At 37.3% G+C, this 65390-nt stretch overlaps 4 protein-coding genes and 2 pseudogenes across 7 annotated transcripts; 3 read left to right on the top strand and 3 right to left on the bottom strand.

Annotated features, from left to right (window-relative positions):
• Positions 1-7672: 7672 nt before the first annotated feature.
• On the bottom strand, positions 7673-9071 carry LOC137728251 (transcription factor ABORTED MICROSPORES-like; annotated as a pseudogene).
• Positions 9072-12445: 3374 nt separating this feature from the next.
• Positions 12446-13927, top strand: LOC137728250 (uncharacterized). The gene is made up of 2 exons (XM_068467093.1): positions 12446-12782; positions 13359-13927. The coding sequence occupies exons 1-2, from the start codon at positions 12446-12448 to the stop codon at positions 13925-13927; spliced, it is 906 nt and encodes a 301-aa protein (XP_068323194.1).
• A 3953-nt stretch (positions 13928-17880) lies between these two features.
• On the bottom strand, positions 17881-18492 carry LOC137728249 (uncharacterized). The gene has a single exon (XM_068467092.1). The coding sequence runs from the start codon at positions 18490-18492 to the stop codon at positions 17881-17883; it is 612 nt and encodes a 203-aa protein (XP_068323193.1).
• Positions 18493-30721: 12229 nt separating this feature from the next.
• On the top strand, positions 30722-34973 carry LOC137728009 (uncharacterized). Of its 4 annotated transcripts, none has more exons than XM_068466884.1 (7): positions 30724-31025; positions 31590-31741; positions 32396-32536; positions 33056-33196; positions 33330-33473; positions 33612-33838; positions 33945-34973. In XM_068466884.1, exons 1-7 carry the CDS (start codon positions 31015-31017, stop codon positions 34740-34742), a joined length of 1614 nt encoding a protein of 537 aa, XP_068322985.1. In that variant the 5' UTR covers positions 30724-31014; the 3' UTR covers positions 34743-34973. The 4 variants fall into 4 exon arrangements, with proteins under 4 accessions (XP_068322989.1, XP_068322985.1, XP_068322986.1 ...); XM_068466885.1 differs by having other exon boundaries at positions 30725-30922; XM_068466886.1 differs by having other exon boundaries at positions 31017-31154.
• An 8831-nt stretch (positions 34974-43804) lies between these two features.
• Positions 43805-44671, top strand: LOC137727511 (uncharacterized; annotated as a pseudogene).
• A 10629-nt stretch (positions 44672-55300) lies between these two features.
• On the bottom strand, positions 55301-56714 carry LOC137727775 (probable aquaporin PIP2-8). Its single transcript, XM_068466590.1, has 4 exons — positions 56338-56714; positions 55929-56224; positions 55685-55825; positions 55301-55594 (listed from the first exon to the last, which is right to left on the bottom strand). Exons 1-4 carry the CDS (start codon positions 56624-56626, stop codon positions 55475-55477), a joined length of 846 nt encoding a protein of 281 aa, XP_068322691.1. The 5' UTR covers positions 56627-56714; the 3' UTR covers positions 55301-55474.
• Between the last annotated feature and the right edge of the window lie 8676 nt (positions 56715-65390).

Raw genomic sequence — 65390 nt, 5'->3', positions numbered from 1 at the left:
AAAAATTATGAGCTACAACTTGCTGTTTTTAATCTATTTTGCTAAAAACTTTTTTGTGTCTTGTGGGACTCAGAAAATGATAAAATTGCAAAAGATCTTTCTAAATGTCAACAATCGCATTGTGCACAAAAAATGTAAGGTATAATTCACGCTTTTAGATTGATTTTCACAGTTCTTTAAAACTACACCAAAACCTAATTTTGTGATATTTTTTCTACGTCATAAGTTGGTTAAAATTTATCAGTATTCTAGCCCGCACCAGTGTTTCAATTATTAGTTATTTTTTCAACTTGAAAATCGAACAAAAAATACTTATGGAACTCAATAAATAGTACCATCTCTAACGGTGTAAAAACACCACATAGACATATAACGGTAATAAATGACATACCATTTACTCCAACCGAGATATCAAAGATGACATGAAAAAGAAGGCTAAGGCCATCTCCAACCGAAGGCTAGCCAGAGGGCTCGTTTTAGCCCTCTAACCCTCCAAGAAATTAATATTTTAATGAACAGTGCAGTGCCATATTCCTTACCATCTCCAATCGAGGGCCAACGGGTCATCGGGCTCGTTTTAACCCTGTCACAAAAAACCGTCTCCAACTGAGGGTCAAAGGGCTATAGTATGGAATGTGAAGAGTTGAAATAAAATGAGGTAAGATAATATGGAGTAGTGAAAAATAAGTGAGAAATAGTGTAGGAAAAAATTAGAAATTAAAAAAAATAATAAAAAAAAGTCCAAATAAAAAGGCTGTTGAGCATAAAAACAAAAAGTGGATTGGGACCATAAAAAAAAAACTAAGCCTAAACCCTAAAATGGGCTGGGCAATAAAAAAGAACAAAAAAACAAAAAAAAATTGAAATTGGGCTAGCCAGCGGGCTGGCTGAAAGTGGCCAGCCGGTTGATCATTTGGCCCTTCTAGATTTTGTGGGACCCATGAACCTTCTGCCCTAGCCCTTGGTTGAAGACGGTTTTTAGACCTTTTTTTGGCCTTCTGGCCATCTGAACCCTTTGGTTAGAGATGACCTAAGTTGATATGGACAAACAGATGTCAAATTTGAAGCTGTCTTCAAATTTGATTTTTGCTATTTCCAAAGGCATTACACTTGCCTTATCTTAAATACTAGCATATTTAAATATTATTTTATTATTTTTAAATCAACAACAACCCAACTTTTATTATTTTGTTTTGTTTTTTTTAAAAAAAAAAAAAACATAAATGAAGCAATAAAATTTGGCATACCGGGTATAAGGAAAATATTGACAATATGTCAAATTACTAAGTCAATCATCAAATTTAAATTTGATTCTTTGAATTTGACATCTCCTTTGGAGATGCTCTATGTGACATCCCACATCTCCCAGGGGAGTGATCCTTATATGTATATTCTCATCTCTACCTAGCACGAGGCCTTTTGGGAGCTCACTGGCTTTGGGTTCCACGAAGTTAAGCGAGTTTGGGTGAGAGTAGTACTAGGATGAGTGACCCATTGGGAAGTTGCTCGTGAGTTCCCAAAAACAAAACCGTGAGGAAATGGTAAGCCCAAAGCGGACAATATCATGCTACGGTGGTGGAGCGGGCCCGGGAAGTGATCTGCCCCGGACCGGGATGTGACAAATTGGTATCAAAGCCTAACCCTGGTCGCGTGTGTGCCGACGAGGACGTCGGGCCCCTAAGGGGGGTGGATTGTGGCATCCCACATCGCCCAGGGGAGTGATCCTTATATATATGCCCATCTCTACCTAGCACGAGGCCTTTTGGGAGCTCACTGGCTTCGGGTTCCATGGGAACTCCGAAGTTAAGCGAGAAGGGGGCTTGGGCAATCCTATGATGAGTGACCCAATGAGAAGTTGCTTGTGAGTTCCCAAAAACAAAACCGTGAGGGAATGGTAAGCCCAAAGCGGACAACATCATGCTACGGTGGTGAAGCGGGCCCGTGAAGTGATTCGCCCCGGGCCGGGATGTGACACTCTAAGTTTACTTCCAAATGGCTTATCAAAAATTTCTTCTACGCACGCAAAAAAATCTTACAAGAACTCACCAATTGCATTGTTCATAAAACTTGTTAAATTTCGAGTTTGAATTGTTTTTTTTTTTTTTGTGTGAATAAATAGTAAATTTACGAAGTTGTTTAGGTTTACATTTTACACTTATGAGACTCAGCAAATCAAATAAAATCATTAAAAAAAACTTAACCAAACATGCATATGAGCTTTAATCAATGATGAAATTGTTTCAACGGCTTATAACATTTTACTTCGCGTTAAAATATCATGTGAAAACTCAACAATTGCATTTCTTAAAAAACTTTTGAGCTATAACTCATGATTTTCAATCAGTTTTCGAAGTTCGACTAAAACTATTATATTCTTGTCGCACTAAGAATTCAGTAAAATAAGTTTATGAGACTAAATAAATAATATGACGCTTCAAAGTGGATTCTGATACTATAATTTACTACGCACATAAAGATCTTGCGAAAACTTAACAACCAATAAAAAGTCAAACAACAACAATATGAAGTAATAAAAATCACCATTATATATTTAAGACCATACTACGTCATTATTATTGTAGATCAAAGGGAAAGAAACCCAATGGGCCTAGTCCAATGTTACACATTAGTTAGTAGATTTTGACCATGATCAACTAGTTATATGCGGAGATGGTGTTGTTGGTAACTTGGTAATGATTATGCTGATGGTCATGATAAAAGTTAACAGTGGTTCCACAATGCTTAAGCCTTCATCTCAGGTCACCCCTTTTAATGGATTTTATTGACAGATTCCGAGTTATCTCCAGCGTAGAGTCCCTGAGTGATTTAGCTTGAACTATTTCACTGTCATTTTTCTGCATAAACATTATATTTTTATTAATAAAAATATAATAAGATGCTTTATTAATTTAATTTATATAATGTTAATTACCTGTACTTCAAAGACATTTGAGACAAGGTTTTTCAAGCTAGTCACATTTGCATAAGTTACTTCCAATCCTAAATTATCCAATGCCGCCATCAATCTCACAAACCCTCCTGGCTTGTGCTCACATACTAGTCACAGAAAATTTATTCCCATCTAACCGAGTTACTTCCAGTTGTGACCGCATTGAATTTCACAGTTTTTTTTAATTACCTAAGAGAGTGTTGGAGAGTTGACCTTTGTAATTAGCTTAGTTACCTGTTTGGGTCCTTGTAATCAGGATGTAATTAGGATAGATATTATTTGGTGTTTCTTTCCTTGTAAATCAATCTTGTATAATATATATTTCCCTCTTTGATGAGAAGAATAATATCAGAAAATTAAACCCCAAAATAAGCCCTAATTAGCATGGTATCAGAGCAGAGATCCTAGGATTTTTGCTCTGCCCGTTCCCTCAAGCAAACTCGTCCCTCCCATGGAGAACTTACCACCACTCCACGGTGGAAACAATTTCATCCTAACCGATCCTACCCTCATACTAAACACTACAACCCTAAACACTACTACCTTAACTGACCCTACCATGAATCCTCCTATTTCGAGTTCTTCCGACATGCCTCCGGAATCCTTAGGTAACTATGGTTATGCTTTTAATATGAATAATTGTGATACTCAGTCCGATTGGATTATTGACTCTGGTGCCACAAATCATATGACTTATGACCCCACCGATTTATCTTGTGATACTGTTCCACTTCGACGAAATATTACTAATGCTAATGGTGTCACCTCACCGGTAACTGGTGCTAGCACTGTACGCCTCACGCCTACCCTCTCTGTGCCGTATAGACTACTTGTACCTTCACTAAAGCATAAATTGATGTTTACTGGCTAAGCTACTGAGCAATTGAATTGTTGTGTACTATTGTATCCGAAGTTTTGTCTTATTCAGGATATTCTCACGAAGGAGATAATTGGTCGTGATACTAAGAGGGGAGATCTCTATTTTGTGGACGATTTTAGTACAGGAATGGTCAAGCTCACCCAAAGAGCCGTTGATCACAAACGGCGTTAGATATGGTTATGGCATCACCGTTTAGGTTACTCGTCTTTCAGTTATTTACAACATATGTTTCCGAATTTATTTGTTGGTTGTTCGGTTTCAGACTTTAAATGTGACACTTGCGTACTTGCCAAGAGTTACCGTGTTTCTTATCCGTTGAATTCTAATAAAAGTGATATTCCTTTTGGTCTTGTTCATTTGGATGTTTGGGGACCATTTCCGATTACTACTTCATCTAGTATTAGGTGGTTTGTAACGTTCATAGAAGATTGCACACGGATGACATGGTTGTGATGTGTTGCTGGCATTTAAGACATTCCACACCATGGTTCAGACACAGTTTTCTACTAAAATCCGGATTTTGCATTTTGATAATGGTGGTGAATATGTTAATAATGATTTTACACATTATTTAACTAATCACATAATCCTCCATGAGACTACTTGTCCTCAGACTCCTCAGAATGGGGTGGCTGAGCGCAAAAATCGCCATCTATTAGAAACAGCTCGATCTCTATTGATTGGGGCGAATGTTCCCCGCTCTTCTTGGGATGTTGCTCTTCAAATTGCCACTTACCTTATCAACCGCATGCCATCCAAAGTATTGAATTTTCTTACACCCTTGCAAGTTCTTGCTACATTCGTGCCTCTACCATCCGTTTTGATGCTCCCACCGTGAGTGTTTGGATGTGTTGTCTTTGTTCATCTACATAAAAATCAACGGACAAAACTTGACCCATGTGCTCTCCGTTGTGTTTTCATGGGGTATGGATTACATCATAAAAGGTACCATTGCTACCCTCCTTCATGTCAGATGTATACTACCATGGATGTTACTTTTTCTGAGTTTGAGATGTATTACTCTTCGGCTTCTTCCAACCCTCCTCTTCAAGGGGAGACACTGCATGACGAGCATGTTTGGACTATGGCTGCTACCATTGATCTTCTGCTGCCACTATTAGCAAAGCTCGTAATGGCCGCACTGCCAGCCCAGCCAACAGAAGCAGCATCGCTGCCCATAAAACTAGCGGCAGGCACGGCAGTGCCGTGCTCACCCACGGTAACAGTGCTGCCACTTGTCGATCTTGAGACTTTTACTGATACTATTCCCCCTCGTCTCAAAATATAGTACCACCAAATGACCATAGTCCAGAGAATATTCCTAAGGTAAGATCTACTATCCCTATTGATGTATCCGATGTTTCGAATTATCAGTTACCTTTTAGGCACAATTTGGGAAAGCCACCCAATCGATATTCACCGGAAACAACGAAAGGCTCTAAATATCCCATTGCCAACTATGTGTTATCACATAAATTATCAGAACCCGGCAAAACTTTTGTACAACAAATATCCAATGATAGCACACCAAGTTCATTGAAGGAGGCACTATTTGATGATCGATGGACCAAGGCAATAGAGGAAGAAATGGATGCACTTTAGAAAAATCAAACATGGGATTTAGTTCTGCTACCCCGAGGAAAGAAGAGAGTGGGATGTTGATGGGTGTACACCATCAAGTACAAAGCTAATGGGTCGATTGAATGATACAAAGCACGATTGGTGGTCAAGGGATACACTCAGACGTATAATGTTGATTATACATAAACATTTGCTCCAGTAGTAAAGATTAATACGGTAAAAGTGTTACTTTCGTTGGCGATTAACTTGGATTAGCCATTACAGCAATTTGATGTGAAAAATGCTTTCTTACATAGTAATCTTAAAGAAGAAGTGTATATGGATATTCCACCTGGTTATGCATCGGTTTCACAACCCGGACTGGTGTGTAAGTTGAACAAGGCATTGTATGGATTGAAACAATCACCTCGGCATGGTAGGTTCCGGACGGCTATGAGGAAGTAAGGGTTCAGGCAGAGCAATTCCGATCATACACTTTTCTTGAAATGTCGAATGGGTAAATTGACGGCCCTTATTATTTATGTGGATGATATGATTGTTACAGGTGATGATAAAGAGGAAATCTCAAGGCTAAAGGATTACTTAGCAACTGAGTTTGAGATGAAAGATCTTGGTGGATTGAAATATTTCTTAGGTATAGAAGTAGCTCAATCTAAACAAGGTATATTTCTATTTCAAAGAAAATATGTTCTTGACATGTTAGCTGAAACCAGAATGCTTGATTGTAAACTGGTTCTATAGTCCAAAATCACCATCTTGCCGTGCACCCTGATCAAGTTCCCACTAACCGAGATTGTTATCAAAGGTTAGTTGGGAGGTTAATTTATTTATCTCATACCATGCCTGATATTGCATATGCAGTAAGTGTTGTTAGTCAATTTATGCATTCCCCGAGTGATACGCATATGGGTGCGGTTGAACGCATTCTACAATACCTAAAATCCTCCCCGGGTAGAAGCATCATGTTTTCCAAGAATGGTCATTGCCGGATAGAAGGTTATACCGATGCAGATTGGGCAATGAATATTACCGATCGACAGTCCACATCGGGTTACTTTACATTTGTGGGGGGAAATTTAGTGACTTGGCTGAGTAAGAAACAGAAAGTGGTTGCTTTATCAAGTGCAGAGGTGGAATACAGGGGTATGGCAAAGGGAGTATGTGAATTATTATGGCTTCGGAGGTTACTCGCAGAACTCGGGTGTCCTTCAATGTCGGCTTCAAATTTATTTTGTGATAATAAAGCAGCGATTGATATCTCACATAACCCAATCCAGCATGATCGCACAAAACATGTGGAAGTTGACAGACACTTCATTAAGGAGAAGTTGGATGGGAATATTATTCAATTCTCATTCGTAAAGTCAAAGGATCAATTAGCGGACATCTTAACTAAAGTTGTTGCCAGTCAAGCATTTTACAACTCTCTCGTCAAGTTAGGCATGAACGACATTTATGCACCAACTTGAGGGGGAGTGTTGGAGAGTTGACCTTTGTAATTAGCTTAGTTACCTGTTTGGGTCCTTGTAATCAGGATGTAATTAGGATAGATATTATTTGGTGTTTCTTTCCTTGTAAATCAATCTTGTACAATATATATTTCCCTCCTTGGTGAGAAGAATAATATCATAAAAATAAACCCCAAAATAAGCCCTAATTAGCAGAGAGCACTCCCAATATACATCCAAATTTAAAAGAACATAAGATTTAATTAAGTGTGTACCTCCATCCTTTCATTTACTGGTTTGTTTGCAATGAAAGTTTTAGCTTGACTCAAAACTTCCATAAATTCGATCATGGTTTATAATTATAGCTTCCATACTTGTTTATTTGTGATGGTCACGATTATGACAATTGTAATGACAATAATGATATGGTTAATGGCGGTTATGATTGTGGCTGTGGTGGTGATGATAAGGTTAGTGGTTGTAATGGCAGGTGGTGGCAGCCACTTTATTCTCTAAAGAAAACATGTGTGTAGGAAGATAAATAATGTCATTTTTAAAATTTAATGAGAGTATTATAGGAATTAAAAATATCCATTTTCTACTAAATTGTGGGCTCTGCGTGTGTCTTGCGAAGTTCTAAATCACAAAATATTTTCGCGTTATTTTCGAGAAGTTCTAACTTATTTTTTCTATATGTTCGAACTCCGCCTCCACCAATAGAAGAAAAATCAACAACATGAAGCATTTAAAATCACCATTATAATTAAGTTCGTACTACATGAAGTGAAAGAAACCGAATACGCACGTCTAATTAATTGATACATGAATTGAGTAGATAATGATCAACTAATTATAAAGATGTTGTAAGTGGTACCAAGAAGTATGGTAATTGTAGAGGTGGTGCATGTTATTGCCTTATTGATAATGATCTTGATAGAAGACCATGATCATCACCTTAGAAATGTTGGGAACCAAAGAGCGATTTTCGTTAAGTTTCTTCCTTCTCTTCCTCTCAGCCACAAGGTTTTTGGATTGAGGCCTTTTTCCTGTTCTCCTCCTATAATTTGTGCCACCGTCGTCATCAAATTGATCAGTACAATCTGAAGCTGAATGATTTGCAGTTCTTCCACCCTTGTGTTTAATTGAGTCTTGATCATCAACAACTTGCTGCTCCAAACTCGAATATTATTATGCAATTTGTGTGCATCACTATCAGCTTGAAGCCTCACCTCACCCAAAGACTCATGTGAACCTAGATCAAAATTATAGACAATATCATTGTTACTATTTTGGAGGAAATTCATTGGGAAAGTGCTGCATAGGTGGATTCGGTCAACTGAGATATCGCTTGGCAAATTCGAAATGTGATCCAATGCCATTGCGGGAAAAACAGGTTGTTGCTGGAACCTATGAATGTTGTTGAGATGATCATTTCCTTCATTTTCATCTACTAGAAATGCGTGTGTCTTATGTCACTGCTCATGTTGTTTATATCAACAGTGAAGCTTGTTTTTGTGCTTGCATTGAGCAGGATGTCTTGCTCATGTGAAATGTTGCATTGGACAGTGATAAAATCAATCACTTGTTGGTCTTCAGAGACCTGTGAAAGTGGGGAAAAAAAAAAAAAAAAAAGGGAAAAAAGAAAAGAAGAAGAAAGCGTATTAATGAACACTTATAAATTGTAATGTGTGAATTTGATAGTTGCTGGCAAAAACTATTGTGACACTTACATACCCCATCTCTTACAAAACTTATGTAGGACACAATGTTTCATGTGATTGGTTCATATCATGTACATGAGAAATTCTAGCATGCAAACGTTTGCATACAAAACCCTTGTATGTGGATCTAACTCAGACTCACATTTTGTGTGAGAGGTGACACATATGGGCACGCATATGCAAGAATTTCTCCACGTAAAAGTCTAAAATAACAAATTAAAAGGAAGGTTTAGAAGTGAAGCATCATACATATCATACATCTTTGGAGGCAAACAGCTCAATCAACCCTCCACTACTTGGAACCAAAACCCTAGTCTCATCTCTTTCCTGCAAAATATAAGTGATGAGGATGATAGAGTTACATAGGCAACAATTATTGGCACTTCAAAAATTTAATTGTGAACTTCTCATTAGACTATTTTTCTTACTAAATATAGAAATTTTGGAGTGCACTATTAGATTTTTGGAATATCAATAACAATTCTCCACATATGTGCTCGATAAGGAGGATATTTTTTTTTCTTATAAATATCTAAAAGAATTGGACGACGACTATATCATAGCCTCTTCTGGCCCCGAAAGGGTGGATAACTATAACCTACCACTTGTTGTTCCTCTATTTTTTAAAAGAAAAAAAAATCTATATTAGTAGAGTTTAACCAAATGAGCTGTTTGAAATTAATGCCTGTGCACAAATCCTTGCAAACACAACTTAGTACTAATTATAATTGATTAAATGATTAAAAAATACGAAAATTAAGGCTAATTAATATTTATAGTTACCCAGAGTCTAAGAGCATCTCCAATAGAAATCCTTATTTAGGGACTCCTGCCATCACCTTTGAGTACTCATTTAAGGACTTAAAGGAAATCTTTGTGTCTCTAAAGGAATATTGCTTCCAATGGGAGAGTCCTTATAGCAAAATCCCTAAATTTGATGTTTTTACAATTTTATGTGATAATTTGATCAGGTGCATATTTTTTGTTTGTGTTAATATTACGTTCTCGTAAAATATTTTTGTGAACATTTTAACCAAAAAAAATTCAAATTCTAACACTAATTTTTTCCTTCATAAAAACGTAACTAGAATAAGTGAATTGAGTACGAGTGAACTGAGTATAGGAGATGAAGTTGTGGTAAGTTTTGGTTAGATAATTTGGTATTTATAGGAATGATGAGAGAACAAAATGAAAGAGTAATCCAAATTGAAAATATTAATTTTATTTTTCCTTTTTAAAAAGGGGGACAACTGGTGGCAAGCCACAGTTATCCATCCCTTTCAAGGGCCGGGAAGACTCACAGAGGCATTTCAGCCTCCCCCTAGCCACAATATGGCTTCCACACTAGCAGCGGGTTTCGAACCCAAGACCTCCAGTTTTTAATTTGAAGGAAGCCTCACACTCCATCATTTACTACTGGGTCATCAGGTCGTGGTTAAAATATTAATATTTCAACGGATGCATTATGAAAAGAGAAAACAAAAGAATTTGAAAACCAACATGAGAGAGTAATGTAAATTCAAACGGTTATTTAATTAGAGGCATTGATTTTTCAATGGTAAAAAAAAATTGAAAAGCAAGAATCAATATGAACCCTCCATTTTAAACGGTTGAAAAGAAAAAAAAAAAAAAGACAAGGTCATGTGACTAAGACCCACGTCTGCTTTTCCACTTAAATTGTCTTATTGGGTCCACTATTTCAGTCCCTATAGTGTCCTTATACTGTGGGTACATACACCAATTATCTAGCGAGTCCCTATACTTTAGGGACTCACTTTCCGATTCATTGGAAATTCATTATATCCCTATATTTGTTTTATACTCATTTTATACGGTAGCTGTCGTTATATAGGAATTCCACTAGAAATGCTCTAAGGGCAGGGAAGAAGGAAGCTGGGCAAGAAGATCACAAGAATTGGTTCTTAAGTGCTGCATTATATCCCTGCATGGAACAACATAAACTGGAAAAAGAAGCTCTTGTCCTCCATTTGTCTGAGTGTTTCCATTAGTTCCAGAACAACAACAATCCATCCACTCAATGAACCTAAATTAAAATATAAAAAAAATCTGTAAATTTGTCACACAAAGAAGAGATAGAGAGATTAATATGAACTTAATTACAATTAGCAACAGATAATTAAAGGGGTTTTTAACATAAGTCCTCAAAAAAGATTGAAATTTAAAAACAAAAATTGGTGTTAAAATACATATTGATTTTGATTCTCTGAAGTGTACTTTAATTAAAATTAAAATTCTATTTTTTTTTTAATATCTACACATTAAAATGTTGATTTTATTAATATGCACATTTTAGTTCTTTTAATTATAAAGAAATCTAAATGAGAAAACATAAAAAGAAATTAATGACATAGAAATATGTAAATACATAAGTGTACAAAAATGAATGTATCGAAATATATTAAATTGACTTCTTTATACCGAAACGTTTGTACTTTAATATATTGTAATGAGCATAAATGCATGTACGGAAATGTATGACACATCCCGACCCGGAATGTCCACTAGGACCCCAAATCGAGCTGTGTTGGCCGACACCTGGAAGGTGACGAAGCCATAAAGTGTGATAGTGTATAAAATGAGGATAAATTTGAAGCTAACAGTGTCTAAATACCAAAGTGCGCTACGAGTGGGAACGAACCCATTTCACACGCGATGTCAGAGCATAAGTAAAGTACAGTAATGTGGGTAAGAATCATACCCTTAAAAGTAGCCACCAATACTAAGATTAGCCACATATTCTCGTCGATACGAACTCAGCAGTTAAAACCTAAAAGGGGGTATAAAACAAAAAGTGTGAGTAAACAGTAAAACCAAGCTTCCCAAAACTATTACCTTTCTATCAGTAATAACCTCTCACTGTAATTCCCTTATCGTTTTCTATAGGACAGTACAACACACATATATATATCCAACTATGCTAAAAAATGGTCAAAACCACAAGTATGCCATGTCCATAGACTCTACAATGCATTAATAAGTAGGCCAAATGAACTTAATCAATATAAAATGATACATCAGCCAGAATCACCTAATGTGACCCGTACGATTGTACTCATGTCTCATCAATCAATACTAACATATAAGTCGGGAGTCATCTCTAGTGACCTGTACGACTTATCCATATCTCATCAAGTATCCTTGCACACGAGTCAAAACCACCTCTAGTGGTCTGTACGACAGGACTGGGTGTAAATAAGTACGCTCAAGTGCTACGATCACGTGAAAACTGGGCGAATAATCGCCGGTCACCTACAAGTCGAAACCATTTATAGTGGTCTATACGACAGGCCTGTGCACCTACCTTGAGTCCAAGGTGAGCATAAGGTGCAGGAGGTGAACATCACGTGAATGACTGTGCCCTGGTCACAGGCGGGAGCACTAACACCGGGGTGCAGTTATCCATATCTCATCAATCAATATTAGCATACAAGTCGGGAGTCACCTATAGTGACTTGAACGACTTAATTTATAGCTCATCAAACATCCCTGCACACGAGTCGAAATCACCTCTAGTGGTCTGTACGACAGGACTGGGTGTAAATAAGTACGCTCAAGTGCTACGATCACGTGAAGACTGGGCGAATAATCGCGGGTCACCTACGAGTTGGAACCACCTATAGTGGTCTGTACAACAAGCCTGTGCACCTACCTTGAGTCCAAGATGAGCGTAAGGTGCGAGAGGTGAACATCACGTGAAGGACTGTGCCCTGGCCATCATCTTAGTTGTGCAAATGTGGTGGCAGATGCACTTAGTAGGAAATCACACGGTCGACTTAATGCTTTATATGCTTGCCATAACCCTCTCCTTATAGAATTGAGATCTACTAGAGTTGATTTCGAGGTGATGGATCGAGAAGAAGCCTTACTTGCCAATTTCCAAGTCAGACCAATTTTAATTGATCATGTGCTAGAGGCTCAAGCAGAGGATGAGGAATCCCAGGAATTAACAGAGGTAGTGTCACGAGGGAAGAAGAAAGATCTCAGAATTCAGGAATCTGATGGCATGCTTATACAGGGAAGTCGAATATACATGTCGAATATTACAGAATTAAAGAAAGATATTCTCGATGAAGCACATATATCGGCTTATGCGATGGATGCTAGGAGTACCAAGATATATCACACCATTGGACTTTTCTACTATTGGTCGGGCATGAAAAGAGAGATCGTTGAATATGTGAGTAGGTGTGCAATTTGCTAGCAACTTAAAGTTGAAAGAAAAAAACCTTTTGGATTGATACAACCACTTCCTGTTCCCCAATGGAAATGGGAAAATATCACTATGGATTTCATGTACAAACTTCCTATACGCGAAATGGATATGATGGCACTTGGGTGATAGTGGATCGGCTTACTAAGTAGCACATTTTATATATGTTCGAGAAAACTATTCCTTAAGCCGATTAGCTGAGTTATTTATAGCAGGGATCGTTAAATACCACGGGGTTCCGGTTAGTATCATTTCTGATTGGGATCCTAGTTTCACTTCTAAGTTTTGGGTGGCATTCATGAAGCTCTTGGTTCAAGATTACTTTATAGTACATCGTATTATTTGCACACAAACGGGCAATCCGAGAGAACCATCCAGACATTATAAGATATGTTAAGATCTTCAATGCTATAATTCGACGACGCTTGGCTTAAGCGTTTAGATTTGATGGAGTTTGCCTATAATAATAGCTATCATTCTAGCATTGGGTTGTCACCTTTTGAGGCATTATACGGTAAATCTTGTCGTACTCCTCTTTGTTGATCAGAAGTTAGTGAGCGGGCCTTAGTAGGCCTAGAGATTGTGGATGAGACTACCCAGAATATTCAGGTAATTAAAGTTAACATGAAAGAGGCCCAGGATCGACAAAAGAGTCTAGATGACAGACATGCTACTGATAGGGTGTATAATGTGGGAGATTGGGTATTTTTTAAATTATCTCCATGGAAAGGTGTACTGCGGTTTGGTAAAAAGGGTAAGTTGAGTCCTCGCTACATTGGACCTTACCAGATCACCGAGCGAGTCGACGAAGTTGTTTATAGACTTGAGTTGCCTCCAGAACTGGCGAAAGTACACGATGTTTTTCATGTTTCTATGCTTTGCCATTATGTTTCTGATCCGTCACACGTATTACCGCCTCAGCCATTAGAAATTAATCCAGATTTGACTTATGACGAGGAGCCAGTGACGATTTTGGATTGGAAGGATAAAGTTCTAAGGAACAAAACTGCTCGCTTGGTGAAAGTTTTATGGAGAAACCATTCAGTGGATGAGGCTATTTGGGAAACAAATGATTGTATGCGAGATATGTATCCGCGCTTATTTTATGGATATTAGTGGTTTATTATGTATTGTACAAAAAATTTCGGGGACGAAATTTTTTTTAAAGGGGTAGGTTATGATGACCCGTCTCGAATTAAAACATATTTTATCTTCGAAAACGTGGAAATGATAATTTTGCCCTTGAAACGATGTATGGTGGATGTATAAGCGGGCTAAGGAAATGGACCAATTAGTTCACCTCCTACTTTCTTGGGTCCAATTAAAATTGTAGGGTTGTTTTTGGACCAAATGGTTAGCCTAAACTTGCAGCCCAATAGGATTTGAGGCAATTTAAAATTGCCCAATTCCATGAGCCACACACACACACAGATAGCCCTTCTTCCCGTTTCTCTCTTCTTTTCTCGAACTCTCTTCACGTCCGTACGACCAAACCCTCTAACCTTTAAACATCGTCACACACTCACAGATCGAGTGTAAGGATAACACTATCGTGCTTCCCTAGACTTCACAAGTCGAGTCGTACCCTTGGTTGGAGGAGAGGATTTACGAACTTGAGATACTCGAGCTTCGATGAGGAGTGTGAAATTCTCCGACACAATCGCGAAGGTTTTAGTTAGTTTTGAGACCTAAGAAGGTATTTTTCTAACTTCTCTAGTACGTGGGAACAATTTTAAAGTAGTTTTGACGTGGAAATACTCGGGTTTATTGAGATGCAGGTTTAGACGGACGGTCGAAAGATTTTTCCGACCATATTCCGTTGATTTTAGAACCTTTGAAAGGTAAGATCGTGTTCTTCTAGTTCAAGGCTTCAATTTGATATAAATTGAAACGATAGAGATATTGAGATTCAAAGTTTTTCCAGAAACCAGCGAGTGCAACGACCACCGGCGAAGGATTCCGACGAATCACCAGAGAAGACAGAGTATATTCCGTCAACTTTAATAGAATATTCTTAACGACGTCAGGTATATTTAACGGAATATCCTATTATTTAATGGAATATTCCTTAACGGCGTTAGGGTTACCATCAGCGTGCCAGGCATGTGCTTACGCATGGCCGGCTCGTGTGATCGCGTGGGACGTTGGAAAATTTTTCTAAAAATATAGGGATGCTCGTGGGGTTGAGTAGGCCATAATGGTGTATTCAAATACCTCAATTGAGCAACGTATGAGAAATTATTACACAGTTTTGGTTATGTACTTAAAATTGACGTTAAAATAGTGGTTTCACATATAGGTGAGCGCAGCCAGGCGAGACTTAGGGGTTACGACCCAACTACATACCAATGAGTGGGCTTTTGATTTTCTATATATATACGTATATATACTTTACATTTTCCCAGAAATAGTTTTAAATGGTCTTTACGCTTAAAATACCATGTCATAATTGCTTTATATTTTAGCATATGAATTTAGTATAGCTTTGGATAATGTTGCATGACGCTATGGACGCTCAGGTAAGCTTCAAGTGAGTATATTGATGGTAGCGATGGTAATGTGTATGATTATGATGAGTTGCATTTGGTGATTAATATCCTACACCCCGGTGTTAGTGCTCCGCCTGAGGCCAGGGCCTAGCCTTCACGTGATTGTTCACCTCCTACACCACACTCACCTTGAATCCAAGGCAAATGCCAGCTTGTCGTACAGACTACATTAGGTAGTTCTGATTCGTAGATGACTTGCGATACTTCACATAGTCTTCACGTGATCGTAGCACTTGAGCATATTCATTTACACCTACCTTGTCGTACAGACCACATTTGGTGGTTCCGACTTGTGTGCAGTACTTGACTGATGAGTTATGAACTTAGCTGTACAGGTCACGTTAAGTGACTCCGGCTGATATATTTATTTTATATTGATTCATTCCACGTGGCTTACTTATTTATGGTTGAGATGATTGACATGGCATATATCTGATTCTTGTTACTTTCGAGCAAGGTTATTATATATGTATATGGTACTATTTCTGGGAATTATACGAGTTTTACAGTGAGGGGTTATTATATTTTTGGAAAGAGAAATGGTTTTAAAAAATTTTGTTTTTGCCCACTCACACTTTCTGTTTTGCGTCCCTCTAGGTTCTAGATAGAAGTTCGTGTTGGTGGCTCACGAGGACTCCACAGCGGTTCTGACAGGCATCCACCAATGTAGGGTTTCTTTTATGATCTGTATAATTAGTAATTAGACTTTTGGACTGCATTTTGATACCTACGCTCTGGTTATGTGTGTGTATTTACACTCTAAGCACTTTCACTCGCACTGATATGCTAGTCTAGTGTAAATTAGCTAGATGGCTTTTATTTATCCATATTTTTCTATCACTATCACTTCCACACTGTGCACATGGCTTCGTCACCCTCATGTGATGACCAGCATGCCTCGACTTAGGTTGGGGTGTGTCATACATTTACTTCTATTTTTTTTTTCAATTTCAAACATCCGTTAGAAAATTTGTTAAATTAACCGTTGAGTGATGACTTGGCATATATAAGATCTACATTTGTGCTGATGTGGCTGCTAACCTTGTACCAAGTAAATAAAAATAATAATAATAAAAGAATTAGTTAATAAAAAAAACTCAAATTTTTTAATAATTAAAAACTTTAAAAGTGAAAAAGAGGATCTGGGGTGAAGGATGTTTTCTTCGTCCCCAATAACCCAGTATTGCTTAATTCACACTCCTAGACCTCCTATACGTCTGTTTACTACACTTCCAATTACCACCACCACAACCCGAGATCTCACAACTCGCGTTGCAACTTGGTCAATTACGTCACTCCGAGTTTGACCTGGACATGACTCAGCAAATTGAGAGGCTGATTTGGCGACGGGGCACCACCCATTTCAGCCTCAACGCCTCGATTTCGTCCGATAAGGTGGATATGGACAACCCCCGTGCCTCGAAGTTCTCGCGCTGAAGCTCTGTGCGGTTCGCAACAGACTCACCAAAAACGGTCATTAAGTAATTTTATCCATCTCCGCTATCGAAGGTTAAGATCTTTCTGGGTGAATAGGTACTGGAGGCTTTTATGATCTGTGAAAATCTTGCACTTTTCTCCATATAAGTAATGTCTCCAAATCTTCAGGGCGAAAATGATGGCTGCTAGCTCAAGATCATGGGTAGGGTAATTCATCTTGTGTGGCTTCAACTGTCGCGAGGCATATGCAATCACCCTACCACACTGCATTAATACGCAGCCTAAGCCATTTAAAGAAGCATCACTGTAAATCTCAAAATTACCATTGTCGTCTGGAAGCGCCAAAACAGGTGCGTAAGTGAGATAATATTTTAGCTGCTGGAAACTCTGCTCACAATTATCATCCCACTCGAATTTAACATCTTTTCTAGTCAACCTCGTCAGTGGTAACGCTATAGCTGAAAAATCTTTAACAAACCACCTGTAATAACCTGCTAGGCTGAGGAAACCCTGTACCTCGATGACGGTTCAGGGTTGCTCCTAATTTTCAATGGCAGCTACCTTCTGGAGGTCTATCTTAATACCCTGGGCTGATATTACATGCCCCAAGAATGCCACTTGATTTAACCAAAACTGGAATTTGCTAAACTTAGCACATAATTGGTGTTCCCTCAATTTCTTCAAAACCAAAGTGAAAAGTCAAGTATGCTCTGCTTTAGACTTAGAATACACCAAAATATCATCAATGAAAATGATAACAAACATGTTGAGATATGGCTTAAATACTCGATTCATTAGGTCCATAAAAGCTGCAGGTGCATTAGCTAACCCAAATGACATCACAAGAAACTCCCGAGCCCTAAATGTCGTCTTAGGAACATCTTCACTTTTGATCTTTATTTGATAGTACCCGGATCTCAAATTAATCTTGGAGAACACGCTGGCCCCTCGAAGTTGATCAAATAAATCATCTATACGCGGCAACAGATAACGGTTTTTAATCATTACCCGATTCAGCTGTCGATAATCTATACATAACCTCAAAGTTCCATATTTCTTCCGTACAAATAAAATTGGAGCTCCCTAAGGTGAAGTACTAGGCTGAATTAAACCCTTATCAACCAATTCCTGCAACTGACTTTTCAATTCCCTCAACTTTGCAGGAGCCATTTGATAGAGAGTTAAAGAAATAGGATATGTACCTGGAAGTAAATCAATGGTGAACTCCACTTCTCTATCTGGTGGTAATCCAGGTAAATCGTCAGGAAATACGTCAGGGAAATGCCTAACTACTCGAACATCTTCCACACGAATAGGAGTATCATCATTCAATACCACATGTGCCAAATACCCCTGACAACCTTTCCTCAATAACCTTTTTGCTCTCGCGGCAGAGATAATGACGTACCTCAGTCCACTATGCTCGCTCACAAATGTAACCACAGGAAAGCCCGGTTGATGAAAAGTGACTATCTTCTCATAACAATCAAGCTTGGCACGATTGTAGTGTAACCAATCCATGCCCAGAATAACATCAAAATCAACTATATCTAATGGAACCAAATTAGCTGGCATAGCGATGTCCTCCACCAAAACAGGACATCCCTGATATACCCAACTAACATAACACGTCTCACCTCTAGGCATCGAAAACTCTAACTCATACCCAAAAGGCGTAGGGTAAGATTGCGTCATCTGAACAAACATATGAGAAATAACAAAGTGTGTAGCCCCATAATCAATTAATATTCTAGCAAAATGGCCAAGGATATTTAACATACCCATAATCAGATCGGGGTTATTTTGAGCATCATGTAAGGTGATATGGTGAACACGGCCTTGTTGCTGTTGTCGTCCTCCACAATCTCTGTTAGCTTGATTTCCATGTCCCTGTGCACCTCATCCCTGACCAGGCAAGTTAGGCTGCCTCGATAATCCTGCATTGCTAGAAGCAACTTCAATATTCTGAGACTGTCATCCGGGATACCATTGTGGTCCACCAGCTGAATACAAAGGATATAGAGTATAACCTCATGGGTACTAGGGATAACCTCCCTGATGATACGAGTCATGTAGATACTGATGTTGTTCTCCAGAATATAGAGCTATATCACCCTGATAGTGATATGCTCCACCATAACCCGTTTGGGTATAACCATTAGACCCTGGAATCTGTTGGATAGGAACTAGTGGTGGCAAGGCAGATGGTTAGGATTTCTGCTGGTTTTGTGGGCACTGGATAGCCCGATGTCCCATCTGGCCACAAGTAAAACATCTTCTGTTACCTTGCCTACACTCCCCAAAATGTCGATTGTTACATCTACGGCAAATGGACCACTAGAACCACTAGAACCTCTACGTCCTTGAAAGCGAGAACCGCATGTACGATCGCCCTTTTGCGGCGTGATGGAACTCAAACCTCCACTATAAGAACTTGAACTAGTACCACTTCTCTTAAAACACTGTGTCTTGCGAGGTCCTTGTGATGACTACCCTTTATCTTTATTATCATTTTTCTTCTGGCTGATATTTTTTCTTCTTCTCCTTCACTATCATTAAGCATGTTTTCAGAATCCTCAATTCGCAATAGAATCTCATAAAACTCCTGATAGGTGGTGAAGGGAGTCGTGGTCGCCATAGAACGCCATTTCTTCCTAGTACCTAATTTAAATCGTCGTTGCATCTCAACAGGATTCTCAGCAATCTCTAGACAATACCAAGACAAATCAGTGAACTTTCTATAGTACTCATTAGCTGACATTTTCCCTTGCTTTAGATGCGTAAATTCTTGCTTCTTACGATCTATATACTCTGGAGGTACAAATCTCTTCTGGGATAATTGCTTAAAAATCTCCCAGTCTGCAGCTTCCTCTGGTGTCAACTGAAAAGATTATTGCCTCCACCAGGATGCAGGCTCCTCACCTAAAAACCAAGTGGTCGTCTCTACCCATATATCCTCAGGGAAGTTCCCCTACATCTGCATCACTCGATAAGATTTATCAACATGATTAAGCCAACGCTCAGCTCCCTCAGGCCCTTCAGTACCAACAAAATTATTCAACTTTAAATTATATACTGTCTCCAAAGGAGTCTGCTGGGTATGACGAAAGGAGGACTGAATGGCATTAGCAATAGCTTCCTCAAGTTGAGTAATATCGGGGAAGTTAGACTCAAATAAAGTGCAGGGCTCTCTACGAGGCGGTATAGTTCTGACATAAGACATCAAAATAATTAGAATACTCACAAAATATGCAGGACTGCCAAACCTTAGCTCTGATACCAAATTGACACACCCTAACCCAAATCGAGGCATGCTGGTCGTCACGTGAGGGTGAAGAAGCCATGTGCGCAGTGTCGAAGTGATAGTGATAGAAAAATATGGATAAATAAAAGCCAACTAGCTAATTTACACTAGACTAGCATATCAGTGCGAGTGAAAGTGCTTAGAGTGTAAATACACAGACATAACCAGAGCGTAGGTATCAGAATGCAGTCCAAAAGTCTAATTACTAATTATATAGATCATAAAAGAAACCCTACATTGGTGGATGTCTGTTAGAACCGCCGTGGAGTCCTCATAAGCCACCAACACGAACTTCTATCTAACCTAGAGGGGCTTAAAACAGAAAGTGTTAGTGGGCAAAAACAAAACTTTTAAAAACCATTTCTCTTTCCAAAAATATAATAACCCCTCACCATAAAAATCGTATAATTCCTAGAAATAGTACCATATACGTATATAATAACCCTGCTTGAAAGTAACAAGAATCAGATATATGCCATGTCAATCATCTCAACCATAAATAAGTAATCCAGTTGGAATGAATCAATATAAAATAAATATATCAGCCGGAGTCACCTAACGTGACCTATATGGCTGAGTCCATAACTCATCAGTCAAGTCCTGCACACGAGTTGGAACCACCAAATGTGGTCTGTACGACAGGCTAGGTGTAAATGAATACACTCAAGTGCTACGATCACATGAAGGTTGTGCGAAGTATCTCAAGTCACCTATGAATTGGAACCACCTAATGTGGTATGTACGACAGGCTGGCACCTGCCTTGGATCCAAGGTGAGTATGTGGTGCGGAAGGTGAACGATCACGTGAAGACTAGGCCCTGGCCTTGGGCGAAGCACTAACACCGGGGTGCAGGATATTAATCACCAAATGCAACTCATCATAATCATACACATTACCATCGCTACCATTAATATACTCACCTGAAGCTTACCTGAGCGTCCACAGTGTCTTGCAACATTATGCAAAGCTATACTAAATTCATATGCTAAAATATAAAGCAATTATGACATGGCATTTTAAGTGTAAAGACCATTTAAAATTATTTCCAGGAAAATGTAAAGCATATATACGTATATATAGAAAACCAAAAGCTCACTCACTGGTATGTAGCCAAGTCGTAACCCCCAAGTCTTGTCTGGCTACGCTCGTCCACTAGAAACGTCTCACCTATATATGAAACCACTATTTTAACGTCAATTTCACACTCTCAGCGGAGCTCGGGTATCTCGAGTTCTGCAAATCCTCTCCTCCAACCAAGGGTATGGATCAACTTGTGAAGTGGAGGGAAGCACGATACTGTTATCCTTACACTCGATCTGTGAGTGTGTAACGATGTTTGAAGGTTAGAGGGTTTGGTCGTACGAACATGAAGAGAGTTCGAGAAAGGAAGAGAGAAACGGGAAGAAGGGCATGTGTGTGTGCGTGTGGCTCATGGAATTGGGCAATTTTAAATTGCCTCAAATCCTATTGGGCTGCAAGTTTAGGCTAACCATTTGGTCCAAAAACAACCCTACAATTTCAAATGGACCCAAGAAAGTAGGAGGTGAAGTAATTGATTCATTTCCTTAGCCTGCTTATACATCCACCACACATCGTTTCAAGGGCAAAATCGTTATTTTCATGCTTTCGAAGATAAAATATATTTTAATTCAGGACGGAACGTCACACATAACACTTTAAAACTTTTATTGTAAACTTTTATTTTATTCTTTTTTATAAGCATTTTAATTTTTTTTAAAAGAAATATTTTTTAACAAACGATATTATTTACATTAAAAACAAAAAGGGTTGTGAGTTGGTATGATCACATAATTTAAAAAAATATATATGTTAAACGAGGCATTTTAAAATAGAATGACGTAGTGAGTCTTTACTCTTTTCAATAATTTTTTAGAGAGGAAAAGAAAAAAAATGTTTAAAAATGTTATATGTGAGTTGGAAATGATGGGAAAGGTAAATTGCATGATCTGATTTGGCGTTTAGAACCTGAACTACCTAACCTAGTTTCTTACGATCGTTCGTATGTAATTAACGATCGAATTTGCAGCGATCAACACTGAGTTTGGCAGGTCAAAAAGTCTAATTTGCACACAGTCGCACCATATGGTTCAGAAGAACGGACCTTTAACTCATTCAACTATTGACGAGGTGATTGTTCAATCAAATCAATGCTCTCTCGTTTTCAAAGGTCTACTCCGATCCTTGCATCACCAGCTCGATAAGGCACTATCACATATCACGTCCCTTGGCTTAGAAGTTAAAAGAGGTGCAACATACACTCACACTTGCACATACCTTGTTTGTTGGCAGCATATCCAACAATGTCACACCACAAATATTTTTTCTCTAAACTCTCTTCAGGCAAACAGTTCGTTAAGATTGTTTAATTTAATGCAATTAAAACGCTAACAAGTTGATACTCGTCGCTAAGCGACATGTTGATTTTAATAACACAGTTTGCACGTGTTAAGAGACTTTTTTTAACACACGTGCATTCAAAGGCAAATGAGCTACGTGAATTCATGTAATAAACATAATATGGTACATTTTGGACTATACATCAAGAGAATATAAAACATGCATATACACTTTTTTTTATAAATAAAAAATAAAATTGTAAACTAAACATGCCGCCATTGAATCCTAAGTCATGTTTTCCATGATATAAACAAGCGGAAATATGATCCCCTCATTTGTACAAACTTAATAAAGGAATTATTTTATCTCGTTGAAGAATTGAATTTTCAGTCAAAATATATAAATATAAGTAAAATGACGCATATTCTTTTAAAGTTTTTAAATGTGGACTTTCGTCGTGGGAGTTTTTTATTTTTCAATTAAGGTCTACACGTTTGCGACAAGAAAATGCTTCATTGAGATGTAACTCAAAGTGGCAACTGGGAACTGAAAGGTTTCTAAATTATTCAAGTAAATCAAAATAAATAAAATAACAGAAACCAATGAGAATGATGTGTAACATGCATGCACTGATTTCAGATTTGTATAGCAAGTTCTTTTAAATTATTGAAATCATTTTTAGAGAAAATATTTTTTAATTTTAAAAATACTTAAAGTGCTTTAAACAAAAAATACATAACAAGTGCTTTTTACTGAAGGCATTTTAAATACTTTTTCAGAATTAACTTTCATTTTTGTTAAGATTTGGTCTAAAAGCATTTATCCAAAAGTAATTTCATTGTTTAAAAGTACTTATAAAGCGAATCCATTTTCTATTTTCTGGTTGATAAGGGATGAGATATAACAGTGTTGGAGAAGTCAATTGGGACCTTATTATTTATTTCTCACCAAGTATAGCGGTCCCCTCTACTTGTCATAAAGATTAGACATTAAGACGCAAGTACAAAAATTAAAAGTTTTATAACCACATAACCCCACCATTGCAAAAAGGTGGCGAAATGATGATTTTACTGCAAAATAATTGAAGGAGAGACATATATGTGAAAAAAAAATATGAAAAACTTGGGCTTTTAAGATCATCTCTAACCCTTGATCTAAAACTTAAAATTCTTAATTCAGAAAATTTAGGTTTTAACCTAATAATAGCTTTTATGATCTAACCCTTATGGCCTAAAATTTTAGCTCAAGATTATTAAAGAATGAATTTAGGTTTTTTTTTTAATTAACTTAAAAAAAATAAAATTATGTAGACTATCCTAATTTAATTTTATGAATATTTTAATCTAAAAATATTTAGATTCTGATAAATATTGAAAAATCACTAAATCGACATCATGAAACTCATAAAACACTATAGAAGAATATGAAATACATGATAGAGATGTATATTTGATCTTATTTTAGCCATTGAATTTAAATTTGGACCGTTAAATCTTTTTTTTAATTTTTTTATAATTGAATTTAATCGTATTAGATCTCAGTCGTTGGATTCAATGAATTTACAAATATAAAACTAAAAAAAAAAAAAAAAAAAAAGGAAATTTGAGTGGGGCTGCAGAAAGAGCCATTGTGTCACATTCCGGCCCAGGCCCCCACCACATCCCGGGCTCGACTCCACCGTAGCACAATATTGTCCACTTTGGGCCTCGATCACGCCCTCACGGTTTTGTTTGTAGGAACTCAAACAAGAACTTCCCAGTGGGTCACCCATCATGGGGTTGCTCTCGCGCGAACTCGCTTAACTTCGAAGTTCCAATCAAGCTAGTGAGCTCCCAAAAGGCCTCGTGCTAGGTGGAGATAGGAATATACATATAAGACTTACAAGATCCACTCCCCTGGGTGATGTAGGATGTTACAATCCACCTCCCTTAGGGGCCCGACGTCCTCGTCGGCACACTTCCGGCCAGGGATTGGCTCTGATACCAAATTGTCACATCCCGGCCCAGGCCCCTACCACATCCCTGGCTCGACTCCATCGTAACACGATATTGTCCGCTTTGGGCCCCAACCATGCCCTAACGGCTTTGTTTCTGAGAATTCACACGAAAACTTCCCAGTGGGTCACCCATCCTAGGATTGCTTTCGCGCTAACTCACTTAACTTCGGAGTTCCGATGGAACCCGAAGCCAATGAGTTCCCAAAAGGCCTCGTGCTAGGTAAGGATGGGAATATACATATAAGGCTTACAAGATCTACTCCCCTGGGTGATGTGGGATGTTACACATTGGATCTAATTAATCCATGCCATAGATGAAGAAAGAGTTGTTGGGCTTAGCAACAAGGCCGACAACACCCACGTGGGTGGGACATCTAAGCTTTAAAGCTTCAACGCATTTGAGGGGTGAGGCGCGTTAAGTGCTGAGCGCTTTCCTTTTTGTTGGCGCGTCCACGCACAGACGTAGGCCAGCTAACTAACCCAAACTCAAATCCTGGCTGGAATCTGGGCTTTTTTTATGTTTTAGGTTCTAACTCCAAATTTTTGGAAAAGGATCCTCGCTAGATCCTTTTCCTAGGGATCCTGTGATCGTGACCATTCATCGTACATCGTGCGGTCAGTTTTCGTTAGGTACTATTTATATTTAATTTAAAATTTAAAATGATTTCAGACCGCACGATGTACAATGAACGGTCATGATCACAGGATTCTCAAAAGAAGGATCTGATTACGATCATTTTTCATAATTTATATCGCAGTTAAACTAATTGAGTTCTAATGACCACAAGATGATCAACACAATTTAACCTAACATCAATATTATTGTCCTTTCACATTCAATGCAAAAGTAGTTGAAAAATAGAATATGTGGCGAACGAACAGAATATAATCACGAATAATACTTTATTCTTTGAAACGAAAGAGAGAACTACAAATTTGTCGAAACAGCTACATAACCCGTATGACTATATTATGCCCAACTTATATAAAATAAATGAAATGCAAGCACTCTTAACTCTGATTTCCTCCAAAATTATTTTGGACATTTCAAGCTTATTTTAGAGATTTTAACTCCTTTTTTTTTTTTTAATGTACATGATTGACCGTGTTGAATCTCAAAACTTGTAATAAGTTAAACTCTATGTTACTGAGCCTTATGTACCTTTCTAGTAGTTCATCACAAGTTTAGAAAACGAACGTGACATGTTTTTTTGTACCAAAAGATAAGTAGAGAACTTGTAAAAATGAATTCAAATGTTGAAAACAATTTATCATCCAATCTATTGTACATATATATTTGTATAAAATTAACCAACAAAAAAGTGTTGTTATTCCCATTCCAATGTCTTATCTTCTCACCAATTTTTAATGAAATCGTTAATTACAAGTTTACCCATTTTTAAAATGACTAATAAAAACCTTAAAAGATATTTTAAAGTAATAAGTTGTTTTTTTATGCAGTGTTCTTTAATTTGTATTATGTCTCTTTAAAAAAGCATGTGATGTAAAATTACGGTATCCTTTCCTCAACCGAACCTATGGAAATTACTGAAAAGATTGACGGGACAAAATTAGGGTTGGGTTCGGTTCATTTTTTTTTTTTTTGGTTTTTTCCGGTTCGGTTTCAGTTTTTTTTTTTTTTTTTTTTTTTTTCAAAAAATAAAAAAAAATTGAAATCTTAAATTTTAACATCTCCAACACAATCATAACATAAATATTCCAACTAGAATCAAAGATAATGAAAATAAACATTTAAAGTTCAACTAGAATTATAACATAAAGGTTTTTTTTTAATATTTTGGGTTTAAAGTTTAACTGTAAATAGATTTCTTTTTAGAAAAGTAAAATTTTCTACCATTTTCTTCACACCTCAACTCTTAACTATGAATGATATAAAGAGCTGGTACAGGTTGGTGGACATGAGCTGAATTATTTTATCACGGTAGTACGTACAATGAGAGCATTATCATACTATAACCCACTTTGAACCAACGAGGGTCATATATATTGATTATGCTCTCTTTGTATGTATTATCGATCATTTAGTAATGTAATTTACTATTTAGTCGGCAGAAGTAATATCAAAAGGGAAAACACTTGATCAAAACCAATCCTGATCACTGCATATAACAAAAAGCAATGAAGTACTGAATAAGCATACAAATACTTGAAGCAAGAAGCCAGATTATACAAGAATAAGGAACTAACAGTACCGTGTCAGGAGTTAGCACCATTTTGGTATCACTATTTTAGGTCCTGCTTTTTTATATGGCTTCTTCCTTATAGTTATAGGAAAAGTAGCAGATGCATTTGGAATTTCTGATTTAGGGCAACACATTGGGCTTACAAATTGGGTTTAAAAAATAATACCCAAAACAAAAAATTAAATAAAAAATATTAATTTAATTAATTCAGTTTAGTTTGGTTTCTAGACCACTAAAACCGAACTGAATCAAAAGAATTCGGTTCGGTTCGGTTTTTTTGGTTTTGATTCGGTTCAATTTTCGGTTTTTTTAACCCACACCTAAATGAAACCATTAAAATCGATATTTTTGGAAGGAAAGGCACTGAGCTCTTATGTTTCCCATCGATGAAACAATCAATTGTTTTTTTTTCTTATATTAGATGAAGCAGATGAAATTCTATCACAACCATGTCCTTAATTTTAGTTTTATATATAATTTGTTTATATTCTTTTTTCTAATAAATAAGTTTATAAAATTCAGATATATATATATATATATATATATATATATATATATTAGAGGTTATTTTAGAAATAATAGTATGTAACATTTCAGTGTTTTAACTTTTTGTAATGGGTGAGATTATATTGTGGATGGATAACTAAGACAATAGGATGGTCTAGTAGCTCTTTAAATAAATAAATAAATGAATAAACTTGTATAAAATGAGGGCAAAAGTAAAAAAATAATTTTTTTTTATGAAAAATTTAACAGAATTAGAGTGAGATGACAAAATAATTATTTCATAAAATTCATATAGTAAATTATTTAAAATTTTAGTTCATATAAAAAATTAAAAAAATATATGTATAAGTTCGTATAACATTTCTAAAAATTTCTTAAAAAAAAAAAAAAACTAGAGCAAACCCTAAGAGACGAAAAGCCAAAAATACCTCAGTTAAAATAAACCCCAAATAACTAATAAATTCCTACAATTTTTTTTCTAATTCTCTTAAAGAATTACTTCGAAGTTAATAAATTAAAGCGGCTTATCACTTATGTTTGATGCCTCATAACTAATTTATCACAAGAAATAAAATAATACTTAGGTACTCGGTAAGGAGTATTTTATGTACTCATTTTTTGTTTTTGGCCTAAAGATATTTTAACACACGTTTTTTTTTTTTTTTTTTTAAATATAGACATGTGTCACTTAGTACTACAGTCTAGTGATATTCACTTGTAAGTGAGAGGTCTTAGGTTTGATTCTTGCCAAAGACAAATTTGAACCACATTATTGCTAACCTATTGTGAGGCTTAGCCCCTTCCTCCACTGCTTTAGTTTATATAATATCGTTTGCTCAAAAAATAAAAATAATAATAAGCATGTTAATTAAATTTTCTTGGGTTTTAAATAAATTAGTGAGTACTCAAATTATACCAAAAAAATAGGCAAATGCTAATGTGAGTTGATCTCAACCACCACGAGATGACCTAGCAATTGGAGACGAATTTCAGGCCTGTATTCCAAACAGCATGTTCTAGGTTCGATTTCAGGTATTCGTGAATTACACGACTGTCACCTCTCGGCCCGGGGCGGATCACTTCCCGGGCCCTCTCCACCACCGTAGCACGATATTGTCCGCTTTGGGCCCACTACGCCCTCACGGTTTTATTTTTGGGAACTCACGAGCAACTTCCCAGTGGGTCACCCATCATGGGATTGCTCTAGCCCCCTTCTCGCTTAACTTCGGAGTTCCTACAGAACCCGAAGCTAGTGAGCTCCCAAAAGGCCTCGTGCTAGGTAGGGATGAGAATATACATATAAGGATCACTCCCCTGGGCGATGTGGGATGTCACAACGACGGTGGCCAAGGGAAGGTTGAAATGTCTTTATGAGTCTCTTGGCCCCTAAAAGATGTAATGCGATGACGAAGCCACCATTTAATCTCCTTTTTAAGAAAAAAATTGAGTTGATCTTGATGATCCAATCAAATTAGATTGTTATAAATGAGAAACTTAAGATTTTAACTTGAAATCATTTTCAACATTAAAAGTCAAAAAATTATTGAACTATTGTTAAGGAAGAATTTAATAAGCCAAAACGTACACATACGTTTCGAACGGTTGGTCAATCAAAAGTTGAAGAACCAAAATGCAAAAACTTACATCATACAAAGTTGAATATGTGATGTGGCTGTATCATGGACAAAATTGTGAAACATGACGAGCATGCCAAAATATATAATACAAGAAAAAAGCCCACCACTTAAAAAATTTAGCTGTCTTTGAATTTTCCTTTTGGGGTGTCATTTTTTATCTTTGATTTTACATCACCAAAATCTAACAGGATTTTCGCACAATACATGACCTGAATTATTAGGGATGCAAACAAACACCTTACTCAAATTAAAAATTGTCAATTTATGAACCCAATTTGACTTTTAGTTTGGATGTGCCACCTGCATTACCTTCTATTAAAAAATTTACCCAAATTCATTATTTATTGCACACAGAACAGCTTTTGTCACCGTTTTAAGACCTACTGTACGGGCAACTTGAGATAAGTTTCGTAAATTTGACCTTAAAATATTTGGCTATCATCATCCCAATAGTTAAATAGCAATTTTGATTAAATACATATATTAACATAAACCATCAAATAATGATTGTACTAAATAATATAAATAGTTTAATCAATTCCCCATTCAACACTAAAAGAATATGTATATCACATTAGAGGAAATGGATCCTTTCCGGATCCCTTTCATTAAATCTACTAATTCAGGCTTTTAAAATTTGATTCAACGGTTAAAGTTATTATGACTTTTAAAAATGACCTCTTTTTTTAGCTGTTAGATCAAATTTCAAGAATTCACATTGGTAGATTTGGTAGAAAGAATCTGAAGATGATCTCTTTCCCAAATCAAAGACGAATATATACATTTTAAAAACTTGGCCGGTAGGAAAGGTCGAGAACAAAATGCAAAATATTATAATACACAAGCTCGACATATGATGTGGATGTATAATATGTTAAATTGTTAACAAGTATTTTAAAAGAAATATGGAAAATTAGTTGTTCAACTGATTCTACACATCAAATACCATCTCAATCCTTAAGTCAAAAATTTTAGGTTTTAACTCATAAATAGTTTTTCTCGTTCAACCCTTAGTTAAATTTTTAGTTTGAGATTATTAAAGAATGAATTTAGGTTAATTTTTTTTCTTCTTAAAGTAACTGTAGAAAAACTTATGTAGGTTATCCTAATTTAATTTTATGAACATTTTAACCTAAAAACATTTAGATTCCGATAAATATTGAAAAATCACTAAAGCGACACCATGAAACTCGTGGAACACTATGAAAGAATATAAAACACATAAATAACCTTTTTTTAATTACTTTAGCCGTTTGATTTGAATACGGACCATTAGATCTTTCTTTTTTTACCATTCGACTTGATCATATTAGATCTTAATCAGATTCAATGAATTTAGAAAAATATAAACTTAAAAAATACACATATATGGTTGGTCAGCCTTATTAACCCAGGGATAATCATAGCCTAAATTTGTCATAGAAATGAGTTCTGAGTTAAAAATTATATTTTCCTAAGAGTTAGAATAAATTTAAAACTTAAAATTTGAAGCAGGTCTAAATGCTGAATAACCAAGATAAATTAATGCATACAAAAAAGGATGAGTCCATAAAAGTGTCCCCCAGTTTGGCAATCAAAATTTTTCATCAATTTCTTGAGAAAAAAATTAACAAGAAAAAACATTGCGTCCCAAAACTAGAAAAAATTAGTTGTCCTTGTTGGGATCTCAAAAGTCAATTACGTCGTTGATTTTACATAAACTTAAAAATCTAAACACGGCAATTTTCCTCCACAAAGATTGTAGGCGAATGTCAGTAGGGTGGGATCCACAAGAGCGCCAGCGAGATCGTCAGCAAAAGTAGCTTGGCAGTGGGGCAGTGGGTCACCTCACATATACATTTTGTCCCGTAATAATCAGCGTGGAAATAAAAAGGCATTACCTTTTGAGATGGGATCCTTTTCACATAGGAAAGGCTCAGGAACTTCCTAGTACCTACCACTGTTTTTTTTTTTATTTATTTGCTCCGCGGAAAGAATTCATTAACTATTGCCATGGTCAAAACAAGAGTGCTGCTCCACCGGCCTGTCCTTTCTGCTGCTCTTCACACATAAGTCGCCTCCTTTTGTCCTGTTGAATCGCCTGCGGCATCAAAAACAGAAAACCCAATTGAATTCAAGGTCCTTTCTCTCTCTCCGGCCCTTCAGTTTTTTCTTTGGGTTCTTGTTTTTGGTGGTTTTGGTGGGATTTGGATGATTTTGTTCATGGGAGTATGTTGAGATGGTTGAATTTTTTATGCTTATGAATGATCGTATGGGTGGCGATAAAAAAGTTTGGGAAATGATATGTGCATGTATTTGTTTTTGAAGATTCCTTTTCATTAATCATACTCTGGTTGGTTGCTGAGAAAAGGTGGAAAAATCCGATGGGATTGAGTTTCTGCTGTGGTTCAGTTTTTGGGTTTTCATATCATATGAATAATTAACATAGCAATTAGCATGTTAGCTATCTGCATGTTGATTCTTGTTTGCTTGATTGTTTATTTGCCTGATTGTGAAAGGTTCAATTTCAAGTATTCTTTTTTCTATATTTTGTCATCAACCGAATGAAGATTTATTGAAGTTGTAAGAATTTCTGAGAGTTAATTTTCTTGGTTTTATTAGAAAAAATCTTTTTTTTTTATTTATTTTTTAATTGGTTTGAATGATTGGATTTCAGTTTTATGCTCAGCTGACTATTCCCAAGTTCTTGAGGAAAATTTGTTAATTTGAAAAATTAAATATGAGAACCTTCAATTCTCTGGATTGATAAAAATGCAAAATTGTTTAATGGAATTATGGTTTGCAGGGTTGTTGGTGATCTCAGTGGAGAGATGTCTCTGATTGGAAGGGTACACCCCGAATGTGTAAACGTAGCCAATCCCTACCATGAATGCACTGAAAACTGCTTGAGAAAGATTGCTGAAGGGAAAGGCCGGAAGTTGACGAAAAAGAAATCAGGTTAGTGTTAATTGTTCTCTTCTTAAACTACATGTTTTCTCTTAGTCCCTGCCTACAAAACACCACCAAACTGATTTTTAATCTGGTTCAGGAATTATTAAATCACTTTAGCCATACTTTTATTCAACTGCAAATAAAAAAATGCTTCAGTACTTGAAGATTAAAGCATTCGTTTTCAATATGAATTCGGACTAGTTTTTCACGAGATGTGAATGCCCGTGTTTTCGCACGCATTTCATGTCATTGCTTATTGCTCTTATCATTACTTGTTGGATTATCTGGTCTGTGTTTTGCGTAAGTGATTGCCAATTGTCACTAAACTAAAAATGAAAGAAGAGAAAGAACTGAGAGTTGGCGCCTACATAACTGGTTGCTTGCTTTCAGTCATATAGTTCTGTCAAATTCAATTTTCCTAGCGGCTTTCATTCAAAATCCATCTCTGCAGATGTGTCTTACTTGTCTTCCTTGATAAGAAAATAGCATGGCCTTACAAGGTGTAGTGAATTATTGGTTCAGAGATTGTTTTCTTCCCTTGAATTATTGGTTCTGAGAATGTTTCTTCTTCAAGGGGCCTTATCTCGTAATCATTTTCTGAGTATAGGTTGGAATTTTAGATTTTTCTTTTTTTTCTTTTTCTTCTTTCTTTTCCCAAAGATTTTGGCAGCAGTTTTAAAGATGTTGAGTACAAAAAAAAGGGGGCTGAAGACAAAAGAGCATCTAATCCTTACCATGACCCTGAATTCTACCGCCAAAGAGCTGCTGCTGCCGAACCTCGTGGGGACAAAAAAGAATCAGGTTTTTCCCCATTTCCATGTGGTGACTTCTCAATAGGCTGTGTCAAGTTAAATGTACATTTTTCCTTTCCTGAACTGCAGCAAAGAAAAGCTACGTAGAGTAGCAAGCTGCAAATGATTCCATCTGTCAAACAATGTTTTTCGTCTGACAACAATTAGATGCTCTTCCCAATTAACATATTTCTTTTTTCACCATCGCTTTATTTTACCTTTCATGGCATTGCCATCCTTAATGGTGTGGAAAACCGACAAAACTTCATTCCCCTGTCCTAGGACTGCCATCAATTCATAGCCAGCCTGCAATGCTATAAACATAATTTACTTTCACCCCTGCCTTACGAATGCCTGAGTTTCTGCACCAGAATCCAATTGTTTCATTTGAGTTTGTATGAGCTCCTGGGCAAGCTTCAGGGAAAAACCAGAATGTGAATTTATTCGTTCCTCTTGCACTGGCCATGCACGTGATGCTCATGGACTGTAATCCCTGTTCACTTTTTTTAATGGTCTGTTTGAATGGCAGGTTCACTACTTGATATTCCTATATTGGGCAGAAAAAAGGAGAGATCCCGACCAAACACCCCTCAGGAGCTTGACCGAAGTGTGATTTATCATTTAGATGCTCCGTCTTCTCCGTCCAAGGAAAAGGTGAAATTAGAGAACGGTAAGCATAAATCCTTCTTCACCTGACCGATAGTGAATGTGCTTATACATATCCTCTTTCCCCTGCTATACTCTCAAGGGTGCAGATGTAATCACACTTCTTTTTCCTAATTTATGGTGAGTTTTAACTGCAGGCTCTGTCCTTGATGATCCTATATTCGGCAGAAGAAAGCAGGGATCTCAGCCAAAGCCGTCTGAAGTGCTTGACAATGTAACTGGTCGAGGTGTAATTTATCCCTCTGATGCTCCATCTAAAGAAATTGTGCAAGTAGAGAATGGTGAGCGTGAATCTTCTTCTACCTGACAGATCGTGGATTTATTTATTCAGTCCTCTTGCACCTGCCATACACATATACACATGGATGGTGACGTATTCATGCTTTTTTTTCCTAACTTATGCTCTGCTTTCATTGCAGGCTCCGCACTTGATGATCCTATATTTGGCGGACGAAGGCCTGGTTCCAGACCAAAGCGCCCTGAAGAGCTTGACAATGTACCAGATGAAATTAAGGAAAAGGTTAAAATAGGAAATGGTGAGCATAAATCTTATTCTCCACCGGCTGCTGAAGTAAAAGATGCTACCTTCAACAAAGAGCAAGTTCCGTCCTCTCTGTTAGTGCCATCATCGGGAATTCTCACAATGGTGTGCTCTCTCTCTATCCCTTCTCTTATACAATTGATTTACTAATTCTGTGTGTTTTTTTTTTATCACTTTGACTCTTTTCTCATGCTATCTATCCCTCTGACAGCCTGAAAATCCCAAAAACCCTCGAGAGAATGATGCTACTTATGTTGCTAGTGAACGACCAGGTCATAGGGAAGACAATGAAAATATTCATTCCCCAGGAGTTGATTCAAATCGTACTGTCAACAATGTAGAAGGCGCTACTGGATCAGCTTACGGCTCAGGCTTTAGTTTCTCGGGTACTCTCCATGCTTTTGAAGATAGTGATGATGAAGATACACGATCGGTTAATTCTGAGTCCAGTGTCTCTGTGGGAAAATACCGTGTGAAAGGAAGTTTCTCTTCCATTCTCCAGTCAATCATGGAAAAATATGGTGACATAGCCGCAAGCTGTCAATTGGAATCAGTTGTCATGCGCTCTTACTATCTCGAGTGCGTATGTTATATAGTCCAAGAGTTGAAGCGAACTTCGGTTAAGCAGCTGACAAAGACTAAAGTCAAAGAAATGTTATCTATGCTTAAGGATGTAGAATCTTCAGGAATGGATGTTGGTTGGCTCCGATTTCTGATCAACGAGTGTGCAGAAGCCATTGAACTCGTCACTCAGCATCGAGCATTCGAAGCAGCAAAGGCAAACTGCGACCGTGATATAGAATCAGCAAGGAAAGAACTTGAATCGCAAATGGAGGTTCTGGCACTGAAAGAAAAGGAGGTTGCCAATGCCAAGAAGCAAGTCGCTGAAACGAGAGCCCACCTGAGGGAGCTCGAGCTTAAATCTTCCGTCTTCACTGAGAATATCAGTAACATAAAGTCCAAGGTCGAAAATCTTCCAAGCAAACCTTTGTTGGACAAAGTCTTGTGAAGCAAGCAACTGCAAAAGCTGTAAAACCTGTAGTATGTGGGTAACGTATAAAATGTTCTGAAGGGTGAAACTGTAATCTGGTACATCCTTTTCATACTTGTAGCTGTGAAGTAAATGTAGGTTATATCGTGTCGGTTTCGCTATTTGGTAATTGTGCTAAAAATTACTTGAGGTTTCTGGGATTGTAGAACCCCACCGACTTGGTGATTTGAGAATCATGTCACTTTAATATTTTGAGTTTTTTTTTTTTTTTTTTTTCCTGCTTCCATATATGTGAAGTTATTATGAACACAAGGGAGCTAGAAAAAAGTAGTTAAAAAATAAATGATTTAAAGTTTGGTAGTTCTTGTCTTTGTGTACGATGTTTTGTTTATAACGTTTTAAGCTTCGGCAGTCGTTTTTGGTCGTCTTTGTGCAAGCGATATTGGAGGAGGAGGAATCGAATACAAGACTTTCGATGAGGGGTAAATAGCCTCGGCCAACCACTTAAGCCGCTTTAGATTGCTGTACAAATAGGAAGGAGCTTTGTTCGTATATTATCCTAGGGTTGGGTTTAGTTTCATTCGGTTCGATTTTGTCAAAACTGAAAATCAATTTGAAATTACTTTTTGGTTTGGTTCGTTTCGATTTTTACAATTTGTTTTTGTTTGGTTTGGTTTGATTCGATTTTTTCAATTTTTTTTTTTTTTGTTCAGTTTAGTATTTTTCTTTTAACCTAGAGATTAGAGAGAGAATGAAGAAAAAAAAAATATAGGGAATAAGGCTCTCAACATATTTGGGTCTAAAGTTGGGTTTACCTAGCCTTGGGTTGAAATCAGGCTAATAGTTGATTTAGAATTGAGCTTGGAGAATGAATACCCAACATAAATAAATAAAATCTTAATTTATATCTCAATCAGTTCGATTTTTGAACCACCAAAACCAAATTTGAACCAATAGTTTTTTGTTTGGTTCGATTTTCAATCGGTTTGGTTTTTTTGTTTTAGTTTACGTATTTAGTTCAATTTTTTTTCGATTTCGGTTTTCAGAGCCCGCCCCTATAATACCTTGTAAACTGCCAAGGTTCTTGTCTGTGCCATATTAGCCAACTCAAGGCCATACTTGTAGCACCATCCTTCCGCATGGATTTTGGCCGTTGGATGGGGATTTGTTGATTTGGGAAGAAATATGCATATGCCAAAAGAGCAATGCGAGCAATCTTTGCACTAACTTTTGCATGTGGACATTTTCACTTTTTCAAATGACACGTGTCATTTTTTTTAGAGGTATTTGTTGATTCCTTTCCCCACTCGAACTTGAAAAGAGCTGCCAATTTCTCCTCTAAATTTTAATTTTAGCCAATTACCAATGAACTTTATAATTGGTCAATTTCACCATGAACTTTAATTTTAGCTGATTATCCCATGAGTTTTTATAATTGGCCAATTTCCCCCTGGTGTAAGATTTTGGAATTTTTGTCCAATTTTTCATTCATATTCTCCATGTCTTACTTTTTCAACAACATGTTGGGGGGTTTATGTGACGACCCGTCCCTAATTTTATGTTTTTACAAATTTTAAAAGCATGATTTTACGAAAAAGGCCATTGAGGCAAGGGTACGGACGTATAGGCATAAGTAGAAGCGAATTTGGAGTTACGGTTACGGAATTGTAAACCCGAGAAGTACTTTTGTTTTAGTTACTATTTATATTTTTATAATCTTATATTAACATCTTTTAGTTATTTACGAGGGAAGAAGAAGAGAAAAGAAAAAGGTGGAAGGCTGCCTAATGGCAGCGAAGGAGAGGGAGAGAAATAGGATGGGCGCTGCCCAATCAGGAAAAAGGGGAGAGAGAGTGTGACGAATGGTAGAGAAGAACTAGGAAGGAAATGAGGGAGGAGAAGAAGCAGGGGATCGGGCGGTTCCCTTGATGAACTGTGATCCGACTCGATTCTATCTCCCAACTCCGACCACCATGGACGGCGATCTTGGTGTCAAAATGATCCTTACCTCAAGGCCAATCGATCCCTCTTCCATTTTTACACTAAAAACGATGAGGGGAGTTCAATTTTTAGGAGAATACCCATGGTGGGTGTGTTGGCCTTAGGTGGAGATCCACTAAATCTGAAACATTCTTGCTCAATTACCACCACTTTTAGTACCCTCCTTGAGGTCTGGAACAAAGCCCAAACAATGGTAGGGACGTCGGAGCATCCTTGGAGTTGAATCGAACACACCCAAAACTAGGGTTTCCGGCGGGTTCGAGGAAAATGGGAGCCTTCCCAGGCCAAATTGGACTTGGCCGCAGGTATAAAGTTTGCTCTACTCTTTGAGATCTTCATTTCTGGAATTTTTGGAAATAGTTGGATTTTCGGGCGAGTCGAGGCGGCCGACCACCACCCACGGCGGCGCATGGCCAGGGAGCCAGGGGGCTGTCGATGTCATTCTTAGGCTAAATTAGATGCATTGAGTTCAGTTTTGATAATTGTATGACATAGGTTGATGGTTGGAACCTAAATTCTCTACGATACGTTATTTGGTAAAAGTGTGAATCGACGATTCGACCGTTGGATCATAACCAAACTTTAATACATTATACTACATAATATTTGAGGACCAATAAACTTACGGATCAGGAATCCGATGTACGGATTTTCCCGAATTGGATTTGTAAACTCACAAAATAAAATGTTGACCGCCACTTGGTTTTGGCAATTGGCGGAGATCTGACCGTTGGATCGTAATGGAACATTAGGATATTGTTCTAGGAACATAATGTGCATCTTTGCAAGTAATAGATCGGAAATCCGTGATGCAGATCTTCCGGACTAAATTTCGTAGGGATTTGTTTTATGTAAATTATGTATTCTATTGGTAAGAACTTTGAGACGTGATTTGATCATTGTTCCAGGCGACGTTGGTTTGTGATGTCTCGATATTAGCGCTAGGGAGTCGTAGCGTGGACCTCAAGTGAGTGGGTCTTTTCCTTTCTATCGTATATATACACATGATTGATAATTCCATAAACATTTTAAGTTGACTTATGCATATTACCTACATATAATTACTATGAATGCTTTGAAGTACTAGCGCGAACTACGAATGACTTGATCTCTGTTAGGGTACATAGGCAGTCTAACGAGACGTTAGATGCAGCCATACAATAAATGAGACTAAATAATTGAGACAATAGCCTTGTATGGGGAATTGAGCAATGTGAGGGACATTGGTGGAAAATGTGAGATTTAACCTTATGTTTTGGTAGTTAAATGTTGGTCATAAATTAATATGTGAAGAATCAAGAAATTGAAGTAGGAAACGTAAGTAATGATAGTTAATTAAACTAGTGTCTAGTTGGGCTTGTCACCGATAATTATTCCCGAAAATAATAGTTCGAGAGTAGGGCGTTATAGTTTATGCATTTTATGCCAAGGTATGTATGTGTATATTTGAAATGCTATGACAGGTTGAGTATTAGATTGCATCATGGTATATCTATATGTATATTACCTGCACATAATTATTGTGAATGCTTTGAAGTGCAAAGATGAACACGGGACACCCAAGTAAGTTCAAGTGAGTTTATGATATTAGTTAAAATGATGGAGTTATGGCATGACTAGGTTTATGTTTTAGGCAACTCCGACATTGTCGTACAGGTTGCCTATGAGTCGTACATGTTATATTAGATGCATTTATAGCTCATAAACCCGCACCCTGGTGTTAGTGCTCCTGCCCGTGGCTAGAGCATAATCTTTCACGTGATGTTCACCTCCCGCACCTTACGTTCACCTTGGATTCAAGATAGGTGCACAGTCATGTCGTACAGACCATTATAGGTGGTTCCGACTCATAGGTGACCCGCGATTATTCGCACAGTCTTCACGTGATCGTAACACTTGAGCGTACCTATTTACACCCAGTCTTGTCGCACAGACCACTATAGGTGGTTCTGACTCGTGTGCAATGTGATATTTGATGAGCTATAGGTTCAGCCGTATAGGCCACAAGAAGTGGATCCGGCTGACACATTACTTGATATATGGATGAGCCGTACAAGTCACTATAGATGACTCCGACTTATGTGCTAGCATTGATTGATGAGATATGGATGAGTCGTACAGGTCACTGTAGGTGACTCCGACTTATGTGCTAGCATTGATTGATGAGATATGAGTGCAGTCGTACAGGTCACCATAGGTTACTCTGACTTGCGTGCTAGTATAGGGTATTTAGCACATGATTATTTATATTGCTGACGAGATGTTGTGTCGTGGTATACTTTTGGATTTACTATTGTTATACATTTGATTTCATACTTATATGTAGTATGATTTTCTGGAAACTATACAGGTTTTGCGATGAGGGGTTACTACCTTTGATAATTGAAATGATTTTGAAAATCTTTGTGTTGCCCACTCACACTTTCTATTTTGCACCCCTTCAGGTTCTAGTAGCAAAGTTCCGTATCGACGAGGACTTGTGGCACTCCCCAGTTCAGGTGGCTCCTTATGATGGTATAATTATTATCTTACCTCACTGTACTTTACTTATGCTTTGTATCACGTGTGAAATGGGTCCATAACCACTCACCACACACTCGCGTATATAGGCACTTTTAGGTTTAAATTTATTCACATTTACACATTATCACACTTTATGGCTTCGTCACCATCCAGATGTCAGCCAGCACAGCTCGATTCGGAGTTCTAGTGGACATTCCGGGTCGGAGTGTGTCAGTTTATGATGCCACTTCATTAGCATTTTGTGACTTGATTTACATGATTGTCTCAGTTCACCTATTTCAATTGAAGACCCAAATTCAAATAAGAAAAGTAATTACTCATCTCAACGAATCCATCACTACAAACTTGCAGCAACATGTTGGGGTTATGATGCCACTTCATTAGCATTTTGTGACTTGATTTACATGACCGTCTCGGTTCACCTATTTCAATTCAAGACCCAAATTCAAATAAGAAAATTACTCATCTCAACGAATCCATCATTACAAACTTGCCAATTATAAACAATATCGGGGTAATTGCTTAAATTTAAAGTTCAGAGGGGAAATTGGCCAATTATAAAAGTTCATAGAGTAATTGGTTAAATTTAAATTCAAGGGTGTGCAGTCCCTTACAAGTTCAAGAGAAAAATCGACGAACATCTCTTTTTATTACACAAAAATAAGACCTTTAACGCTTTTGGCCAAGAATTAATGATAAAAATACAAAATAACAGGAATGGCGTGCCCATATACTTCAAGAAAATCTCTGAACGATTCATTGGAACTAATTTTGAAGTGAGCAGCCTTGAAGTAGCCCACTTTACTCAAAGACCCGCCTTGACGATACAACGGTGGCACACCACATCACTCTTGTGGCTTGAAGAAATTCTACAACATCATCAATCCCCGAGGCTCCAAAAATTAAGAAGACAAGGAAAATTAATTTTTTCTTTCCTAGGTGTGGCGTGAAGACAAAACAAGTAATGAAAGACGGTCCCTTGCACGGAAAAGTGATGAAGAGTGCTAGGGGAGGGGGAACAAATATTCTCTAGCTTTCTCTCTCTTGTAAGGTAGAATAAATTGCTATATGAAGTTGATTTAATCATCTACTTAAGGTAAACTTAAATAGACTTTGGAAGTGATTTATTTCCCTTTGCTAGAAGGATTTAATTTCCAATTAAAGTGGGACTCTACATCAAAATAGGAAACAATCTTATGTTTCCTAAAAGCAAAGGAAGATCTCTCACCTACTGCCCTTTCCTGCAAGCAGCTCAGCAGGTGTGGGGGCATTTGTGGAGCCAAAAATAATCCAAAAAGTTATTGAGGTGACACGTGAACTTTTGGGTGAAAATGACAAAATTACCCTTAAGGCACACCTGGATTTTTACGCGCATGCAATGGACAATAATAGCTCAATCAAGGAACAGTCAAAGGTGATCAAAATGGCCTCATCAAATCCTTATTCAAAAGGTAACTCCCAAAACTTCCTATTTAATTTAGGAATAATTGCCGTCTTAATTGTAAGATATTATTTCACATAATATCTTGGAATAATTCACCCAATTACACCATATATGGCCAGCCACTCTCCACCAATAAGGTCGGCTACCTTCCCATAAATACCCCACTTATCCCACTAAAATGCTAAGTCATTTGCTACCTACAACTTCTAAACATTTTCCTTTCTAACTTTGGCATCGGAGATTCTTTGGCTAAAGCCCCCCCTCCCAATTCATCGTGGGCGTGTGAGGCTTTTAACCATAATCTTAGATGTTATCATTTTGCAGGTGCATTTTCATTAAAGAAGAAGACGGCGAAAATTTGCATCCACATGTATCAGGCTAATAATTGACTCAGAATTAAGCTTGGAGAATCAATACCTTACCTAAATAAATAAAATATATTAATTTATATTTCAGTCGGTTCGATTTTTGAACCACCAAAACCGAAATAGAATTTTGTTTGGGTCGATTTTTAATCGGTTTAGTGTGGTTTGGTTTGGTTTGATTTTTATTTTTTTATTTTTATTTTTATTTTTTTATTTTTATTTTTATTTTTTTTCCCAGTTTTGGTTTTCAGAGCCCACCCCTATAATACCTTGTAAACTGCCAAGGTTCTTGTTTGTGCCCATATTAGTCAACTCAAGACCATACTTGTAGCAGCTTCCTCCCATTTGGATTTTGGCTATTGGATAGGGATTTGCTGAAACTTTGGGAGATGTATCCAAATGCGAAAAAACAGGAATGCTAGCAACCTTTGCCTTAACTTTTGCATTTGGACATTTGCACTTTTTCAAATGACATGTGTCATTTGTTTAGAGGTATTGTTAATTCCCATCCCCAACCCAAACTTGAGAGGAGCTGCCAATTTCTTCCCTGAGTTTTAATTTTAGTCAATTACCCATGAACTTTATAATTTGCCATTTTCCCCATGTACTTTAATTTTAGCCGATTACCCTCTGAGCTTTTATAATTGGCCAATTTTCCCTGGTGTAAGATTTTGGAATTTTCATCCAATTTTTCATCTATCTTGGTCACGTGCACTGCACATGACAACTGTCTGAGAGCAAAAAGGGAATTTTATACTTAATGTGGACAACCTGTTTTTTTCTTTTCTTATTCTCTTTCGCTAGTTCACTCCGTACACTTTTTGTTTGATTTTTATTCCTAATGTAAATAACTACGAATCTTCTCCATGGTCTTACTTTTTCAACAACATGTTGGGGTTATGATGTCATTTCATTAGCATTCTTTGTGACTTACCATCTCAGTTCACCTATTTCAATTCAAAACCCAAATTCAAATAAGAAAGTTCTTACTCATCTCAACGAATCTATCACTACAAACTGGCCAATTCTAAACATTATTGGGGGTAATAAGCTAAAATTAAATTTTAAGGGAGAAATTGGCAATAATTGGTTAAATTCAAGGGTGAAATTTGCAGCTCCTTATTACAAGTTCAAGAGGAAAATGGGCGAATATCTCTTTTTATTACACAAAAATAAGACCTTTAACGCTTTTGGACAAGAATTAATGATGAAAAATAGAAAATATTATTTCGAAAGTCAAATGCAAAGGTTGCTAGTACTCATCATGTGAAAATTCTTCAATACTATGTAGCATAGAGGTGTCATACTGCCATTTGCTTTTTTGGTCGTTGAATTGAGATTTTGATAAAATGTAGGTATAAATATAAAATTTGTGCACGGTGGAAAGATTTTTGGATACCAACTACTCATTTTATATTAGTAGTTTACATGCAAAAGGCAAATATCTACATTCGGATTCCAAAGAGAGCCATTTTGGTATATACCCATGATGATTCCTTGTGCATTAGAACATCTCCAATTTTTAGAGTAAAACTAAAATTTTAAGTTCTTAATTTACTCTAACTTGCTCCAATCCTTAGGGCAAGTATGAGTTTTAACCCAAAACTCATTTATGGAACAAATTTAACCCATGATTCCTCCCGAGTTAGTGGGGTTGACCACCATATATGTGTATTTTTTTTTTTAGTTTTATATTTATAAATTCATTAAATTCAATGGTTAAGATCTAATATAATCAAATCCAACGGTAAAAATAAATAAATAAATAAATCAATGGTCCAAATTTAAATTCAACGGCTAAAGTAATTAAAAAAATTCTTTTATGTGTTTCATATTCTTTCATAGTGTTTCACGAATTTTATGGTGTCGACTTAGTGATTTTTAAACATTTATTATAATCTAAATATTTTTAGGTTAAAATGTTCATAGTCTATATAATTTTTCTTTTAATGTTACTTTGAGAAAAAAAAAATCTTAAATTCATTTTTTAATAATCTCAGGTTAAAAATTTAATCAATAAGGGTTGGAGAAGAAAAACTGTTTCTGAATTAAAACCTAAATTTTCTAGATTAATAATTTTAAGTTTTAACTCAAAAGTTGAAGATGGTTGAAAGACGTGTGACGTGGCACGAGCGGTCTCATCCAAGCGTTTCTCAAGCTGCAGGAGTATGGGCTGATTGGACTAGTTATCGCAACCTTTCTATTTTCTTCTTGTTGGGCCACTCATAAAAACAAAAATATCGCCACTAAAAAAGCAAAAAAATAAATTTATTTTTCTTCGAATCGTATTCGTCTAATTTCGCGCCAGTCCTCCTAAACCCGTTGTTCTTCATCCTTCTTTCCCCAATCAAAAACCGAAACCTAGACACAGTCAGCTCAGCCAATCGAAGCAGTTCGTTGCTCAGGTTCGTGCCTTTATCTTCGCAATTTCTCTCAGGTTTGATTTTCCATTGTTCTTTAGGTTATTGGGTGAGTCAGATTCGGTTTGGTTACCGATAATTCGATGACTGATTGAGCAAAATTACACCCTACATTACAATTGTTCTGTTTTTACTTTGTTTTTTTTTCCTTTTCGAATGAAGTAAATTAGTAAACTTAATTTTGTAATTCCAGCTAGTGCTTTTAATTTTATGTTGATTTTGTTTTGTTTTTCTAGAACTTGTAGTATTCATTCGTTCTTTTTATCCCTTTCAGTTTTCTCGGCTGCCAAACGTAGCGATGGTTACGATCTTCTGATATGTGTTGGCCTTGGTCGGTCTTGCACAAAGCCCAGGCTTTTTGGGATTTTGTTGGATACTTTGAAGGAACTTCAGTAGCTGGGTCTAACTGATGGAGTATTGATTTCAGGTAGCTGCAAAGATATAGAAGTTTCGAAAGGCAGAAATCATGTCTGACGAGCAAAGAGCTCACCCGGATTGCAGAAATGCATCCACTCCGTACCATGAATGCAGCGAGTATTGCTTTACAGTTATTGCCGAAGCCAAGGCTCGAATGCCTCAAATTCAATCAGATTCTGAAGAACATGCTGATGATGGCGATGACCATCCTCTCGAGGAGAATGAGGAAGGAGACTTCCAAAACTTAACAGGGAGGAAGAAAAAAATGGCGGAATTGAGGAGGAAGCTGGTAAGGTTTTCTGAAAATTTATAAAGTAGAAGCCATTGTCGCGAAGTTGATCAGACACTCAAACAGAAAGCTGTTCCATTTATTTAACTGTAACTTTTATATAGGCTGAGGCTTAAAAAAAAACAAAAACAAAAAAAAAAAAAAGCAAAATCAAACGGATATTACGGTTGAAAAGAAAAGACTGGAATCTCGACCAGAGTCCAGGGGAATTTCGAAACGAAAATGGGTTGAAGAAAGGAAGAAAAGAATTGGCCAACTTCTTGATGCAAATGGTTCGGATATGAAAAGCGCATACATGCTGGATACCCAAGAGATGGCAGAGGCAAAATATAAGAAATGGGAAAGGATCCTGCCCTAGTTGGATGGGATGGTTTGCTCTATGATTTCTGCTCATTAATTCGTTGTTCTTTCATTTTTTTTGGTTAAAATTATAGCTTTTCTCCTCAGTTCCTTGTTAACACGTGTGCTCTTCATGTTCCTTTGTTTCAGAACTTACTTCTAGCTGTATTTTATCGAGTTCAATCTGATTTTGATGTTATAGATATTAGAGAAAGTTTGTTGATGTAACCTGGAATGGCTTAGGTTAACATTAATGAGGATTAGATAAGATATGGGGAAAGGAAATACATATTTAACTCGTTTAGGGTTTAGGGTTTAGGGTTTAGGATGAAAGAAGCTGATCCGGAGTTTTATCGTGAAGCTTCCGGCCTCCAATATGGGAAGGTATTTTTCTTTCACGGAATCCGATTATTCCTGGTAGTCTGGTTAAAAATGTACTCTAACCCCTGAATTTTTTTTTCTTTTTATGGTGCAGGCTTCAGAGATATCAGAGGATAAACTTGACAAGATGGTGAAGGAACTCAAGGATCGGGAAAAGAAGGCGGCTTCCTTCAGCAAAAGGAGGAGTTTCCACGATGAGAAAGATATCGACTCGATCAATGACCGGAATGAGCATTTCAACAAGAGGATTTGAGAGCGGGGAACTGCATTGCCTGACTAAGGTAAACGTATCAAAATGCATTGCCTTTTGATGTTTGTCTAATTGCAAAGTCAACTGGTTGATGGGGAACACTTGAGATTCCCTCGGCTTAGTGCTGCTGGCAGCTTTGGTGTGTTAATGCCCCAACAATATGGGTCGACCTTGACCTGCGTTAATGGAAGAATGGCGAGAAGGGAGGAAGAGGAAGAAGGAACCAAACAGGGAAGTAATTTCTGATTAATTTTCCATCTGCCTTTTGCCACCACAAACGTGGGGAATTTAACAACCTCTATGCTAGCTCAGCACTAAAGGACAAAGTCTATTCAACTGACTCCTTATACTTACTACTATTGTAATAAAACCCCAAAAATCCCTTACAATTAACCATTTCCTTACAATTTCATCCTGACACTTGTGATCACAGCAATCACAATTATAAGGAACATAAAAATACTTCCCCCTCCAAGAACCTTGTCCACAAGGTTTACAGAGAAAATTCTGGAAACTTAGCTTGGAATTCATCGAAATCTTCCCATGTAGCATTAGTTTCTTCTTGATCAATCCAGTGAACCAACAATTGAACACCTGCTGAATTACCCTTCTTATAGATCCTTTGAGCTAAAATCTTCTTTGGAGAGGGCTAAGATAGTCCATCATCCAAAACTTGAGGGAGTGTGGACATACAAACAGTATTGGAACCCAACTGTCTCTTGAGATTACTCACATGGAATATTGGATGTATTTTGCTTTCCGCAGGGAGCCTCAATTTGTATGCAATTGTACCAACCTTCTCTATTACCTCATAAGGTTCATAATACCTCGGCTGTAGCTTGTGATAAATGTGTGATGCCAATGATTGCAGCTGATATGGTATCAATTTCAAATACACTGAGTCTCCAATAGAAAATTGCCTCTCACTCCTCTTCTTGTCTGCTTGCACTTTCATTCTATTTTGGGCCTTTACCAAGTTGGAATGAAGCACAGATAACACCCTATCCCTCTCCAAAAGGCTTTGTTCCACTGCATCCACATTAGTTGTACCTGGTTCATAGGTAGTGATATGTGGTGGAGTGTATCCATACACAAGTTCAAAAGGGGTAAACCTTGAAGATGTATGGTAAGATGTATTAAAACACCATTCAGCCCAAGCAAGCCATTGAACCCATTTTTGAGGTTGTTCACCCACAAAACATCTGAGACAAGTTTCAAGGCACCGATTCCTCACCTCAGTTTGTCCATCACTCTGAGGATGATAACCCGAACTCATACAAAGTTTAGACTGCTGGAGCTTAAAAAATTCCTTCCAGAATGCACTGATAAAGATGGGGTCCCGATCACTAACTATAGAGTGAGGCATGCCATGTAATTTAAAGACATGATCAATGAACATTTGGGCAATAGTGGAGGCAGTGTAAGGGTGAGATAAGGCTATAAAGTGGGAATACTTCGACAACCTATCTACTACCACTATAATCACATATTTTCCTTTGCATAGTGGAAGGCCAACTATGAAATCCATACTTATATCAGTCCAAACCTTAGTTTGTATAGGCAAGGGTTGCAGCAAACCTGGATGGGAAACTGTCTCATACTTATTTTGTTGACAAGTGTGACAGGCAGCAATGAATCGCCTAATATGCTTCTTCATTCCTTGCCAATATAATTGTTTCTTCAATCTGTGATATGTTTTGACCACTCCTTGGTGTCCAGCAGCTGGGGTAGAATGATACTCCTCAATGACTTTGCATATCCATTCTGAATCAGGACTAAGCACAATTCGTTTCTTATAGCACAAAAAGCCATTCTCAATGGAAAATTTAACAAGGGTAGGACTACCAACACCATTAGGAGGACTTTCCTTTACTTCCTTTATCTTCTGCAAAATCCACTCATCACCTTCATTAAACTTCCTTAGGTCATCCAACCAACCACTATACAGATAAGAAATGTAAGCACAATCAATAGATGTAGTGGCATTAAGGTCTTGGAGTGTGGCAGCACCTTGAACCCTTGGCAATGCATTTGCCACCACATTATCTTGTCCGACTTTGTATTGGATCTCGTAATCAAACCCCAATAGTTTAGAGACCCATTTCTGATGGAAAGGTGTATTAGCCCTTTGATTCAAAAAATACTTCAAGCTATTATGGTCGGTCTTGATAATAAAATGTCTCCCTTGAAGGTAGTTCTGCCATTTCCTCACTGCATAGATGATAGCAATGAGTTCCCTCTCATAGGTGGATAAAGATTGGTTTCGTGGTCCAAGTGTTTGGCTAGCAAATGCAATTGGTCTTCGACCTTGTTGTAGAACTGCACCAATTCCGAACCCGGAGGCATCACATTCAATTTCAAAAGGCTTAGAAAAGTCAGGAAGGGCAAGGACTTGTGGAGAAAACATCACTTCCTTCAACTTAGCAAATGCAATGACAACAACCTTAGACCACTAGAAGGCATCCTCTTTGGTCAATTCATACAAGGGTTGACAGATTCCCCCATAACCAGGAATGAACTTCTTGTAATAACCGGTTAAACCAAGGAAACCTCGTAATTGTTTAACCGTTGTTGGGGTAGGCCAGTCTCGGATTGCCTGCAACTTGGTTGGGTCAACCTCTACCCCATCCTTGGATACAATGTGCCCCAAATATTCGACCCTTTGTTGACTTAGGGAACATTTAGACATCTTAAGATACAACTGGTGCTGTTGTAAGATCTCAAAAACAGTCTTCAAATGTGCCAAGTGCTCAGTCCAAGTCTTGCTATAGATCAAAAGGTCATCAAAGAAAACCAACACAGATTTCCTGAGGTATGGTTTGAACAAATCATTCATTAAATTTTGAAAGGTAGCTGGAGCATTAGTAAGCCCAAATGGCATTACTAAGAACTCATAATGTCCTTCATGAGTTTTAAAAGCAGTTTTTTCAATGTCTCGTGGGTTCATGAGGATCTGGTGATATCCAGATCGGAGGTCCAACTTAGAAAAATAAATAGCACCAAAAAAGCTCATCCAAGAGATCATCGATTAATGGAATAGGGTACTTATCTTTGATAGTAAGGGCGTTAAGTTCCCTGTAGTCAATGCACATCCTCCAAGTGCCCTCCTTATTTTTTACTAAGAGGACAGGGAAAAGGAAGGGACTGCGACTAGCTCGAATGAACCCTGCAACAAGTAATTCCTCCACAGCCTTTTCAATTTCTGTTTTCTGGAGGGGACCATAATGATAAGGTCGAATGTTTGGGGGTTGTGCTCCAGGTTCCAAAGGAATACGATGATCATAAACTCGGGAAGGGGGCAGTTTTGAAAGGACCTCAAAGATGCTGGAAAATGAGTCGAGGAGATGTTGGAGTCCTTGTTGTTAGAGTGGGGAAAGGTCAGAGACTTCATTCCTCTTGCCCTCCATGGAATACAAGAACAATCCCAAATTGGAGGTAAGAAGTTCATTTCCCAATTGTTGAAAAGAGACCTCTTGAATTAATAGGGCAGTGGAAGGCATGTGAAACAGTTTGTAGGTATGATTGTTGTGAGTGAACTCTATAGTGAGTAGATTGAAATCCCATAAAACTGGACTAACCGTAGAGAGCCACTGAACCCTTAAGACCACATCATAGCCACCAAAAGGGAGATAATACAAATCTACTAAGCAATTATAACCCCCACGTGAGAGAGTAGAGGCCTTGCAGCAACCTGAACTCTTGACTTTACCACCATCAGCAATCATAACCTCAAAGGATTTAGTGGAGAGCACTGGATGTCCCTAATGTTTAAGCAATTTGGAATCGATGAAGTTATGGGTACTTCCCGAGTCTAGTAAGATTTTGACAGAATGACCATTAATGGTTCCTGCAACTTTCATGGTACTAGGGGTGGGCTTATCACTAGTGCCATAAAAAACGCACTTGCTCATCGCCATAGTAAGCACTTCGAGGTTGGTGGTTTCCCTCGCAGTGTCAAATTGCTCTATATCCCCCAAATCCAACATGAGCAATTGCGTAAGCCCACATTTGTGGCCCTGAACCCATTTGCAGTACAAAACCAACACTCCCTTTTTTCTCTCTTCTGTTGAATCTCAGCTGGGGTAAGTTTCTTAACCGGTAGATTACCAGGGCGAGCTACATGGTGGAAAGTAGGAGCTGGGTAATTAGGTTTAGCAGCAGTAATGGCTCGAGGAACTAGCAATTTCAACTCAGCAAGTTTAGTATCAACCTGAACTGCAATGGCTATCGCCTCATGTACATTGGTAGGCTTATGGAGTTTCACATCAAATTTCAATTCATGCTTGAGACCTCCCAATAAGCAACTCTTAAGTAAAATAGGACTTAAATCAGATGTGTGATTAGCCAAACGCCTGAATTCAGAGATATACTCACAAAGGGTACCGGTTTGGCGTAGTTTGAACAGAGATTATGCACTATCGTCAAACTCCGATGGCCCAAATTCGCGGCAAAAAGCTATGGTGAAATCCTCCCAACGAGAGAGGGATCGAGTATAATCCATCCATTTAAACCATTGCAAAGATTCACCATTAAGGTGGAAGGAGGTAGTGAGTACCTTCTGTGCGTCAGGAGTGTTGTAAAACGCAAAAAACTGGTCGGCCTTATAGATCCAGGCGAGGGGGTCGTCGCCTTCAGAGAAGTGAGGAAAATCAACCCGAGGCGTCTATGGTGGTCGATAGGGTTGACCACTGCTAGGGTCAAGGAGAGGACCGGGGGGGGGGGGGGGGGGGGGCGGAATCTAGTGGACGATCGGGACAACCCAGAACCGAAGATCGGGTCCGGTCATTGCAGACAACGAGCTCCCGGCGAAAGTGCTCGAAATACACTGGAATGCGAGTTTTGAGAGCTGATGGAAGTTGAGCGGTGAAAGCCTTAGCAACCGCAAAGTGAACAGACGAGTTGACCGCCTCCGCAAGCATGGCCGGAAGGTTAACAATGGTAGTTTCCAGAGCGGAAACACAATCATCCATGGGAATGGTGCGGTGACGGGGCATAAATGAGGAAGGGAGTCCAGGATCAGTGGGTGATACAAATGTTAATACCCCAACAATCTGGGTCGACCTTGACCTGCGTTAATGGAAGAATGGCGAGAAAGGAGGAAGAGGAAGAAGGAACCAAACAGGGAAGTAATTTCTGATTAATTTTCCATCTACCTTTTGCCACCATAAACGTGGGGAATTTAACAACCTCTATGCTAGCTTAGCACTAAGGGACAAAGTCTATTCAATTGACTCCTTATACTTACTACTATTGTAATAGAACCCCAAAAATTCCTTACAATTAACCATTTCCTTACAATTTCATCTTGACACTTGTGATCACAGCAATCACAATTACAAGGAACATAACATGGTGCCACTCAATTGTAATACATGTTGGAATCTAAAGGTAAAATGGTTTGTGAAATTCAGATTTTGTTATAGTTGAAGTGGCATAACAAGTTTTCGTGTGGAGATTGTTGTGATTTCCGACCCAAAATTAGGATATTCAGAAATTTGGTTTGTATTATCCATTTCATTTTGGAATCCTATTTAGGCTAGTTGTGTCCTATTTGGGTTGAGTTTTTCGTTTCCTTGTTGGATTCTTTATCCTTATAAGATAGGGATTTGATTTTCTTGCCAATTAGGTTTTGGATTTTACTTCCTATTAGGATTCCTGTGTAAACCTAAGTCCTATGCTCTATAACTAAGACCTTAGGGTTTGTTTTATTTTGTGTGGCTCATTCGTGTGGCAATTTGGTGAGTCAATTTGTGAGTTTGTGAGTTAGTGAACAATTTGGGCGAACCTTTTTCGTTTGTTTTTTGTTCTGTATTCATTTGGTTTAGGGTTTGTAATTTTTAGGATTTGGGTTGTGAAAGTTATACACTATTTTGTAATCTCTGTTTGTTTAGTGAAATTTTTGTCCGTGGATGTAGGTTGTACTCTCAATCACGTTAAATTTCTTGGGTACTTATTTTGAGATTGTTTGTTTATTTACTTTTACCTACGACATTGATATTTAATATTTTGTTAAAATTAGTTTCTGCTTGCATATTCCTTATATTTTCCCTCCATTTCCGGAGGTCGGTTGCCGACGTCTTCGAGGGGTAAGAGTACAATGGAAACAGAAATTTTCTTCTCCACTCATCTGCATCGTAGTTGACTGTCTATTTGAATCCGCCCGATTATCTAGGGAATTTATTAGAGAATGACATGGAAATGCCTAGAATTATGTGGAATTGCTAATATCATCTTTATCTTAAGTGCCTAAATTAAACAAGTCCTATCCTATCAGATTGGAGACCTGATGTGATGGTTAACTAAAACTTTCTATATTCGAGTCCTGTTTAAACAAGCTTTAAAATTTCATGAATAATGGGATTTTCCAAAAGGGAAATATAATGGACGGATCAGGATCCTCTCCTATCTAAGGATGAGGATCCTCTCAATTAAGAAGTGTGGATCGTTGGATGAAAATCCAACGGTTATAATTATTATAACTTTAAAAAAATCTCCTTATTTGTAGCTGTTAAATTTTCATCTAACAACTTACATTTCTTGATCATAAGGATTCTTATCCTTAGATTAGAAGCGGATGTTGATCCATAAAGGACCTGCAAAACTCTCAAATGTTGTAGCTCTTTTGCACTGCTTTTCAATGTTTGATTGGCCCCATCCCCACTTATCCAGATTATTCCCCTTTTCTTTCTTTCTTTCACCATGAAAGTGCAAAGAGTAGCTAAATTCAAAAGAAAATTATCTTCACTATATTCTCTTCTCTGGAACATGTTCTTCACAGTGATTGATTACAAGGATAAGACTTCATTTTTTTTTTCTTTCTCTTTTGCTTATTTTGAAGGAAAAATAATGAACAGAAACAATAGAGGTTTGTTGAAGTTAAACGGTCGTATAGGGTAGCCTCTAAAGAGGGTGAAAAAAAAGAGATTATGATATTCACACACTCCATTTTACTTCTCATATACATTTTTAAGTTTTGGTTGTCGGATCAGATGAATTGAAGAAGATCAATGGACATAAATTATTAAGGGATGTGTGAGAAGTAAAATAGGATATGTGGATAGCATACCCCAAAAAAAAAAATGGTATTGAATTGCATGTACAACTTGTTTAGGGTAGCCACTCTCTGGAATTGTATGTGAGGTAGTGGGGTATTCGCACTCTTGTTTTCTTCTCATGCATATTTTGTTTTTTCTAATTTTTGAGCTGGATAATTATTTTTCTTTTACCATTTCAATTTCAACGTTGAATAAACATTTTGTCACGTGATAGAGTAAATTGATGTTATAATTTATACTATGATGGTCGAGTTAGATTCTAAGATTATAAGTACATTCCATAATAGACCATGGCAGAATAGCATCATATAAGAAGGTTTGTAGCTCAATTACATTATCATTCACCATGCATATGAGGTTTAGAGTTTGATTTTCTCTCCAATTTTTCAAATATCTTTAGTATCAAAAGTAAAACACGATAGAGTTTACCTCAGTCGTCATACACAAATTATGATTAGTTTGAAATACCGCTATGACATCCCAAGAAGTGCAAGTCTGTCTCTTCCTCTAGAGAGCGTTTTGATTATGCTTATGAAAAGAAATACTGGAAAAGAATAATAAATAAGGAGCAGCTTGATGAAATAATTTTAACCGCAACTCAAACCTCAGCCTCACTGGTAGTAGGCAGGTGAGGACCACACACAGCGACCCCCCAAACATACCATTTTTGACACTGTGATGACCACTTTCTCCCTCTCACTGTCTCTCTCTCCTCGTGAAAAACACGAGACCAATAAATAAAAGTAAAATAATACAAAAAGGTAATTTTCTACTTTCCTCTTCTTTCTTTTTTTGAAATTTGTAATTAATTTTCTATGAGCGTAATCTATGAGCTTCACCCCACCCACGTGCTTCCCATGACATGCACTCCATTGTGTGGCAAATGCAGGCTGCATGGCATGCCATTCATCCCTGACAATAATATTACTTAGGGCTAGTTTAACATTACTGTGCATTCTTAAAAATTATTTTTGTTGTGTTTCAAGAATAATCAGCTGTAAAATAAAGTAGTTAAACATTTGAGAATCAAATTTGTAAAAGTGTTGTGACTATGAAAAGCAATAAAAAAAGTTTAATGTAGAAGTGATATATGTATATAATGAAAAAATTGGACATGTAGTGAGGGCAAGGGTGGCGGTGCTGGCAGAAAAAATAATAGGGGTATGGTGGTGCCAATAGTAAGGTGTGGTGATTGGGGTATAGAGGTAACAATGGTAGTAGGAGAGGCAGTGGTTGCGGTTGTGTTGTGGTGGCAATAATGACGGTGGCAACAACAATGGTGGTAGCAGTAACAGTAACAATGGTGGTGACCATGATGATTGTGGCAGTGGTGGCAGTGGTGGCAGTTATGTTGATGGTAGTGGTGTTCATTTTGGGGGTTTTTTGAAATGGATCCAAATTAACTAAAAATTGAACATATTTCAAAAGTTAAAAGTCACTAAAAATTAGACATATTTTAAAAGGTAGTCTATAAAATTGGACCTATTTCAAAATTTCCCTTCATTTTGTTCTCCAATAAATAATGTCATTTTATAAAAACTAATGAGAGTATTAAAGAAATTGAAAATATTCATTAAATTATCAACTCTGTTTTTTTTTTTTTTATTTATAAAAACAACTTTTTGAAAATAACCTACATAGTCTTTAAAAAGCTGTTGTATAAAGACCATTACTTTTAAAATAAGTAGAAAATTTTATTTTTACCAAATAATTTTTTATTACTTAACTTTAAAATGCAATAGCCTTTAAAAAAAGAAAAACAAAGTCAAACGAAGCCTTAAGAACACAAAATTGTGTTTCAAACTCTTGCCATTTTAATATAGATGGGTTCTATTGTATCATTGTATTTATTTTAAAGCGTTAGCAATGCAGTCATTTTTTATGTTGTCAAAATAGGGCATATACACCACCGAAGCATATCAGATACTTAAGATGAATCCATGTATATCAAAATTTTGGCTTGATTTCGTATTATTGATTTGAGACGCTGCTAACTTCGATGGTTTTGATGTTTGTTGTCATGCAAGTCCTCTTTTGCGAATGAGGATGCTCTCTTGATCATCTTTGTGAAGATTCTGAAAATCTTCTAGTCATGTTCATTCGAAAGTGAAAGAAATTATTTTATCTACTAATAGTGGACAAATTAACGTATTACCAAATTTCATCATACATCGTATAATTAAAAATTATTTTAAATATTTTATTTAAAATAAACACATATAATAATTGATGAAAACTGATGAAATTCGTACTACTTACTACGAACATACATGATTAAATAATTTTCTAGATTCTCACATTCCTAATGGCATCACTCTATGGACAATAGTCCCGTCCTGTCCAGTCTAGTCATCCTCGAAATTAATCCCATGCTGCTCCAAAAGTTGGACCAACACCTGTCGTGTCAGACTTTTTCAGAGGTACAAAGCAACTAAAAGTTGTTTCAGTCAGATTTTTTTTAAAACACGTGATATATTTCAACCACAATTAAAATTTTCGGTTCGCTCGTCAAAACCTGCAGGCTTTTAGGTATAGGCATCTATGCAATGCACTGCTCCTCAAAGGGACACGTGTCACGAACCCACTGGAATCCAAGGCTATCGAGACAAGAATCCCACGCGCATAGCAAGGGCCGCGATTCAATTTATGCAACTTTGTGAGACTAGAAATTAGTTAGTTGTGACAGCTAAAGCAGTTTTAAGTAAAAATTTGGCCTGTGCAATGCATGGGGGGAGAGAGAGAGAGAGAGAGAGAGAGAGAGAGAGAGAAGAGAGAGCCACTAAGCTAGGTTTTCAATTTTTAAGCTTTGCCTAATGAGAGCAACTCGGACTAAACTTTTGTTTCTGTCACTTAGCAAAAAGTGGTTTTTAATTTAAAATTTAAAATTATAATTTAATCGTCAATTTTTTTTGTTATTCATATTTAATTTATCTAATATTACTCTAACGATAATGTGTGACAAATACGTGTTTTTTTACTATGAAATGGAGTTTTGAATGACTTATTTTGGAAGAAGTCTAATTAGAGAGGCAGGAGAGAGGACATATTGTAGTCTTAGCAATTAAAAAACACTACTCATGAACAAAAATTAATAAACATCATCCAAATCTAGCTAATTAAAATTAAGAAATTAAATTATAAATACAGAAACCAGAAAGATGAGATCATCATCCATCCTCTCAATACACACTAACAAATAGAGAACAAAATATCATCAGATCATTGTAACCCTTTTCTGTTCTTCCCTTCTTTCTTCAAACTTCGTTTTAGTTGGTGGGGTTGCTGCGGAATGATCCCAACGCCTTGATCGCCGCCGCCCTCAGGATGTACTGGTGGTACGCCGCCGCTCCCAGTGCTCCCACAAATGGTCCGACCCAGAAGATCCACTACACACAAAAAATCAAAAACCTCATCAGTTAAAAACTCAAAAGATCATCAGAAACACCTCAAAAATGGCATGTAGTTTTGATTCTTACGTGGTCATCCCAGACTTTCTCATTGTTGTATATCACAGCAGCGCCGAAACTCCTTGCTGGGTTGATTCCAGTTCCGGTGATGGGGATTGTTGCCAGGTGCACAACAAACACAGCAAACCCAATGGGCAGTGGAGCCAAAATCTGCAAACCCAGCACAAACCCATATCAACAAAATCTCAAAACCCAGCAAAATACAGAAATATTTACATCAAGAGAGTTAAAGGACCGAAGCGTTGAAACTTACAGGCACGTGGGAGTCACGTGCGCTCCTCTTGGGGTCAGTGGCTGAGAAGACGGTGTAAACGAGGACGAAGGTGCCGATGATCTCAGCACCCAGAGCAGTGCCCTTGTTGTAGCCAGGAGACACGGAGTTGGTGCCGCCGCCGAGGGAGTTGTAGTTGTGCTTCTGGAAGGCCTTCACCAGCCCAACGCCTGCGATGGCTCCCAAGCACTGGGCAACGATGTAAGCCACGGCTCTGATCAGCGAGACCTTGCGGGCCAAGAAAAGGCCAAACGTAACGGCTGGGTTAATGTGGCCACCTGAAATACACCACAACGGCAAAACCCATCAGAAATCAAGCACCAAAAGGGTGAAAAATCGACATGGGTTTCCAAGATTAAGCTGAAAACGAAGCGGGTTTTTGGTATTTTACCAGAGATTCCGGCGGTGCAGTAGACGAGGACGAAAATCATGCCGCCGAAGGCCCAGGCGATGCCCAGAAGGCCAACGCCGCCGCAGTCGCCGGGTGAGGACTTGTGGCCGATGACGGTGGCTACGGTGACGTAGAGGAAGAGGAGAGTGGCGATGAACTCGGCGATGAGGGCCCTATAGAAGGACCAACGCTTGAGCTCGTCCATGTCAAAGAGAGGAGCTGGCGGTGGGTCAACGTAGTCCTTCCCATGGTGGCGGGCCTGTCCCTCCTCGATTACTTCCTTAGACATTTTCACAAACAGGTGGAGAACTCTCAGAAAAGGCTTGGGTTTTCGGCGGAAGGAAGAAGGCTCTGGAGGTTTTGGGAGAGTGAGGTTCTAGGTGTGCGTGTTTTAAAGAGTGAGAGAGGGAGGGGGTGGGGGGGAAGTGGTACATTAGTAGATAAGGTAGGGGTATTTTTGCGATTGTGAAGAATTAGAGAGAGAAGAATTTTTTTAGTGTTTTGAAAAACATAATCGGTCTAGAGAGAGAAAGTGGGAAGTAATGAGTGAGAGAGGGAGAGGGGGGGTGGGGATGGTACATTAATAGTTAAGGTAGGGGTATTTTTGGGATTGTAAAAAGTTAGAGAGAGAAGAAATTTTTTAGTGTTTGAAAAACATAATCGGTCTAGAGAGAGAAAGTGAGAAGGGAATGTGGGACCCAAGGAGTATAGCGAGAAGAAATATTTTAGTGTTTCAAAAACATAATCGGTATATTATGTGTAATAATTACTTATATTATAATACTTATGTATCAAGTTTTGTTTTTGATACATTAAAAAAACATAATAATTACTTGTATTATAACACTTATGTATCAAGTTGTGTTTTCGACACATTAAAAAAATCTACTATGTAATCATCTGAGAGAGAGAGAGAGAGGGGGGGTGAAGGGTTTTAGGGAGGTTATGCTTGCTGATGGGTCGTTGGGTAGGGCCAAAGAAGTCTGCCTGGCATCCAACTAAGGCCACGCCCTGCAACGGTTATATTTGTCCATTCTCTCACTCTCTAGAATGCTCTCTCTCTCTCTCTCTCTCTAAAATTGTGGGGTTCCTTTCGTATTCATTTCTCTGATGCTGGAAGGGAGCATTTGGGTTGGGGACCATCTGGGCATATTTGTATGTTTGGTGGGTTTGCTTTGAGAGTTGGGAGTAGCCAGCTTTCTTCGTTGGACCACTAATTCAGCTCAAAACATGTGATTTTTATGTTTTACTTTATTGGTTCAAATTCAATGGTTGAAACTTTTGAATTCGGTAACTAAATATTGAACCATGTTTATGCATGGGTCCAATACATACTTTATTTTCGTAACCTAAGATAAGAATCCATGCAATAATAATGATAAGAAAGTAAATTAATAGTGGTAAACCACGATTATCCACATTTTCGGGTCCGAATAGGCTATGACGGATTTCACCTTACATATGACCACAATTAAGAAGAATTATCAGCTTAAAGCATCGAATCTGAAACCTGTTACATTTTTTTATTTATTGAAGAGTTGTAGTACACGTGCCACTTGATGTGGTTAAACATAATTAATTAAGTTCTCTTGAAGTTATGTAGAAGAATAATTTAAAACTGTGTTTAATGGATTATCATAAAGAATATTCAGAACTGGGATTAAGATGACCACCTTCAATACTGTTGTATATTAAACATGCGTCTCCCACGTACAGGAAAAGAAAAAAACAATAATTACGTGACAGTCGCATGTATCGTGTTTAATCAACCGAAGATTTGAATTGTTTGATTTTGTAAGAATTCTTTGTCCAAGGACCGAGATGTCTTTTAGCCTGCCCTTTATTGATTGGTTTGTCCCCATTCTTCCAACGGTACCATTTTAGTTGCATATAGCGATCCCAGTGCAGTCACAAGCATCGTGAATGATGTCCCTTCCACGATAAATTTTTTTAGGTATCAAGTACATAAGACAGCTGGTGTTCCTTACGAATAAGGACATGGCATCTGAGTTTCTTTTCTTCATATTGCACATGTTGGCACTTGAGTTTCCATCTTTCTATTTAGTCCTTAAGACCATTTCTAAAAATGAAGTCAAATTTAAAAAAAAAAAAATTTAAATTTTAACAGCTTATATGGCATTTTGACATCTTTTAAAGTTTTATTCTCCAACCGATATGTCAAATTAAATTATTATTTTATTATTTTATAATTTTATAAAATAAATTATTAAACTAATTAAACCAAGCTGTGAGGCGCGAGCAGGCCAATGTGGAACTTCAGCAGAGGTAGAGCGGGATCGTCGCCGCCCCCGTTCTTGGTGCCCAAGCGTAGTGGCGATATTGGGTATGCGTCAGAAGTGAGTTTCTCGACAAGAGGCGATTGGACCGCTCGTGGGGATTGTTGCTGCTATTCTAGCACTTCAATTTCTGATCCCTGCAGGTATTCAATTGAAAAATGAAAATTGGAAATTGAATGCTCATAGACGTGAAATGGGTTTTTGAAATTTTTTTGAACATTGGGGATTTGGGTACCTGTTTGATCCATTTGATCGCATTTTCGTCGAGGCCTAAGGTGTAATCTGTTCACCTTCCTACTAATTAAAAATTAATAAAATACATTTAATAATTAATAAAAAAAAACATTTGAAGCTGACAACAACCTCTTTTGCTACCAATCCATGTCATCACCACATATGATTTGGCACTTCGGTTGGAGAATATTAGTGTAGTCTTTTTTTAACTGTTATAGTTGATGTGTACAATTTGGCATCTCCTTTGGAGATGATCTAATACTCAACTTTTTAGAAAATAATTAAAAAAAAAAAAAAAAAAAGTTAAATAAAACACATAACCCAAATTCTCATTTTGGATCTCTGACCTCCACCCCATTCGATCCATCTCCCCCTCACCTATCTCTCTTTTTCCTTTCCTCTTCTTATTTTTAATTCTACTCCTCCCTTACGCTGGAGAAGGATCCCAGAATTTGCCAACGACCACTTGTGTGCTTCGATCGGAGATTGGTGATTGCAAATGGGAAGGTCAGAGTTGTCGTCCATCATTCTTGGGTACCATGTAGAGCTAAGAATGGAAGAGGAGAAAGGAAAAAGTAGGAAGCGAGAGAATTTGATGGGGTTTCTCTGGTGAAAATATCAGCTTTGATGGAGGTGCGTGATGGTTGGATGAGTTCTTGATGGCACGAGGTGGGTTGTGCCAAGAGGGAGGGAGATTATTTTCAATTTTTGTTTGACATAAGGGTAAATTAGGAATTTTCATTGACAAAAAAAAAATACTAGTTGACATTTTCTTAATTAAAAAACTAGATAATTAGGTGTTAGACTTTTATTGGTTAGGAACACCAGCTCAACTGGTATACCCGGTACCCAGAAAAATTTCTCCCTTTCCACCTCTGATAATTTTATTGGAAGGTACTTAATCAGTTTTATATCGAAAGTATCCTTGTGCCCGATCAATTTTGACAGTAGTTTAAAACAATTCATATTTACTATGAGAGAAATCCAAATTTTTGTATATATCGAATTTCTCTCATTCTAAGTATGAATTTTTGTGTAAAATAAAACATTTCCATGAAACAGAGAAATGAAATGTGCTAAGCCAGTTAAATAAAATAAAACATTTTAAAACAATTCATTGAAATGTCTTTATTATACTAAAATTTGAATTTAGGTTTCTCTCATTGTAAATATGAATTGTTTTTTAGTGACATTCCTGTTTATTTGTAAATGAGAAGTCTTAGGTTCAAGAAAAATTTGAACCACATTATTGTTAGTCTATTATGAGACTATTAAGCCCACTCCCCTTCAAAGAATTTTTTTTTTTTATTTTTAAAATGATCGAGCACATGGGTACTTTCATTATAAAATTGATCAAGTGTCTCCCAAATCAAATCAAATTAAAGTCAATAAATGAAAGGTAGTTTGTTGTACAACATTTATTTACTTTGTGGAGTGCATTATTTTTGGTTGGTTTGGCCAAGTTTGGAATGCAGCTCACGAGATGTCCTTGGTCACTTGTTCATGTCTTATGTATTTTGATTTCATCTGTTGAGAAATATCACATGATAATTAACAAATATTTGCCTTTCAAATATTTTGAAACTAGAGTACGTTTGTCAGTTTTATTTTTTTATTTTTTTATTTTTTTAGTTTTAAAGTAATTAAAGGGTCTCAAGTTAGACTTATCTGAATAATGACAATTTAATATTTAATTACAGTTGACACATTGTATGATTTAGTGCTCATATTTTTTCTTCTCAACGATGTCATTGCACATTGTAATTAAATATCTGGAAAAACATCGTCGGGAAAAACATCAGGAAAATATCTGACTACCCAGACATCTTCCACACGAGCATGAGTCTTCTCAGTCATCACTACATGAGCTAAGTAGCCTTGACAACCTTTTCTCAACATTCGTTTCACCCTCATGGCAGAGATAACTCCGTGTTTCAGACCACTACGTTCGCCAACAAAAGTTACGATAGGCATGCCCGGTCGATGGAAAGTAACAATTTTCTGGTGACAATTCAACATGGCACGATTGGAATCTAACCAATCCATGCCCTAGATAACATTGAAATCAATGATGTCCAATGGAACAAGATTAGCTAGCATTACGACATCCTCGATAAGAATAAGACATCCTCGACATTCCCAACTCACATAACAAATTTCACCCATAGGTATCCAGAACTCCAATTCATAACCAAGGGGAGTAGGGTGAGGTTGAGTCTTTTGAGCAAACATATAGGAAATAACCGAATGAGTAACACCCGAGTCAATTAATATTCAAGCAAAAATGGCCAAGAACATTCAACGTACCCATGATCAAATCCAGGTTACTCTGGGCATCCTGTAAGGTGATGTCAAGGATTAAAATATCGGTCGTCAGATAATATCGAGCCTCCAATTTACTGATATTTCGGGGGATATATCGTTATCGTTTTAGGTATCAGGAAAAATCAACAAAAATGACAGATATAGGCATTGAAACACATAATTTTGGTCTAAAACTTTCATAGATGTTATGTACATTATCAATGAATGTATTGAACAAATAAAACTCAAAATTTACTAATAATAAGTTATACATATGATGAAATATAAGTGGTATGTAATGTGCGTTAACGAAAAGTTTTCTAATAAAATGTTTATTAGAATGAATAAACCATGCATAAATCCATAGTTTGTTTAAACATTAGATTAAAATTTAGATAAGTGTCCAATTACATAAATGAAGAGCTCCTATGAGGTTCAAACAATGAGGAACAACCATCTAGATTCATACAATAGTCATACTAAGTCATGTAACCTGAGCAGTTTGTAAGCCATGTTTGAACATGGTGCACATATGTCTCTCTTGAGCTCCCTACTATCCTTCCATACATGGGATAGTTAGGATTAACCCAACTAGTAGGTCCATAGTCTGTTTCATCATCTTGAGCTCCATAACTAGTTCCACTATAATCAGTCATGACATACCCATAACCATCATAAGATTCATTTGAGTTAGTACTAGGTCTAGTTCCTATGCCCATAGATCCAAAACTGATCGCCATGTCATCTTCAGATGGATTGTTTGGTTGGCTTCTTTTCCCTGAGTATTGCTTCCCAATTGAGCCAATGCCTGGTCCAACTTCTCTGCATCCATGATCCTCATCTTGGGTGGCATGAGTAAAATCAACCTCGATAGTAAATGGGCTATATTGTCTTTCTTCTTCATTACCTCCTGATCTAGTATTACTTCCTCCATCATTATCTAATGAATTGGATGAACTTTCCTTTCTACTAGTACTAGCATTGTCTCTCAAGGGACGTCTTTAACCTTGCCGAGTGCCAAGCATATCCTTTTCAAATGATGAAGTATCTCTACTTCTAACATTTTCGGATATGACTCTATCAACATCAACTCCTTCTTGGGCAGCATGTTATGCTATAACGGCATCAGGGTTGCCTTATTCATCATCCAAGTGAGCTGTCATAATCCATTGTTGAATTGGATTATTATCATCATCAGATGGTTGCCCTGCAATGTCAAGAAGTCTATGTAGTCATTTTCTGCAACCTTTTTCATTTCGGCCTCTTCATCACATAGCTTAAGTTGCATATTATAATAGCAAAAGATAATCTTTTCCAGCCTGGTATATGCAAGACGGTTCCTTTGTTTCGTGTGAATAAGAGCAAACGTACTCCAATTGGGTTCATATGCCGATGATGATGGTGTCTGTGACAATATACGCATAGCAATTTTTTGCAAGTTCGGGGTAGAATCACCATGAACATTCCATCATTTTGCTGGGGGGGGATCGATTTTCTTGATTTGACGGCCATCTCAGTGCGAAATGTCTTTCTACAGTCTCTAAAATTTATCACCTGGATTCATAACGTTTTGTATTCAGTATGCATAAAACTAAACTTAATGAGGAAGTCATTATTTTGTGTTCACTTACCTCGGCCGCAAATGCTTGCAAACCTCTATCCCCAGTTGGATTCAACCTTTCAACGCGTTAGAGTCCTGAAAGTAACTCTTTATTGTGGCCAACCCCTGTTTCATATTGATATCTAGGGTTCAAGTAGTGGGCTACAAATATGAAGATTAGTTAATGCTCGTTGTATAAATTTAAAAATTGATGCACGTTTTTACTAAGAGATTAAAACATACCAACTTGATGTAATGGACGAGATAATGTGACATCCCATCTGTAATTGATGATTTTGAGAATCCATTTTTTTCCCTTCAACTTAGAAATCTTCTCTTTCATTATGTGAAACATATCATATAAGATAAGCATTGTAGGAACTATCTTTGCGTTAACAATTCGCAGGATGCTAAACAAAGGCTCATAGATGGATTACACTTCTTCCATACATCCCAGAATCTATGATCAAGGACTCGACTTTCAATTCTCTTCCCTTCTTCTGATTCACTGAATCGACTATTATACCATTCCTCACTTGTAAAAAGTTGCCTCAGCCCAGCTTTCTTATTTAAGATGCTATTGATGGTGATGTAGTTTGTCGCAAACCGAGTTGCACCGGATCAGACCAAATCTCCTTGACAGAAGATCCTCATCTGAGCCAATAGCCAACCATGATTGTAAATGTAGTTGGTTAATTTCCTAGCTTTATTTATGACATTAGCCACTGAGTCTTGCTTCCCAATATCTTCAAATATTATATCAATGCAATGTGTAGCACAAGGAGTCCAATAAATAGGATACCGCTCCATCATTATGTCTCTAACCTTAACAAAGGCTGAACCATTGTCAGTGACAATATGAACAACTTTCGATGACCCAACCTCTTTTATGACATCCTTCAACAATTTGGCGATGTACTTTGCATCCTTGGTTTTATTTGAAGCATCCATTGATTTCAAAAAAATTGCTTTCCGTTTGAGTAGACCATGAAATTTATTATGGACAACCTCGTCAGGCCAGTCCATCCATCAGTCATGATGGTGTATCCATACACGCCCCAATCTTCCTTTACCTTTTCCACATAGGCTTGTATGTCTGTGTGTTCCATATCTAAGCACTTATGCTTTATTTCATACGACGATGGTGTGGCTACGCCTTGACCTAATATAATCAAACTCATAATAGCAATTGGTGTGTTTAGAATATTTAAGTTCAAGAAAGGAAAGTCATAAGGAATAAAGCAAAACCTGCTTGTTGGGCTGCAGCAATCATGTTCTTAAAATGAGGGGAACTTGCTTTTTGAGGAGCCACATTCTCAAGTATAAAGAATTTGCTACATTATCTTCCAAGTACCTCTGCTGAGTTTCTAATCATGCCTTTGATTGTTCTCTGTTTTGCTATAGTGTTCTTGTGTGGCATTGGTACCGGAGGAGATCGGAGTGGGTCTTGAAAGCTTTGAGTGTGACGATAGTGCGGTTGACTACTACCACTTGCTCCCCTTGCAAATTGTTTGCTTCCCATTCCATAAACTCCTTTTTGTCTAAACCATTTTTCTTCCTTCGACGCTCTAATGGCAGCAAGGTAATCTTCTTTCTCCACAGGGTGCATGTCTGGAGGATATGCATATCCATCCTCATCATCATCATCATCAATAGGATTGCTACTTTTATTGCCCATGTATCCCTTTCTTGTTGTAGATCTTATGTTCTCTTCAACATATTTCTTATGTTGTTTGCTAGAATCTTTATCCTTTATCCATGCAATTACCTCCTTCTTAATATCTGGTGGTACTTCTTTGCACTTCTTTACACTCTTATGTGGATTAAATCCGGCCAAATGATACTTTAACCGTGTAATTCGACCACTTTGAAATGTGGATTCACAAAATGTGCATATTGTGCCATGCTTATTGCCTTCTATTGGATGAGCATATTTCCATGCCATATCAAGATCACCAGGCACACTAGCTCTACTTGGTCTACTACTACTTGCCATTTTTAATCTATCACACTTAAATATATTAAATTAACTGACAATAGCAAATCTACTACAAAAATAATACAGACCATGAGGGAGAGCCACATACCTAAAACAACAGTCAAAGAGAACTTGCAAACAAGGAAAGAAGTTCACAGACTAAATAAAAATTGAAAAGCTCGCAGAGAAAAAAGAGAAGTGAAGATTTGGTACCCAAAAAAAAGTAAAACAACCTTTGATTTAAAGAGGGCTTCTCTCGTGATAACAATGGGAAGTTTTGGTGGTTGGGGGACAATGGTATATGGGCTTTGTAGACTTTATTTTATGGATTCCATTTGGATGATTCTCTGGCATTGATGGAAATAAAGGTATTCAGATTTTTTTTTTTTTGGAGGTATATGGGCAGTGCATTGCATATTGCCAATTGCCTAACTTCAAAAAGTGAAAAAGAAACAACAAAACAAAAAAAAACAAAAAAAAAACAAATATTAAATATAAAGAGTTCCACAAGAAGCTCAGACACATGTGCATCATTTTCTTGCAAGTATTAAAGATATATTTGACCAGAAATTTAATATTTGGATTTGTGTATTTCTTTCTCTTCAAATGAGACACGTATGTCCCTCAATTCATTATGCAT

This window comes from Pyrus communis, chromosome 3 (genome assembly GCF_963583255.1).
Source record: "Pyrus communis chromosome 3, drPyrComm1.1, whole genome shotgun sequence".
Lineage (NCBI taxonomy): Eukaryota > Viridiplantae > Streptophyta > Magnoliopsida > Rosales > Rosaceae > Pyrus > Pyrus communis.
Note: the sequence above shows the minus strand (reverse complement) of the source record. Positions and strands in the feature narration are given on the sequence as shown.

Coding starts and splice junctions, on each gene's coding strand:
- LOC137728250 (XM_068467093.1), top strand. CDS start 12,446: ATGGATCGAGAAGAAGCCTTACTTGCCAATTTCCAAGTCAGACCAATT. Junction 12,783..13,358: donor AGAGATCGTTGAATATGTGA/GTAGGTGTGCAA, acceptor TTTGTTGATCAG/AAGTTAGTGAGCGGGCCTTA.
- LOC137728249 (XM_068467092.1), bottom strand. CDS start 18,492: ATGACGCAATCTTACCCTACGCCTTTTGGGTATGAGTTAGAGTTTTCG.
- LOC137728009 (XM_068466884.1), top strand. Junction 32,537..33,055: donor TGGGGACAAAAAAGAATCAG/GTTTTTCCCCAT, acceptor TTTGAATGGCAG/GTTCACTACTTGATATTCCT. Junction 33,197..33,329: donor AAAGGTGAAATTAGAGAACG/GTAAGCATAAAT, acceptor TTTTAACTGCAG/GCTCTGTCCTTGATGATCCT.
- LOC137727775 (XM_068466590.1), bottom strand. CDS start 56,626: ATGTCTAAGGAAGTAATCGAGGAGGGACAGGCCCGCCACCATGGGAAG. Junction 56,225..56,337: donor CTGCACCGCCGGAATCTCTG/GTAAAATACCAA, acceptor GGTGTATTTCAG/GTGGCCACATTAACCCAGCC. Junction 55,595..55,684: donor AGAAAGTCTGGGATGACCAC/GTAAGAATCAAA, acceptor TTTTGTGTGTAG/TGGATCTTCTGGGTCGGACC.